General features: G+C 38.6%; 3 protein-coding genes across 6 annotated transcripts in view; all 3 read right to left on the bottom strand.

Moving 5' to 3' along the window:
• Positions 1 to 19,917, bottom strand: part of slc6a2 (solute carrier family 6 member 2) — a 24,875-nt gene extending 4,958 nt beyond the window's left edge. Inside the window, exons 1-11 of the mRNA XM_081356048.1 lie at positions 19,667 to 19,917; positions 18,903 to 19,394; positions 17,360 to 17,491; positions 16,757 to 16,994; positions 8,309 to 8,447; positions 7,996 to 8,130; positions 7,762 to 7,865; positions 1,106 to 1,230; positions 911 to 1,023; positions 520 to 648; positions 1 to 48 (exon numbers count right to left, since the gene is read on the bottom strand). The exon at positions 1 to 48 is cut by the window's left edge and continues 52 nt beyond it. Coding sequence (XP_081212174.1) covers positions 1 to 48; positions 520 to 648; positions 911 to 1,023; positions 1,106 to 1,230; positions 7,762 to 7,865; positions 7,996 to 8,130; positions 8,309 to 8,447; positions 16,757 to 16,994; positions 17,360 to 17,491; positions 18,903 to 19,200 — 1,461 coding nt within the window. The 5' untranslated portion in view covers positions 19,201 to 19,394; positions 19,667 to 19,917. The remainder of the gene's footprint in view (positions 49 to 519; positions 649 to 910; positions 1,024 to 1,105; positions 1,231 to 7,761; positions 7,866 to 7,995; positions 8,131 to 8,308; positions 8,448 to 16,756; positions 16,995 to 17,359; positions 17,492 to 18,902; positions 19,395 to 19,666) is intronic.
• A 7,684-nt stretch (positions 19,918 to 27,601) lies between these two features.
• On the bottom strand, positions 27,602 to 38,137 carry lpcat2 (lysophosphatidylcholine acyltransferase 2). 4 transcript variants are annotated; one of them, XM_081359892.1, is made up of 14 exons: positions 37,500 to 38,137; positions 36,256 to 36,398; positions 35,301 to 35,518; positions 33,729 to 33,841; positions 33,208 to 33,268; positions 32,344 to 32,402; positions 31,927 to 31,961; positions 31,448 to 31,502; positions 31,165 to 31,247; positions 30,908 to 31,033; positions 30,316 to 30,469; positions 29,989 to 30,087; positions 29,512 to 29,653; positions 27,602 to 28,612 (listed from the first exon to the last, which is right to left on the bottom strand). In XM_081359892.1, exons 1-14 carry the CDS (start codon positions 37,608 to 37,610, stop codon positions 28,425 to 28,427), a joined length of 1,587 nt encoding a protein of 528 aa, XP_081216018.1. In that variant the 5' UTR covers positions 37,611 to 38,137; the 3' UTR covers positions 27,602 to 28,424. The 4 variants fall into 4 exon arrangements, with proteins under 4 accessions (XP_081216018.1, XP_081216020.1, XP_081216021.1 ...); XM_081359894.1 differs by having other exon boundaries at positions 37,890 to 38,081; XM_081359895.1 differs by lacking the exons at positions 31,165 to 31,247; positions 31,448 to 31,502 and having other exon boundaries at positions 37,890 to 38,103.
• Positions 38,138 to 39,140: 1,003 nt separating this feature from the next.
• mmp2 (matrix metallopeptidase 2) lies at positions 39,141 to 67,735 on the bottom strand. Its single transcript, XM_081359891.1, has 13 exons — positions 67,350 to 67,735; positions 66,723 to 66,949; positions 61,549 to 61,697; positions 60,712 to 60,840; positions 60,450 to 60,623; positions 60,088 to 60,261; positions 58,546 to 58,719; positions 58,162 to 58,317; positions 57,831 to 57,957; positions 50,992 to 51,128; positions 43,541 to 43,700; positions 41,565 to 41,674; positions 39,141 to 40,173 (listed from the first exon to the last, which is right to left on the bottom strand). The coding sequence occupies exons 1-13, from the start codon at positions 67,500 to 67,502 to the stop codon at positions 40,070 to 40,072; spliced, it is 1,974 nt and encodes a 657-aa protein (XP_081216017.1). The 5' UTR covers positions 67,503 to 67,735; the 3' UTR covers positions 39,141 to 40,069.
• Positions 67,736 to 72,089: the final 4,354 nt, after the last annotated feature.

Here is a 72,089-nt window from a genome sequence, read left to right as displayed (position 1 = left end):
TGTCCCTGCAGCATACTTGTCCAACAAGGTCAACACATAGATCCCTCCCTGTCATGACCGAGATACAAGACAAATGCTGCTGAATAAAGGACTTTTATTGATTAATTCATTATCATATTGTTTGCATGTAATTTTGTATTGTGGATTTTGCCTGCTCATGATGTAATCATATAAAATGTTTGCCTGCTCATGATGTAAATAATCATATTAAAATTTATTCACAAAAACACTATGCTAATTGCTTATTTTGACTATAAGCCAATGCATGGTAAAATCATCCACAGTGTGGCTTCAATTGATACAATCACATGGATGACATCACTGAATCTAAAGACAATGAATAAATATTATGCAGTAAAAAAAGCACAATATTTACAATCCAAAAGTACAATTTTGCAAATTTGATAAATTCAATATCAACAAGTGTATTTCCATATTGTGATACTGCCTAAACACTTGGCAACTGACTAAAGCAATTGTTAGACTCAAAATTAAATGACACAGACCCAACAGACTTACATTTGTGACACACAGAAGGGCTACTAGGAATGTCCCAAATGCTGTAGCAAACGTAAATATCTTTCTATTCCTCTTGAGGATTTTGAAGTCATCTGAGAGCCCAGTGATTACTGCTTCCATGCCACCCATCTAAACAGTACATTACATCAAATAAAATGAAAATATTTTACTCTTAAATATAGGCAATATATTTTAAAGCAACACCTTTTTAGTTGTAGTATTACTTATTAGTGTATTTGTATTTATTTATTTTTTGTCTATTCAATTTCATGTGAGATGGCGCTGGCAAGTAAAAAGGTGTGTTTAACAAAAAGGACTCTAAGCATGCTCTTTACCATACAAATACAAAATCATCTGAACCTAGACAATAACAAGATTCATTTATACTTACAGAGCTGTCAATTCCAAGAGTCAGAAGCATAATAAAAAAGACTATTGCGAAGAATGTAGACCCAGGTAGAGTTGAAATCGCTTCTGGATAGATAATAAACACCAGTCCAGCTCCTGCACACAGATATAAACAATTGAAAAAAGGTTGAGCAATGCATAAAAAAGACAGGGCAGTGAAGATGTGGGAGTAACAGACCCTCAGTGGCCACATCCTTTATGTTGACACCATGCTGTTCAGCCATATACCCCAGGACTGAGAAGATGGCAAACCCTGAGAAGAAACTGGTTATGCAGTTTATTGTGCTGGTCAGAAGAGCATCCCTGCAACAAAGCACAAAATGAAAGTTTACATTACACCTTAAGTCTCAAAACTGCTGAGAAGGATCTATGACATAAACACTTAAAACCCACAGGGAGCTGATCACAAAGCTGTGGTTAAGCCCCATAGTGGATCCACTCAAATCTCTATCAAGACTCATTTAGATGGTTCCTGTGCAAAGCACAAACTATGAAGTTTCAGGTTTGCCATTGTATTTTGAAACCTTGTTCCATGTTCCCACAATGTTTGCCAGTTGCAACGACTAGACATTACAATAGCCCAATTCATAACCAAACAAAAGGTCTAAGATGGAGTATTATAACAAATCATGTCTGATTTTAAACATTTCAAAGTGTGTGAACTAGGGTGGAACCATTTAGTGTAGTCTGTGAAGAAGCACATAAATCTGAGCAGCACATCTGCTTGCAACATTATGTCCTATTTTGAAATAACTGTAGATTTTGGGTCTTAGTAAAACATCTGTAACCTAACCCTGGAGAGCAAAAACCTGTTGGATCTGAGTTCAGCTTTATACATCAACATATTGGGATGTGAAATCAATACTGCTTACTGTAAGTCATTAACATTCTTCAGATGTATGCATTGACTAGACATCATGATTTCAAGCAATTTAACACAAGCTAACCAAAGTGGGCACTGACCTTTAAATGAATAAAACAAATTAATCTGTTTTGCCTCTTCACACTTTCAAAACACTTCATTCATGAAAGGAAATCACCTCATCCACAAGCCTTTTGTGACCAATTAAACTGTTTACCAATTTAAACTTTAACAGTTCCTGACAAATTGATTATTAATTAACAAACTTATTTACAACACCATTCTTTCATCCTTACCCAGCCAATTATCACCTCTTATAATTGTAATTTCCACCGCCGCAATAAAAACTTTAAAATGAATTAGTCTTTTGATGTAATTGAGTATTATGAGGTTAAATCCTCAGTGCACAACCGATTGAGTGGTGAAACATCTTTTCCCTGGTGCCAGCAGACAGCCACAATAGTTGTCTCTCATGTTTGGGCATTCAGCATGCTGAGCCAGCTTTTGTGAATAGTTCATGTTCCCACTGCGGGAATATGACTATGGCCGCGTTGCCCGAGGCCGATGAAAGAAACCCCACGTTCCATCAGTCAGGTGATGTCCACCTTGGTGGTCCAGGAGTGCCACCTTTGGCTCAACCTGGCCGATATGAGGGACACCGATAAATTTTGCCCAGCAGTTTGCGGCCGCCCTGAAGCAGACGGAGGCAATCCGACACACCCTGCCCCCGGCGGATCGCTGCTGCCACCACCCATCCGCCGGCCGCAGAGCCTTCGTCTGCTCGTCGCCGAGGTCGACCTCCAGCGGCGTCCTCCGTTCCAGCTAATCCCCAGCAGCAGCAACCACCTAAGGTTCAGCGTGGAGCAAGCAGCAGGAAGTCGACCTCGCCTGTCCAGGCCGCTGCCAAAGCAGGAGGCAAGCGCAGGTGCAGGGCACGCTGTGCTCAGGGCACTTCAGGGCAGAGCCGGTCCCTCCAGCCGATATGAAGACCGGCTTCTACAGCCCGTACTTCATTGTACCCAAGAAAAGGCGGTGGGTTATGACCAATCTTGGACCTGCGTGTCCTGAACCGGTCCCTTCACAGGCTGCCGTTCAAGATGCTTACGCAGAAACGCATTTTCAAATGCATCCGTCCCCAAGATTGGTTTGCAGCGATCGACCTAAAGGTCGTACTTCCATGTATCGATTCTCCCTCGACACAGACCATTTCTTCGCTTTGTGTTCGAGGGACAGGCATATCAGTACAAAGTCTTAACCTTTGGGCTGGCCCTGTCGCCTCGTGTCTTCACGAAAGTCGCGGAGGCGGCCATTGCTCTCATATGCGAGCATGGTGTACGCATTCTCAACTACCTCAACGACTGGCTTATCCTGGCCTAGTCGAGTGAGCAGTTGTGCGAACACAGGGACATGGTGCTCAGTCACCTCAGCCACCTAGGGCTTCGGGTCAACTGGGAAAAGAGCAAACTCACCCCAGGGCTGAGGATCTCTTTTCTCGGTATGGAGTTGGACTCGATCAACATGACAATGAGCCTCACCGAGGACCGTTGAAATGCGTGAGCTTGCTCTGACGCAGGACAGCGGCACCACTGAAACTGTTTCAGAGGCTCCTGGGGCATATGGCATCTGCAGCGGCGGTAACGCCGCTCGGATTGCTTCATATGAGGCCACTCCAACACTGGCTCCACAATCGAGTCCCGAGATGGCGTGGCAGAGCGGCTCGTGACAGGTCCAAGTGACCCTGCACTGTCGGCAAACTCTCAACTTGTGATCGGACCTTCATTCTGTGGTCACCATGGATTACTCCACCACTGGCTGGGGGGCCACGTACAACAGGCATGCAGCTTCAGGTCTGTGGACGGGGCCTCAACTGCATTGGCACATCAACTGCCTCGAGTTGTTAGCAGTACATATTGCGCTGGGACGCTTCAAAATGCTGCTACTAGGCAAGCATTTACTGGTCCGTACGGAAAGCACTGCAATCGTTGCATACATCAACCGCCAGGGTGGTCTATGCTCCCGTCACATGTCACAACTCGCCTGCCATTTTCTCCTCTGGAGTCAGAAGCATCTGAGGTCGCTTCGTGCCGTTTACATTCCGGGCCTGCTCAACGAGCTCTCACGGCAGCAGGTGTTTCCGGGAGAATGGCGACTCCACCCCCAAGTGGTCCAGCTGATTTGGAGGCGCTTCGGGACCGCACAGTAGTGTTGTCACGATACTAGAATTTCTAACTTCGATACGATACCTTGAAAAATATCGATATTCGATACCATTTTCGATACCACGGAGAAAAAAACTCCCACAATATTAAGGGGGTATTTTTTTTATTTATTTAAAGCTAAATATAACAAGTTTAGAACATGATGAGGTATATTTTACATGAGGGAAAACAATGTAGTCAAGTCAAGTCACCTTTATTTACATAGTGCTTTTAACAATACAGATTGTGTCAAATCACTAAACAGTATCAAATTGGAGGATATGTGTCAGTAATGTATAATAATAAGATTAAACATTAAATTTTCAGTTAAAGGCATTTCATTATTGAATTCAGAGATGTCATTGTCTCGCTCAGTTTAGTTTAATTAGTAACTATTTGTGTTATCAAATTGATGATAATCGCTAATGAAGGCAAATTGCAGAATTAAATTATATTTTTTTAATAAAGTTACATAAGCACAAGTTAATTTACATTTGACCACAGTTAAAATATTTACTTGTCTAAGATTCCTCAGTCGGATTATATTAACTTTAAGAATTACGGTGAAAAAACGAGACAACACACACTCATATCAACAACAATACTAGGCCATCTTGGTTAATGTTTCAGAAATGTTAAAATGAGAAGAGTTACCAACCTCTCGAAATTATTTATATAGATCCGGGTGTCGGTATCACACCTAACGTGTTTTTCAGGTTCGAAAACGCGAGATACACAGCACTTACCATCACACAGAACGAGCAGTGCGCTGCGTTTTTTATGTTGCTAGGCAACCACTGAAACAGCTGTCCTGTCAGTCAAGTAAACGTCAAATCAGCCTTTTATTAACTTTATTTACTTTCTGTTAACATAGTGGTAGTTACGGTTCGTGAAGTCCTTAAGCTCCTGGTAACCCGCGAGTCGCGAGAGCACCACAAGTTTATTCTCCATCATCGCACTCTCCGGGTGTTCAAGCAACTAACTTTCATCACTAAAACGGAAGGCCCGCGAGGCGCATAAACAGCGCGCAGAACGCTCGCTGGAAACCAATTGAAAATATGCGCCTCTCACTGCAAAAAAACGCATCAGGTTTGATCGGCCCCATTCACTTCACTTTTGCTATTTAACCAGAGCGAATGAGACGAGTGCGCGTGTGGTGTTTGTCATGGAGAGAAGTGAAAGTGTCAGATCGGCTAGTATCTATACTTCGGGAAATTAGTATTGGTATCGTTCAGATATTTCAGTATCGATATTTATCGAAATATCGATATTTTTGACAACACTACCGCACAGATAGATCTGTTTGCAAAGTCAGGAAGGACGAGGAGCAGGTCTTGCTTGTTGCGCCGTATTGGCCCAACCGGACCTGGTTCCCGGAACTAGTGCTCCTCGCGACAGCCCCTCCCTGGCCCATTCCTCTGATAGAGGACCTGCTCTCTCAGAGACGGGGCACCCTATGGCACCCGCATCCAGACCTCTGAAAACTCCATGTCTGGTCCTTGGACGGGACGTGGAGGTTCTAGGTGACTTACCCCAAGCGGTAGTTGACACCATCACTTCCTCGAGAGCCCCCTCTACGAGGCGCCTCTATGCATTGAAGTGGAACCTGTTCATTGACTGGTGTTTCTTCTCACGTGGAGAACCCCCAAACTTGCTCGATCAGAGCCGTGCTTTCCTTCCTGCAAGAAGGGTTGGAGCGAAGGCTGTCTCCCTCCACCCTCAAAGTGTATGTTGCCGCAAGTGTATGTTGAATGCAGTTGAAGGTAAGTCATTGGGAAAGCACGACCTGATCGCCAGGTTCCTAAGAGGGGCGAAGAGACTAAATTCTCCTCGCCCGCTCTCTATAACCTCTTGGAATTTGTCTCTGGTCCTTTCGCCACTTCAGAGACCACCCTTTGAGCCCTTGCAATCAGCTGAGTTAAAAATCCTGTCCTGTAAGACACTTCTCCTGGTTGCATTGGCCTCCATCAAGAGGGTAGGGGACCTGCATGCATTTTCGGTTGACGAATCATGCCTAGAATTCAGCCCGGATAACTCTGAGAGCCCCAGCCCAGACACGTGCCCAAGGTTCCTACCACTCCCTTCCGGGACCAGGTGGTGAACCTGCAAGTGCTGCCTTCGGAGGAGGCAGACCCAGCCCTGGCTTTTCTCTGTCCCGTTCGCGCTCTGCGCCTGTACGTGGACAGAACGCAAAGCCTCAGGATCTCAGATCAGTTCTTCGTCTGTTACGGAGGCCAGCAGAAGGGAAAGACTGTCTCCAAGCAAAGGATGGCCCACTGGATAGTGGATGCCATCGCCTTGGCTTACGAAGCCCAAGTTGTGCCCTGCCCGCCCGGGTTGAAAGCCCACTCCACTCGGGGTGTTGCTTCTTCTTGGGTGCTGGCACACAGCGCCTCACTGACAGACATCTGTAGAGCTGCGGGCTGGGCGACACCTAACACGTTTGCTAGATTTTATAGCCTACGTGTTGAGCCGGTTTCTTTCTGTGTGCTCACTTCAACCAGCCGGTAACACCGAAGTTCCTGCTCTAGTGTCAGCTTGCTGCACCACTCACTTCCACAGGGAACGGATACGTGCGCTTTTTGCTCCAGTCGAGTTCCCCACTCAGGCGAACCCTGTGGAGTTCCTACGCACCCCTTCGGCAGTCAGACGTTGCGGAGCGTCCGACACCAGGCCTAGTGCTCATATGCTTGTGTAACTTGTGCTAGGCTGGGTTCCATATGTGGTGATCCCTGTGGCGATCCCATATGCGTATTCTTGCACGATCAGCTCCCTGCGGTGAGCCCGTGTCTTTCCCTTGGCAGAGTCCACTCTGCCGTCACTGTCCGGTGTAGCCTCCCCCTTCCCAGGCTGGAGCCACCCCAGTGACATTCCATATGTTGCACTGCCCCTAACCGGCCAGTCTATATGTGTTTTCTCCACATGGTACCTCCTTTAGGGCAGCGTCCCTCTCCCCTGGAAAGACATGCTTTCCCAGTGTTATCCAAGAGTTCCACTGTGTGGGGTATAATGGAACAACAGTTTGAACTCCCTCTACGCAGGCCTTCTGCCCCAGTTAGTTGGGGGTCTGAGAGTCTTGCGTAGGGTGCTGGATGTGGCAGCAACTGTGGCGTTTTCCAAGGGATCCCAATTACGTCGTCACGTCGACGTTACGTTGAACGTGAGCGACTGAAAGGGAACGTCTCGGTTACTAATGTAACCCTCGTTCCCTGAAGGAGGGAGCGGGAGACGTAACGTCCCGTCGCCTCCGTTGCTGACCATCGCTGTACGGCCGTCACTATCTCGGCTCCTCAGCGAAAAACAATGTGTTCGTGCGCTTCCTGTTTATACCCGCACTGCGGGGCGGGGCGCGTGACACGATTCACGCACGCCAACAGTCATTGGCTCGTTCTGTAGACACTCGAAGATGATAGGGTTGTAATGAAGTGAAGTGATCCCAATTACGTTGTCACGTCGATGTTACATCTCCCGTTCCCTCCTTCAGGGAACAAGGGTTACATTAGTAACCGAGACGTTTCCATGAGAACTTCAACCCATAAGCAAGCAAAGCCAGAGCTTCACAGTCTCAGTGGACTACCATTGTTGGGCTGCAGTGTGGAATGGACATGGGCTAACAGATCAAGCAATAAATCAACATAAGCCTTTATGTAAGAATATTTTGCTTACGTTGGAACCTGTTTTTAGCAACCACTAAGGAAGAATTGAAAAATTCTGTAATTCTGAAGAGAAGTTATTTTTAGAGAACTTACCACTTGAATTAAAGACTTGTCGTACCTGTAGCAGTTATTGTCGAATTTATTGTAGCTAGCGAAGGCAATAAGGACTCCAAACCCTGCTCCTAAAGAATAGAAAATCTGAGTAGCTGCATCAATCCATACCTGCAGCAAACAAAAATGAGTGACAATCCATCTAAGAGAAGTATGTCGTTGTGACAATTTTTTTGAGGTCCATGATATATATCTGGAATTAGTTCATCAAATAAGTTGAGCCCTATTGGTATGAACTTACTTGAGGGTTATTGAGCTTCTTTAGGTCAATGTGGAGATATGCCCTAATTCCATTCATTGCACCAGGGAGAGTTATGCCTCGAATCAGCAACACCAACAACACTATGTAGGGCATAGTAGCTGTAATATACACCACCTAAACACACACAAATAAAGCTCTGTCCATTTTTGCCCATTGATTTAAGATCACTTTACAATGAACAGTGATATATAAATTGAAAATGTTATTATTAAATAGAGAGAGAAAAGTATTAGACACATGACTGACAGGAACAGACAAAATCAAGCTATAAACTTTTTGAGAGTTTTTATACCTTTCCAGAGGATTTGACTCCCTTCCACAGGCTGAAGTAGAGGATAAAGACGACCACAATAAGGCAGAGGCAAAGCTCCCAGCGAGGAGGACCCAGGTCATTGATGCCTTTACTCTCATGAATGTGCAGCACTCCCCGTCTGGAGGATGAGAAATGGTATGGAAAATGGAAAAGTACTGTCCTACTTTTACATTTTGCAATACATACATTTTTACTGTATATGGCATAATTTTTTTAAACATATTTTAAATAAAAAAATATTTTGGAATAATATAACATTCTTTCTAGAGAAATGTAGTGTTGTGTGTCTTGTTCATAGGCTCTCCAGTAGTAAAGGAAGTGTCCTGGGCCAAAATCCTTTTGAATCCTTTTGATTGTTTTCCTCATCAAATTATGGATAAATCTTATCAATGTATCTCCAACAAATAAAACATCCATTACTGCTGTGGTCTATTTCAAGTCATGCTCCAAGAGAATAGCGTAAAAATATTAATCTTCACACAAAAATTGGTTTAGAAAATATACTGTACAGATCCAATTGTGTAAGGAACGCCCTCCACACAGGGATGTGGGGGGCCTCACTCAGTTACAAACCACTGAAATTCTGGGAGGATGTAGTAGTAGCTTGTCACTTGATACTTATGATACTTGGAAAAGGGGGTTTTAAGTATCCCTGTTGAATGTATCAAATAGAAAGGGATGTTCTCCCAAGTCAATGTATGATAAAACCTTGTCCTGATAACTGAATAAAGAATATAAAACTACAAAGAATTTAGTCCACGTCAACTCTGTCTAGGGAACTATATCTTGTCTTTATAGCACATTCCTACACCCTTTTATGTGCTTTATGTTATGCTCAAGTTTCCTCAAGACAGTCCTCTCTGTCCTGATGTTTATTTTATACTAACATCAACCTAATATTCACATAAGTTTTTATAGATTTGATGAAAAACATGATTTAGCCAAATTATGTGATTTTCAATTATATTATATTAAAAAAATTGGCTCTCACAAGAGCAACAATGATATCTCAGAAAATATGTAGCACTGGATCCAAATGCAGTGTCTGAAATTATATAATATAGAAGGAACAGAGAAACAGAATTAAGCTCATCAAACAATACACCCGTGAGACCTGACAAAGAACACTGAAAACGCAAAGGCTTACAGTATATACACAAGGGCTAATTGGTAACAAGACACAGGTAAGAACAATCAGGAAATAACAAGAGGAGACAAGAAACCACAAACTAAACGTCCATACAACAAAAACACTCAGACATACAACCATTACAATTAATATAACTAGACTAGTTCAAACACACGCATTTTCAGTCTGTCACACACTGTGTTGCGTCAATCGTTTCAAAAGTTTTCCCAGATCGTAAATTACCCATACACCCCTTTTTCCCTCAGGTTCTACCTCCCCTAGAGGGATGACCTATTTTTCTAACATTTTTATGGCTGCATAAATAAAAAATAATATTAAAAATGAATATTATTGCTGGTTTCTAGAAAGAATATCTGGATACACCCTATAAAAAGAGTCTCTATAGAATGTGATCTGAATGATTCCTGTGCTGCGCCTCCCAGTGAGGTTCAAAGAGGAGAAACAGTACAGGCCATTGTTCTTACATTATAAACAAACCCCTATAACACTGCCAGAACATTTCTGTAGCTTTTCCTTCTGAAAGAGGTATCTTGTCAAGGAAAAATAAATTCTGCTCTGTTTGAATACACTTTGTTTATGATTTCCAACTTTAGTAGCCATGATGAGAATGGAAGCAGACTTGATCCATCTCTATTTTACCTTTAATACTAGCCTTAGGACAGTTGCCAAGTGGCAAAGTTGTCTTTAAGAGCAACACTTTAAACTTTAAGTTTAATTTGGTCATGCACTGGGAATAAGGGGATAAACATAAGTGTGATGTCTACAGAAACACATATGACGAAGCCAGTCAAGACTGAGTTAATGAGGAAAAGGAAAGCCAGACAAACCCTCAAGGCTCGTTTGTAAATGGATATTTCAAAATAGTAAAGCAGCTGCTGATATTTATCATTGAAAGGTGTGACATCATCTTGCAACACAAGATTTCTTTTTCAAATCACCTAATGATGCACAGACATCAATACTCAACATACAAAACACAACAATGTGACACTCAACAAATAATAATAATAAAATCAAATCTGAACATTACAAGATAAACTAACAACACAAACTGCTAAAAGTGAAACAAAAATAAGTTCAGCAGCACAGATAAAACCAACAAGAATCCAGAAACTACACAGCATAATCTATTCATGCCACACTGCTTGCTGGATACCTTCAGAGTACATATGCACTGTAGAAATACAGTATGATATTCCAAGAGTCCAGTTACAGTAGATACAAGAGAAGTCCTACTGTGAAAGTCAATTATTAAATGCAATTATTAACCTGGAATATACTGTAATTTCACTCTAAAAAGTGTAAGTGTATAACAAAACATTGCATGCGACATCAGTGTATATAAATAACTTTTCAACAAGCACAAGCAAAAAAAAAAAACAGTAATAAGGCTAAATCATCATGGTCACCTTTTGTTCATTCTTTGACCCTGGATTTTCGTATGCACTTTTAAGCTGCCTTTTAAAGGATCCCATGATTTGTTATTTATAGCAAATGACAATGACAAATCATTGTGTTACACTATGACAAAAATCAACTGTCATAATTTATAGTCCAAGGCCTGAATAATCTTCCACACTTCAATAACAGACCACTTTTTTTTATTTTGTGGCAGCAGATCTGGAGCTTCAAATCAGTCTGTGCGACAGCGGTTTGGTCAGACGCAGGACAGATGTGAACCTCCCCTAATTGAATAATTACATTAGATTGTTGAGTATCTTGGCAAGCGTTCCCTCTATAGCTCTTCATTCATCTGATGTCCTGTCCTTGCCAAGCTAAATCCAAACACCTATGATTTCAACATATCCTTCAACATGTACTCTAAGCCAGAAAATGGCCACAGATGAGATTTCTGATGGCATGTGGGGTCTCATCACAGCTTGCTTAACTCGAGCAAATTATATTTGTTTTCATAACAGGCAACAGAATGTCCTAAGATGTGCTTGTGAAACTGCACATTCGTTGTGGCTATGGACCCCTCGGGCTGACACGAGTTCAGAGCTGTTTATATATTTTTTTATATTTCCTTCCTTTTTATTTTTGTAATTAATTAAATCAAGCATTGCAAATAAATAGCATTTTTGAGAGAATAACCTTCATATCACATGTATACGAGTATTTACTGAAACACAACCCCATGGCATTTGTTTAAACTTCATGATAAAAAAATCAAACAAGCACATTATAATGAACCTATATTCCAAAAGTTCATTATTATGAGCTTGCTTAATATTTTATTTATTTTTATTTATTCTTATTTAAAGGCAGAATAAGTATTTTACAAATCTCTGTCTTGCCTTTCCAAATGATTATATGTTTTCCTCAAAATCCACTATTTCTGTCTTCATGACCTCAGTCAGGTGTTAAATCTGACACTGTGTGTGATAAGACAAGATTTCAGTAATGACGTAATAATTAGATTTAGGACACCCGCCGTCAGAGCCGGATTAACGCAAAGGCAAACTAGGCACGTGCCTAGGGCCCGATTGGCGGGATGGGGCCCAGACAGAGGGACAAAAAAAAAAAAAAAATGTACAAATGTCCTATCTACAATTTATTTCAATATTTATTTATTAACTAAAAATAGTGACGATGTTTATCTTAACCATAGACTGTTACATTACTACAGTTAAACCAATTAATGTGTCCGTTACAAAGCGGGTGCCGGCTTCTGAAAGTATGTGTAAAGAACGCATCCATCAGGTGCTGCGAGGCAAAAGCCTAATAAGCACACAAAGAAGCACATCTCATACAGCATGGATGTGTTAGTTGTCGTCATCTATTTTGGAGTGATTGCAATGTATTCTAAATATAAACTTGTACTGTAGATCAGCGTCATTTCTGGAAAAATCATTCACCGCTTTATTACGAGTTTAAAAGAGCGCGAGCGTAACGTGCCCAAGACGCGACGCTTTGAATTTGCGCGTACAATGAATAACATCGCGTCGGGAGCTGACTAGTAAAAAAGCTACACAATTAAAAGACAAGACGTCTGTATTCTAAGTTAAAAAGCCAACACACTACAACATTTTTAAATGTTTCAAATAAAGGATCTCATATCTATGGGTCTATCTTCTAAATTCTGCTGATGATTAGATTCCTGACATTACGCCAATAATATCACTTTATATATTTTTTTCTGCTCAGTAGCGATCGTGTCTTTCTCTTCCACTTGATTTGTGTATAGCATATTTAAGGTAGCAATGCAATATAAAATCACTTATGCTCATCTACTGAAGTGGGATTCTGGAACTGTGAATAAATTGAATAAAACAGCAAAATAACAACAACAACAATAACATCTTCATTAAACAAAAAAGAGATTACCTTAGATAAAGTTTGATTAATATGTACATACAGTACCGGTAAAAGTCTGGACCCATTACTATTTTTAATGTTTTTGAAAGAAGTTTATTATTATGCTCTACAAGCCTGCATTTATTTGATCAAAAATACAGAGAAAAAAAAACAGGAATATTCAGCAAGGATGTGTTAAATATATAAAAAGTGACAGTGAAGACTTTTTTAAAACAACTTTTTAATAATCAAAGATCCTGAAAAAAAGTATCACAGGTTATAAAATAAATATTAAGCACCATTTCTAACATAATAAATCAGAATGATCACGTGGCACTAAATTCAGCTTTGCATCACAGAAATATAAAGTATAGTAAAATAGAAAACCATTATTTTAAATTTTAACTATTTTCACTATATTATTTTTCTGTATTTTTGATCAAATAAATCCAGGCTTGATGAGCATAAGAGACTTCTTTCAAAAACATTAAAAATAGTAATGTGTCCAAACTTATGTACTGTGTAAGTAAAAATATACTGCTTTTAAAATTAAATGTTGTATAAATAAAAAGGTTAGGAATCATATTTGTTTCAAGTGTTTTTTTATTGGGGGTGGGGGGCCTCCAACATGAATTTTGCCTAGGGCCTCCTAATGTCTAGAACCGGCCCTGCCCGCCGTGTAAAACAATACAGTGGAGCAGTAACGGTTCATTACTCTCAACAAACAGTGATTGACTCGAACATGTCAAGATCGGCAGAGACAGCATAGTGAAAGGATATGTGGGTGGTGCACAAGATGATGAAATTCGCTTTGTTGAGCTTGTCATATTTTGCTTTTGTCTGGTTGTCGGTTGTTCTAGAAAGATGTGAAGCATGAGGGTTTGTGTAAGACCAATGAATTTGACTGGGTTTTATCTGGGGTGTCCAGATTTATAGCTACTGGTTCAACAGCTTTTTCTGTGATTGGTTTGTAGCTATTCAGAGCAAAACACTGCTTAATCTAATATTTAGTGTATGGCACACCTGCTGAGCATGTGAGTCGGCTGTATATGTGACGGTAATGAATATTCTCTAGTGCCCTGTGTGCTGTACCATGATGGCAGGATTACTGGTGGCCGAAAACTATTATAATGGAGCGGCATGAGGGGGAAGAGTGGAGGAAATGACAGCTTTCCACATCCCCTCACATACAGAAGACAGCTGGGGAAATGACACTTCAAAGCACTGCTGGGTGGGAAACAAGTCCAAAAGAGGGTAAGAGCACAGGAGAGGGAGAAAGTGAGAAAAACAGCTAAACAGACTGAGAACAAGACAAGCAGTAAGTACAAGAAGTGGTAGATCACCAGGAAAGACAGGAAAAGAAGTAGAAGAAACAAGGAAGAAACAAACTGAAATTAATATATAATCATTTAAAATGAATAAATGTTTGCTTTAGCTATAGTTTTTGTCTGTATTTGGGGCTGAAACATCTATATTTCTGTGTATTATACTTTGAAAGATAATTGGTAACAATTTATTTTACAGTGTCTGTCACACACATTACATGTAGTTACTATAGTAATAACTATAAATTGCATGAAACTAACCTAAACCACACCCTAACCCTACAGTACATGTAGTTAATTATTATTACTTAGTATTTAAATGTATAATTACATCATAAAATAAAGTGTAACCTAATTTCCACACTTAATGTGCATCAGAAACAGTCTACCAGTGATGTTAGACTCTTTAAGAATTTCTGAATATACAAACATGCGTCATATTTAAGCAATAAATTGAAGGAATGAACACACAGTGACCCTCACTAGAATCTGATGACATGTCTATGATTTTGTGCGAGTGATGTGGGTTCTTCATTGTTCCATGCATTCTTCTGGTTTCCCCAACACGAGGAGCCAAATTTTCCCTTAGACACGGAAAAGGACTGCTTTTCTTTGAAGTGCAAGTGCCTGCCATTCTTTCAGTCTACATCAAGAGTGTTATAGCCCTATACACGTCATAGATTGTAGACAGGAATTTCAGAGTTTCAAGAGCTGCATAAAAGTTTCAGTGAAACTGACCTAATTTTGAGCACTTTTTCACATCCGATGAGACAATCATCGTGCCTGTGTTCTACTCATAAGCAGCAGAAGGGTTCAATATACAGTACCTGGATGATTTAAAGGAATGGTTTACCCCAAAATGAAAATTCATTCATCATTTACTCAACCTCATGTCGATTTAAATCTATATGACTTTCTTTCCTCTGCGGAATGACAAAAGAAGATATTATTAAGAACTTTGGTAACCAAACAGTTTTGGTGAACATTGATGTCCATTCTATAATCTCTTAAAATCTCTTATGTTATAAGAAACAAAGTCATACAGGTTTGTAATGAGAGTGAGTAAATTATGACAATTTTCATTTGTATTTGAACTTTCCATCTAAAGATGAAAGATCTCATGAATGCTCAGTTCCCAGATTTTTTCCCTCAAAGGCTTTCTAAGTTGAAATAATTCTGAAATGTGGCAATATTACTGAATAAATGCAGACTGAAAACATTTTTCTTTGCTTTCCTCCGTGTTGACTAAAGCAACAAACTTATCCAAACGGCTGCCCTCTGATACATGTGCATCTCATGTCTGAGGAAATACAAAACAGGTTTTGTAGCTTCACAGTTCTAGAAGAAATTGTAACAACTGCTTTAAAATTTAAAATTTAGTGAAAAGTATTAAAAAGAGCTTCAGACTAAACCTCGTATCCCCTTGAATCCTCAAACTGTCAGTGAAACCACATAACTCCACCCCGCCTCAATCATGAATGCAGTGCTGCACGCAGTTTGAACCGTCTCTGCTTGTTTGCAATGCAAGGGTAAATAAAGAACTGATTCTTTGAATAAGTACATAGTTTTCTTTACTCAAGAAACACTATATATATATATATATATATATATATATATATATATATATATATATATATATATATATATATATATATATATATATATATATATATATATATACATATATATATATATATATTTTAAGTTGATGAAAACGTAATGCGATGCTCTTACTGCCTCAGGTGCGGCAGTTCTAATGATGGACAAAACATTCGCTGGTCAAAAACTTTGAAACTCTTTGAGACTTTGAAACATTTAAGCTTGATTTTGGTAAAATGTTTATAATATAATAACACATGCAAGTGTTTGACTAAATATAAAGCCACAATATCAACTTTTAATACAGTGACCCAAAATGTATTTTGCCTATGTATGCCACAATTTGAGGTAAATCAGGCCCTGACTAGCAGTAATAATTAAGTATAGCCCAAAACCCTTCAACACAGCCTGACAGAGACAGAGACACTGGCACAGCACAGGTTTGAAATGTGTTTTTCATGTTTTCCTGTCCGATCTAAAAGATATCATCCATATCTATTAGCCAATAGATTGGCTACGCAGCCAATACTGTGCATATGTGCCATGCTTGTGTCAGCCCTGCAAAACATTACATGCTTAACGGAATAAAAGAATGGATAGAAAATAAAAAAATGAGTTATAGCTCCATTACAAGCTTTATCAGCAAGACTCCATAGGAAGCGGCAAGCAACTGGTACAACATGACAAATTGGAACAATGTCGGAAAACATCACAGATATTGTGAAACATAAGGAAACACCTGACTAGTGAAACAGGTATATCACTCATAACTGATTTTGTTAGTGGAGATGTTTCATGTACTTGTTTTAATGTGTTTGGAACACCTGACAAAATAAAATAAAAGAGTTTGTTTAATAAGCATGGTACTTGTACTTCTGAACAAATCTCAAGCTAACTGCTGTCGTTTAAATAGTGAGCCTATCAACTGACTGCCTGAATTCTTTTAACTGACATTTCTTCACACCTAAAACTTTGTTTGCTTTCATGTTACTGTAAATAAGCTTGTGCAATAATACACAACTGCAAAGCTACAGAGCAAAAGATTTTTGGACTCACTCGTAGAACTCTGCAGCCGGTGTGTTCTTGTACTTGGCATAGGAGGTTCCATTACCCAAGAAGGTGCCATTGATGAGCTTTGGAATTGTGCAGTTGGGGCTGTTCCACGGGTTATCACAATCGAGCCAGGGCAGCTTACTCGTCAATGAAGCAAATAAGTAATACAGAGACCAGGCTATGATGACGTTGTAGTAAAAGCCCACATACAATGCAATGACGATCACAGTGTAGCCCACGCCTGAGGAGGAAAGTCACAAATATTTTGTTAGTATATGGGCAAAAGTTTTGTTTTATCTGTTTCAGGCCTCTGTTTGCTTTAATACATTAAGTTGAAAGTGTTAATACATTAAGTTGCAAAGTCACATCAGAGCCACTGCGTAACCTAGTTCACTGCCCCAACAAACACAGTTGTTGGTTTTTGTTGGATCAGTGATTTGTGTTCGCTAGGTCAGTGTGAAAATGAAACATCCAAAAGGCTATTTTAGAACATTTGTTTTGCCGTTCATTGGGTAGTGAACTAGCTATGTGTGTTGTAACTCACAGGGTTTTAAGAACATGGTACATTTCATCTCAACATCTTTTGTTTACAAATTTTCAATGTACCTTTAAATACAGGGCAGATCTTCCAAACAGTGGCTGCTCCCTCTCTGTTATACTGGCCCAGGGCAAGTTCCATGTAAAACAGAGGCATCCCAGCAATAAACAGGAACAGAATGTATGGGATCAAAAAGGCACCTGGGGGACACATTATTGAATTTTACATTTGATCACTGACAGAATTCTGCAGATGGCCAAAGAATAAATGACAAATGAACAATAGACATTTGTCATTGTAGCTGCTAATGTAGTGAATGGTCAATCTACAGTGGATTTAGAGCCAGTTTGATATAATCAGTTCTTAACTCTGACTTTGCATAGTTTGCATTATAATATATTCAGAAGGGAAAAATGAGTCATGGTGTAGCCATTACATTAGAGGTGAATTACAATGTCACAAGTTACCTCCCCATGAAACTGTCTGAACCCTGACCCATGATGTTTTCACAATTGAGATGTTAACAATCTACCCTGCTATATTTGTCTTTGTTGAAGCTGGTTTCAATATTCTAGTTTTAATATTAGAATTGCTGCTTTGTTTATCACGCACAAGGAAATATTTTGATTATTTTACTAAAAGGCCAGTGATTGTCATGACGCATTTAAATGAATGCACTTTTGCAAAAGTCTCAAAACTTACCTACATGCCTAAAGAGTGAGAAAATATATTTAGTTAGTCATAAATTATAAAAGATAACAAAACTGTTAAACAATAGCCCACTAGTAGTTAATGAGTTTGCTGACACTGACATCTAGTCCCAGCACAAAGTGCTGGCAGGTTGTTCAGAGAAACAACTGGTTCATAATCTTGAATGAGCTTTTTTTCAAGTATCATTGGTCAAAACCTCTTGTGCCAAGCAAGTTTTTTTTTTAATGTCTAAACAACAAACACTAAAAAAACTCTTCTTTTTTATTTGTTTCACTTAATAAAGGTTACATTTACAGTAAAAACTGGCAACTGTAGTTAACTTCACCTTAAAAATTCAGAGATGCTGTTACAAGCATTCTAGGACGAAATCTCGGTGACTGCATATGTAGCAGTTATTGATGTGTCATTAAATGATATTATGTTGATATACCAAACCTAGCATATACCTTATAGTTTAAAAGTATATGTATTGCTTTGTTAAAGGTAAATACAATAAAAATATATAAAAGATATTCTCCATGAATTATAGGGTAATTCATACTTTTTCTGAAAATGTAAAAACTTCAAAAAGTAAAATGTTTAATCTTTTAAAAAACATGGACAGATTTGACTAGCATTTTAATAGCATTTTTTATCTATTTTAAGATCCTCTTACTCATCAGAACAGCAATACATTTATTTAACTCAAATCTATTTCTGAAACACAAGATGTGTTTTAGAAACAGTTTGAGACACAGTGTGTCTGTTATACAAATATGCAATTCAAATTAATTTCATAGGCAATAGCTAAGAGTTTGTAAGCTGCTCCACAAAATTGTAGTTTGTTACGTATAACGCATAATAATTAGCCAGTATGTAAAAGCAAAGTAAAGGGTGACCCTAAAAATAAATAAATCTTACCTCCTCCATTTTTGTAACACAGGTAGGGGAACCTCCAGACATTGGCCAGGTCCACAGCAAAGCCTATGACAGAGAGTAGAAAGTCCAGTTTCTTGCCCCATGTCTCCCTTTCCACATCCTCACCAGAGCCGGGGGTGCAGCCGTGGGAGCTCGGAGAGGCCACGACAGAGGAGTTCGTGTACTGGACCCCGTTCTGCTCCTTCACCAGGATCAGCTCCACTTCCCTTTTCTCCACGTTAAACTGTTTCAACGGGGCCACCGAGGACAGTTTGTGCTCAGGCAGGACTTGGATGTTCATCTTTGCGCCCTGGCGCTCTCGTGGCCCCGAGGATGTGGAGCAAGTGAGATGCGAGCCGCTCGCACTGACGATGATGATGATGATGCTGATGATGCTGCTGCTGCTGCTGCTGCTGAGGATGATGATGATGAGTAGGAAACGCTAAAGCAGTTGCTCTCCCGGTGAGGTAGAGATTCTTGCCCAGCTTTCACCAGCTGAAAGAGAGGAGAAATCAAAGTTCACTGTTACTGTGAGACATTAGAGCATTCCATGCACCATCAACACTGTTAAACAACCGAGCGCGCAAAACGATTTACAATCAATGAATGTTCGAAAGCGTTGTGTCACGGTTAACGAAGAAAATAAAACTTTACAGTGACAATCACTCGACATTTCCTGTTGGACGCACCACACTTCATGGAATAACTGTATATGTCGGCATAAAGTGTCTCTTTGGAGTCTGGAATACTTAAAGATGACTCTGTACTTGTCAACATGAGGGGGTCCCTCCATGATCCGTCCCTCCTGCTTGGTCCAGAAAATAAGAGACTGCTGCTTGCTTCTCATGGAAGTTTTTACTCTCCCCTCCCTTCCAGTTGGAGGCTATAAATTGCGATCATTTAAACAAACAACCAGTTTTTCCACACGTGATATTTTCTATATGATCATCATCACCGTCGTCAAATTGTTGGTATTTTTGAAGCTTCCCCTCCACCCCCGAATGCCACACTCATCTACAAACATGTGGTGCGCCACCGCTGGACTTAAAAAATAAGCACCTTGCTAGATTTTTTTTTCCTTTTCTTTTTTTCTTCTTCTAACAGTTTGAAAACATTTCCTCCAGGTATAGACTTTTGTCCTCTGTATTGGACATTGTATTTTAGTGAATTTCTCTGACATCATATATGTCACAATTTTTTTAGTGATACCAAATGTTTGGAGGCCAAATGTCTGGAAAATTATTTCCACAATTTTCTAATTGTTTTTCATAAAGCAACATCTCAGGAAAATGTTATGGGGTTTCTAATCAAAATATGACTTTCTGTTTCAAAACAGGGCATTGATTACATGTCCACTGTAGAAGACACCAGGACTTAAAACATGTTTATCAGGCATTTTGGGAAACACAACAAGTGAATAGGTAAAGAAATTATATATCAATATTCCGATGAAATATTAGATATTATTATACGAAAATGTTGCCAATTATTACTCATCTTATTTTATTACATGTTGCCCGAGAACACATTAATATGCAAATTAGATACAGTGTAGGCTATAGAGACATTGCATTTATTGGGACTTCCCATATGGCCATTTTACCCACATATAAAGTTAAATGGTAAATCAATGAATTCTGTTATGTAACAGTTGAGAATTATCTTTATAAAAAGTTTATGACATATTTCAATGTAATGTCATGAAAAAAAAAAAACGTTTTTTTTTTTTCTGGCTTTGCAGAAGGATATATGGTGATTAAAGCTTTGCTTATAATTTATGGTGTATGTTTTCTTTTCTTTTTTTTTAATGAAGCCAAGAGTGCAGTATATTTTTTAAAAAGTTAGTAAAGAAATATAAAATTAGCATGCAAATCATACAATGACACACCTAGCACCTTTATAACTAACAGTTGACTTAAAAAAACTTTAACTAAAACACTTTTTTTTTTCTTTTTTTCGTATAAATAATATCCTAAATGACAGCAGGACTTAGGGGCCATTCACAGAGAAAAAATTTCCATCCAATATTTTCCAACTGCAGAGCCACAGCGCTAATTATTACAAAAGGCTGGGTCTCAAGACAAGTTTTAAGTTTAACCTCTTTTAATTTGGTACGTTTTAAAAACACGGTGTTCATGCACAAGACACTAAAACAAAACAGTAAGATGCGGCACAACGGCCAAATGGTCAAAAGAGTGAAGGAGTTTGAACATTGAACTTTTGTTTGGCACGAGCTTCAAGGTCGATTGTGACATTACTAGTGTGCCATGTGGCACCTGGAAATGCATCAAAATCAAACAGCATGTAGCCTACTACATGTTGAGCCCCCATGCATGTGGTGATCTGCTCCATGTAAAATAAAACAGCTTTATGTTCGATGAATCAGATTTATGTGCGGATGCATGCCTTTAAACATGTTCAGAAAATTTTGCTCACTTCCCCCTATAGTAAGGTCAAATCCCCCGGAATCCCTCTCTTAATTCACACCTGAGTAATTTGTCAAGAAGATATGTATAAAAAAAATGAATTACAAATGTATTTGATCCATCTCCCATCACTACTACAGTTTTAGTCTGTTTTTATTCCACCCTTGAGTTGCCTGTTTCTTCTCTCTTCTTCTGCATAGATTCAATTAGTTGTTTTCTAAGAAGCAGTAAAAGCATTGTGTTCCACATGTAATCTAATTCCACACCCGCTTTAGCCAAAGGCGACAATTTCTATTAGATATGGGCAATCAGTTCATCCCATTAAAGTCAATGAATGTCCCCTTAAAGCTCTCCGGCGTTTCTTTTGAAACCTTTAGAGGCCTGTTTTTCTGCAGTTTTGTACATATTCTGGTTCAGATTAGATAATAAAAGTAAGAAACAGGGTTTTAGAGGCTAATTTATTTTTTCCTTAACACACATTTGTCTTCCAAAGGAGCTGGAACCTCTCATTTCTATTTCAGGATGTTGCCATACATGTGGGAAAGGGTGATGCTAAAGAAGGTCACCTTTAGAGCAAAGCAACCTTTCCCTGAAGCATGATGGATATTTGCATAACATGCATCAATACTGCAATTAGTCTCCATTTGGCAGGAGTAAGCACTGGTATTATCAGATATATGAGCCGGACACGAATTACAATCACTGCTTTCTATTATTTAGACCAACTAAATTTCTAAAATGGATTTTGTATAGTAAAGCCTCCAGTTCTAGGTAAAATGTATTTAGATAAAACCCAAACCAATGGTAGACATTGCCAGGGCTCACAGCAAAATTTCACGTATTGCACCAGGTAAGGACCTTGATGTCATGACATTAGTATTCTTGAATTCCCCTATTATGCGGTTTTTCCAGTTCTTTGACAGATCAATATCACAAACATGGGGTCATGAGTGTCATTCAAGTCAAGACTAATGAGATAAGATCAGTTTTGCCCTTTTTGTTATCTAATGATTGTATTTCCATGTACTTTGGATATAAACTTGCATTCATGGACTTAATCTGCAGTGTTTTGCAAAGCATATATTAATCATTAAACGCATATTAACATTCACATTAACTGAGAGAGAATAGTTTATCAAATGGAAAATAGAAACATTGATCATGTCTAGAAGGTTTTAGTCATTTTGAGTTTGATAAGGAAATACAGTATAGTATGATTTAAAAGGAGTCAGTGGCATTCTAATCCTTACTAATCATGTATAGCCAGGTTAAAATTAAGGTTTGTTACAGTATGTTAAACAGATACATTAAGTCCTTATTTTTAAATCCCATACCTTAGAGCAGGGCTATTCAATTAGTTTCATTCGAGGGCCGCATTATCAAATCGAAAAGTTGAGGTGGGCCGGTGGGTTGGTTTGGGGGTTTATCTTATTTATTGAAACATAACAGTTTCAATAAATAAGCTAAAGTAACCCTAAAGTGTGGTATTTACTTGGAAATGTGGTACCCAACAGTATGCAAATATATAAAACCATAATAAATAAAAACTTGATAATTTACAGCTGTGTACAACTATTTTCCTTGGAACAAATAAATTATTTATACAAACTTATAGCTGTTGGTGAGAAATAATAATTATTTTATTTATAATTGTTATGCTTAAATGAAAATATTCTGACAGTGAGACTTGTTAACCACAGGCTCCCACTGTATAAAAAATGCCTAAACACAAGTTAAAAACTATACGCACCTTTACAAAGAAACTGACATAATTTCATAACAAGCATTAAATGTATATTCCTCTACCCACCTAATAAATCTAATGCAATATAAATCACTATATTTACTATTATACTATATAATATAATATTATACTATATATTTACTATATTTATTTATTACTACATAGTATTCAATATAAATATTGCACATTTCTGCCCAACCATGGTAAATTACTACAGTAAATGTGGTAAATGTTTGTAAGGGTGATTAGGGGATTTTAAAGTCTTCTAATTTCGTTCATGCCACAATGTTTCTCCTGCTTTCCTCATCAGTCTTGTTGGGAATGTTGAGGCTGTTTCATCCGATTTAATACTAGTTAAATCATCGAGTGATTTGTGGTTTGTAACAGAAAGGTTTCTGTCGAACTAAAAACGCTTCCACTGGTTGTCGCAACGCTGTTTAATATTAGTGTGTCCGGGACCGGGAGTAAACGCAACTCCGCGCTGGGCCGTGTTTAAACAACTAGTGAAACAACTGAAAACATCGCTATTTGTTGTTACTGTACTGAACGAGAAACCGCTTCAGATGATTCAGTGACGGAGCAGTCCGAATGAATCCGAATAGTTTTAGACCGTTATGCAAGCGCGTTTAGAAAGAATCGAACCAAAAGAATGATTCATTCACGAATGATTGGTAGCCTATCGCTGGTTCAGTCGACATAAATTCGGGACACATATAATAACTGCTGAAATATTCACACGTAAAACGTTTCTCAGGTCAATCGGAGCGAAAAGAAGAGGAGGGAGGTTGGTGCCGTCGGGCCGCATGGAGATGATTGGTGGGCCGCATGTGGCCCGCGGGCCGCCAATTGAATAGCCCTGCCTTAGAGTGTTATGCATGCCATTAATGCAGCCTTAGAGTTAGACAAAGAATTCCTACATCACCAGGAAACCATCACTCCATCACCTAATGTTGGCTAAATCGACCCTGACTCAATATCACTCTTCTGTGTATATCAGCATGAGATCAATGTTGATCCCAATGTTGATGTACTGTACATTTCTTCTCATTACAGGTATATAATTACACAAGTTTATCAGCTTTCAGACTTGTTGACAGTTGTTTGGAAACCAACTTTTCAGCAGGACTCTTAAGTTAGGAGTAATAATTTTTTCAGTAAGAGTTTCGGGCAGAATGAACAGTGAACCTACGCTTACAAAACCGAGCAGCATGCAGCTTTTGATTTAACTAAACATCAATATTAATTGATCTATATGTCACAACTGTCATTAGTTGTACAAGTAAATAACTTCCTTCTAAGTTCCTCATCATCGAAACTGAAGTGAAATTAAATTTGCTGCATATCAGCAATAAAGTTGACACATAGTGCAGTCTAAAATCTTTTCAAAATAGTGCAGTCTAAAACATAAAATATTTTATACATTTTATATTTTATAAAAAAAATATATATATATTAAATGCTGTTTACAAGAGCACAAGAGCAAGAGCAGGTGTGGTGATGATATGCATGAAATTAAATGTTGTGCTTTGCTTGTCCTGACTGAGAGTTGAGTACATTAGCATGAATTCATCCAGCGGTTTGCGCAAGGATAATGCATATGTGCACTCACTGAGAGGAACTTTAAGATGCGCCAAGGTCAGACCCTCCTGCTTTGTGGGGGAGAGAGAGAGAGAGAGAGAGAGAGAGAGAGAGAGAGAGAGAGAGAGAGAGAGAGAGAGAGAGAGAGAGAGAGAGAGAGAGAGAGAGATAAACGATAAAACACAATTTACACGATTTAAAGCCATATTCTGAAAAGGAAAATTGAAGTTAAGGTACATTATGATTTAAAGCCATATTCTGAAAAGGAAAATTGAAGTTAAGGTCTAGGGGAGAGAGAAGAAAAGGGAAATGGAAGTATGCCTTCTAAGGGAAAATTATTTGCTGTAGCCTATACATTGTCTACACATGCAATGGGAATGAAGGGCTTGTGATTTGCAGCTATTTTTGCAGCCTGTCAATGAGCAGTGTTGCCTGTCGGCACTGACCTTTTCAGGCGAGCCCCTGATCAGCCCCCTCATCTGTTCCAGCCAAAGCCCCAACAGCTAACTCTTGTTTGGTGTTGTGCAAATAAAACCCGATTACTTGGGTTGATTGTCCACAATTTGACTAGGCAGACTCACCTCAGGCTGAAATAAAAATGAATGCTGCAATATTGTGGGCAAAGCAAAGGAGAAAGGGAGAGCATGAAAGAGAGAGTGAGGGAAAGAAACAGTAACAAAATTGTGACTTAATTGATTCCATGCAATCTCATCAATTGTGATTAAAATGAAATGCCCCCCTCATGTTTGAAAAGGTTAAAACAAATTGACGGTGGAAATCACAGCTGGTTATCACAGCGTGCGGAACAGCAGGACTTTAATGAAGTGAGTGCAATTCCATCCTTCATCCTGCTGTATCAGACAAGAGAGAGAAAGAGAGAGAACATTAGCTTCTCATAAGACATCATTGTCCCTGATCTTCCCTCTGATGATATTATATTGACAAAAGCACTCTGTAAGTCACTCGCCGAGTACGTTTACTGACTGACTTGGTTTTGATATACTGCAGCTCAGCACAACAGAGGTACATTATAGAAACCACTTAATGCTGAACTTTCTCCTTTAACAATCTTCTTCATAATATTAAAAAAGGACATATATTTCATCCTATGCTGATGAGAGGCATTGCAGATGTTATGTTTGATTTGCTGTGTTTTTGAATTAGGACGAACCAATGTACTCCATCAGGCCCTTTTCCAAATGACGGTCTGACAGACTTGCAATGGCCACCACATACATGTGCCCATGAAGTCCATGGTCACTCCTACATGTGTATGATCCCTCCCGCCAACTTAAGTAACTTTCGATGAACGCGTCTGTTAAATGCATAAATGTAAATGTGGCTGTGTCCAAAAGCTGAAAAATGCTGCATCCACAGGCAGTTAGGAGTTAGGAAGTCCGAATTCTATGATCGTGTCACATTCTGTCCACTGAGAAACCTTCATTTGTTCAATATTTGAAGGCAGAATCGATGTATTCTTCACTGCCCATGATATCCCACTTTCCAGTGCATTGAACTCCATGACAGTTGAGCGAAAAAATAAAATGGTGCCTGAAAGTTGTGGTTGGTGGTCACTTAGTTATCACCAAAGCTCTGTGTTTTGTTGTAGATCATTAGACTGTTATTTGCTGCCTCAGAAGCCAATCTGAAATTAGTTTCAGGTGGTACCTTCATGCTTAAACACTGCCTGTGAAGTCATTGCCCAATAGGGCAGAGAGGCAACAAGTCAGCAGCCTTATAAGCTTTTGGTGCAGCCAGGGTGTCTCACTTGTCATTTTGATGAAAATTTTAAATGGCAAATAGACCCTTTATGGCAAGGGTGCTCCAGGGGGGGCACAGTCCTGCAGAGTTTAGTTCCAACCCGGCTCCAACACACATACCTGTAGTTCTCTCTGCAGGACTGTGGCCTTCTAGGAACTAGAGTTTAGTACCCCTGCTTTATGGCCACTATGCTCCCTAAATATGGGTTATGCGCAACAAAGTGGTTGCATCATTTCTGGTCCAGGTCTTTTGTATGTGCTTTGGTAAATATAGAGCTGTTTTACTCGATGTGTCTTTAAAGGAGCTTCTAAGGATGAACATTATGCGATAACCATCACATATGCAGATTGAAATCTAAAAGTTTTTCCAAATTCTCATTAAAATTCGGACATTAAAATGGGTTAAATTGTCAACAATTAAAATAACTTGCTTGTTAAGTTGATTACTTTAAATGTCCATAGATATTGCTGTCAGTTCATACAACTGTTAACACTTTCTCCAACGAGTAGATGTGATGAAACCTGGTTTCCTGTTTGTTCATGTGATGTTCAGCATAAAGCCTATACACACTTTCGCTGAGCCTCCACATCGGACTTCTACCTGACAGTCAATGTGGCATTATGTCACCAAACCAGCGGTTTTTTATGTGAATTTCAGTGGAATTTATGTGTAAAAGATGAATTTCTGTCCAGTAAATCTAGACAATAAAGTCAAACAAACAAACAACTGTAAACTCAGACTGCAAGGGTGTATGCCGTTATTAGTAACAGGGTAAACTAAGAGCACAGAAAGTGAAACATGATTTTTGACCTCAATGTAAAATTATATTTTATAATCACTTGTGACCATAGAGAAGTGACAAAGGGGATTATAATTTTATATTTTGCACACATGCATCCCAGAAACTTGTATCCACACTCTCACTGGCATAAAAGCAGGACTACTGTATATCCACGATTATGGATGCACATTTACAGTGTTGTTCACTGAAGATTTGGATGGATTTCTTTAGGAACGGTTTATGCAGATGATCTGCTTATATACTGGGAGTTGCTGCCACCTAATGGACATTTTCAGTATAAAAAGTATTTGTTAATCAGCAGTTTTCTCTTCCATTTCTCCTTCTAATTCACAAGAGTGTACAACTCTTCAAACAAGTGTTCATGCACTCAAACATAAAAGGGACAACAAATGCTAGTTAAAATTCAAAGGATTTTTTTTTAATGGCAAAAAAGCTGACTTTGCTGTGTTAACAGAACCATAATTGAAACCTGCATTGCTGAATAAATACCACTGCAGTGGGATAATTTGGAACCAAGCCCTCTGGTGCGAGCTACTGTGGGCGTGTTGTGTAGCCTGTTTGCTCACAAATTGGCCTATTTTCAGTGGATGCAACAGAGTATTAGTCTGAACAAGCAGCAGGGAAGGAACGCTAACTCAGCAACATTTCCCCTCAATGGGAATGCAAATAAAAACGAGATGCAAAGCAAAACCTTTGATTAAAACTCACTTTCTGTACCAAAGTCCCTGAGCACAAAAAAAAACAAAAAAAACAAAAGAAAGTTTGTATTTGTATAAGAAACTCTTCTGTAATATATTCATTCTAAAAAAAATATATCCATTTTGCATAAAGGGAGACCTGTGTATAAGTACATTATCTCCATGAATTTAATCAGAAAAGCTCTTTTTTTCCTCAATTAGATTTAAGCAAATAATATTTTAGATTTTATCAAATAAAAAGACGCTTCATGCCTAAAAGCTGAGAGGTGTAGAATAATAAAATCAACTTCTTCAATCAGCTGTGTTTTAGCATGCTTATACATGTTAACATATTGTAAACATTGTTCTGAAAGCCTTTAAATAAATTATTGAAATACTTGGTGGTGTAAACAGAAAACCAATTTTGCTGATAGGGCAAATTTATTGCTGATTGCTTGTGTATAAAAAATGCAAGTGCTCAAATTGTATGGCAGAGTAAACACCTCATGGCTGCATGCTTCATATTCTTCAAATGTGTCAATCATCTTTCTTGTCAGAGGTACTGTCTTCTTGGTGGTCGTCATGAGAAGCCGTACAGAAGTAAGGCACAGTGCCGTCACAGTCTGGGTCCTCCCCCTGGAGACCCTGGTAACGCTGTAGCTCGATGTAGGTGGTGAAGAGTTTCGCATACTCCGGGTGTGTGAGAGCGAAGGACTGAAACTCATCTGAGAGAGGAAGCGAGATGGGAAAGTTACTACAAATGTGTTACTCAAACGGAGTCCAAGCTAATCAAGTGAGGTAACTGACGGGCATTAATGAAATTATGCAAATATGCCATGGTAAATAGCATATTTACATCAGGCGCTGTGTAAAAACAAGCCTTATTAATTTTATTTTGGACACTCAAGTAGGTTACTATCCAATATATGCAGCTGATGGCCTGAAATCAACTTCCTGCAAGTATTACAAAAAATGACTCCACCTTTCAAAAGGCAATCAGTCATCGTTTGGATAAAAACCTTCAACCTTGACTGATAGATTACACAAATAACCACAAGCCTTCACTTGAAAGTGTTCATGACTGCACATACAGATATTTTTCAAGGCGTTCACATACACTGCATGGAATCATGTGCTGCTGACTGTGATGCATTCATGTGCAGAAAAAAGCCTGGGCCTCTGGGCGATGCACACCTTAAACTGCCACCCAGAGTTAATGTTGCCAGTGTTAGGTCTGCGTGTGAAGACTTACAAGCACAGATGTGGTTTTACAACTTTCAGAAAATCAAAATCAATCTCATCACCTAATCTGATTCACCAAACTAGACAACCACTGTTACATTTCCTGTGATTTGAGTGTTTATGTACAGAATATGATTAGGAAAATACTAAATGGCATGTTGAAAAACATTTTGCCACAGAATATATAACCAAAAATATAAATAGCTTGACAGCCCACAGAACCCTTGGTTATAAATGGTGTGGTTTTGTTTGCTAAATTTCATACAATTCATGTTTGAAAAAATAAATAAAAATAAAATGGTATTCTCTGAATGATAGCATTTCTAATAGGCCTGACAGTCTTATCTCACTGTAGTAGTTGCTATACAGTTGGCATACAGACCGTAAGTTATGTGTCCCGATCCATCTGCATCAATTTCTGTGAAGAGGCTGTTGACGTCAAGATCACACACTCCAAGAGCAGAACGTATCAAACAGCTAAACTCATCTTGTGTGATACAGTTGTCCTCATCAATGTCAAACAGCTGTAAAAAGAGTTCACAGACACAACTAGACAATTTACCTCATTTTAAACATGTACATAAACCAATTTTGACAACAGAGCACACCAGAGTAATCCATCCATATGCTCTAACTAACGACATGACAAAAATATTTTTCAACAGTAGTGATTTTTGAAAGCCACCCCGAGGTGCTAACAACCACTGGCACACCAGTACTTGTATGGTTTACCTTCATAACCACGTCACAACATCTTCTTTAACACTTCTTTACAAGATTAAATCTTCAGTAGTTTGACAATTTATGGATTGCATTTGTCTTCTCATAATATCATCACTGCAATCTGTAATATCATTACCTTAAAAGCAGTCTGAATGACTTCCTCATTATTAGCTGGTCGGCACAGAACTGTGACACCAATGACATACTCTCTGAAATCAATGGTGCCATCCCCATCCTACAAAGAGACAGAAAACATTTGCTTTAAATAGGCCACACTGTGAATAAAATAAAATGTTGTTTGATTCATCCAGTCCCAGAGATTTATATTGGTTGTGGGCTGAAAATAAAGCAGATTTTTAAAGCAGATATCTGAGAGTATTTCATACATTCAACTTATTTTCTGTATCTTAGTGGGACTCCTATCCATATCTTATTCCACGTGGTTAGTTATGGACACACTCACCCTGTCAAACAGAGCGAAGAGCTCCTCTAGAGCTGGGCTGAGGGGTAGTTTGAGGAAGCTGGCAAACTCCTCAATTGTGATCCTTCCACCTTTGCAAGAACAGGCTATGTTGGCAAAACTCTCCAATTCCTTCTTCACATTGTCCCATTTTAATCTGAATTTAAACAGAAAACCAGAGATTTTGAGCTTGAAACAAAAGTTATGATAGTCTTTTCTTCCCTAGTGTGATGTATATCCAAGTGAAACGACTTGATTGGATGGTTGGATCGTTGTGGTTTGCTATTGCTGTGATCTCCTTTGAGTGATAGGTTGCCTGTCCAGCTCTCGCAGCAGTAAACACGTCATCAGAGAAGAAAAGACATGTCGTTGCAAGAGGGAGGGGAAGTTATTATGATAAAAGATATTTGATATTTAAATAATTAAAAATAAATACTGCAATATTCCATAAAATTTTTTTCATGATTTCATGGTGACTGTAAACTACTATAATTATTTTTTTATTTGGTGTAATCATGTGGGCTATGCGTATCACAATATTTAATGATAACAAGGTTATGCACTTTTTAATTTTTTTTTATAATAACAGTCATACTCCAATTTCCTGCTGATCTTGGTAAACTCCACGAGACCCGCCTCCATAGGCAGGGTCAGTTCTCCAGCTGCAATCATCAGACGGCAATCTTCGTAAGTGTGGTCTGTGATCGGCAGGCCCAGAGATCTAGTAACAGAGTCCGAAATTGTGATACAATTTTTAAGACTGAAATATTGTTTTGTGCACACATTGTAAATGTCCACCATATAAAATCTTATAAAGACATGAAAGAATAAATAGTAACATGACATGCTTACACAGCCATGACAGATCTCACTGACTGAGCAAACTTAATAGGACACTTTTTCTCCATCTCAGTGGGAACTTGAGGGGGCAGAAACTAAAACACAGACACAATAAATAGAATCGTACAAATATTTTGCAACTATATAAGATTTCTGAAGATTAGCTATATGTGAGATTAAGTTGGTCATTTGTTTTAACATCACAGCTTCTTCATGCTCCTTTGACATGTGTATACATCAAACGTGCAAAAAGCAGAGAATATTAGCATGAATTATGCAAATCTTTCTTACAAACCTCAACTTCCACCGTAGTATAGAGCTGACAAAGTGTGAGCAGCAGTAATCTGGCCCTAAAACAGGAACTGGTGGTGAGGTTCCAAATCAACAGCATTTCAGGAAGCATTGCTCTCTATTTATGCATGACTATGTAAAAGGGTCTGAAGACCAAGCTTATCTAAGAAAGTGATCTACAAGACTGCACGTGCAGATATGCAGAGAGGAGGAAGATGACAATTCACTCAGACAGCGGGCTCTCATACTTTTTTATTTGATTATAAAATTTAGCTCCATTTTTCTTATCTTAAATGCCAATAAACCAATGAAACAACCTGTTTGGCTTACCAGTGTTTCTTGCAGCATTATATACATTATCCTGGCATTTGAATTTGAATTCTGATGACATTTTTGTTGTAACAGTGATTGGAAAAGGCCTAAATTGCAGAAGCATTTTGTCAGTTGTGTAAATGCTTTTTGTTTATGTTTAATATTACTTACGATTTTGGACCCTGCCATGTCCATGTGACTGTGTCCTGTAAGAGCGAAACAAGTTTAGTAAAAATTCTTCTATTTTTAATATAAAAACTTTTTAAAAAAAGGCTTGAACCCTGAGCTATTCACAGCTCGAGCTCGACTGACAGACTTTTACCTGTGGTCTTTTAACTGACATGCCTTTAAGCGCTGTGTGTAATTTTGCCAGGTGGCCTAATTCAAATGCATGCTATTTTATGGTCGAGTTACTTCAGTCCTCTCTACTTGGCTATTATGGTTATTTATGGATTTGTATTTTACATAATATTCTATTTATATATATTTTTTTTGTGATACTCCATTGTGTTTGTCAGATAAGTTTATCACCAGAAACTGAGGCATCATGAAAGACTAATACAAGACTTCTATTGAATTTATACTGACCAACTTATTTGGGTATCTGATAAGAATAGGCTGTACTGGGACCCCTGGGACAAAGGCACCTATGGAGGTAAAAAGAGTAGCAAATAAGCACTTTTCATTCATCCTCTGTTCTTTTAGCTACATTCATACCTCCTAAAAACTGCTCAGTACCACTGTCCAACCTGTTTTCCTTATGGAGACATATATTTCAGAATGAAGTTAAGTCTGGCACCATTGATCACACCATATCCTACGTATCAGGTTACAGCTATTTGACTGGTTCTCAATTGGACAATCAAGGATTATCAATGAAGCAAACACTATCCAAATGATATGACCTGAATATAGAAAAAATCTATAGGTCTTCAATTATTATCTTTATCTTTATCATAATACAACAATAAATATTACTCTTCTGCAAAAAGATTTAGTTTTTGAAATATATTTAAATAAATATCACTCAAAGGGATAAAGTCTTAGTGGTATGTGGATAATACCTACTCATAGACACAACTCTCACTCTCTTTTATGTGCTGCTGGTTTTGCTGGCCTCAGCAGACCTCATTCTAGTTTCTTTAGTACACCAAAACAAACCGTCGGCATTGGAAACCCTGAATTATGTGAAAGTTTATCTTCCCCTTCACTTGTATATATTTGCATTAGGGAAATTAGTTATCTGATAGCAGACAACAAGATTTTCATATTGTGCAGTTCATACACAACTTTCATTACCTACTGAGTTATGGACACTTGCTACAGTATACTGTATCTGTAACATCTGTAACTGTATCTTAATATTTAATCTACATTATTATGTTGTCCAATATCAATCATAATTAACATTTCCATATTACAAACAAACAAAAATAAACACAATCTGCTAACCTTGTTTGAAGGTAATGAGACATGATCTGTTTGTACATGTTCCCTCAGGAAAAACGAGCACCTAAAAAAAGAAAATAACACCAGTATTATTTTTAGTGGTACCGTAGCTATCATGGTGGCAATTTGGATGAAAATACTAAGATATTAACTAACATACAGTTTCAAATACACAGTTTTTTAGACAAAAAAAAGACTTCTCAATAATACAATACAATACAAATGTAAATACAATACAATTGGTAAAACTAATTATATATCCACAATGTTGAAACTGGACATTGTTTAGGAACAGGACATCCTGTATTCAAGCTGAGGAAGTACAGGTCTAAGAGTAATTTCCTGCTTTCAAAAGCTGGAACACACACCATTTGGCTTCACGTTGTGTTCACGTTTTTAAACTTTGTTTTATTTTTGACCATTTTAAGTCACATATGATCAACTAAACTAAACTAAACTAAACTAAACTAAACTAAACTAAACTAAACTAAACTAAACTAAACTAAAATTGTGGAGGCACTCACCTGTGGCCAGTGTCCCCCTGACTTTGCTCTCCGCTCAATCTCAAGTATAGTGTTTCTACGTGAGTCTGGATCTTTGCGTGAAACAAGCACTGGCTGCACACAGCGCAAAAACCCTGGGGAACATAAAATAATAAAACAATATTAAAGTGATAATAAAAGCAATAATAATAACACATGCAAACTGACATCAATAATGGATATTTAACAACAATGTTTTTTTTTTTTTTTTTTCTTTGGCTGAGAAATTCCACATTAAGTAGAATCTGTAGCAGTGGTGGCCACTCAATGACACATTAAAGTCTGTTTTTCTGATTTGCTTCTTTGTGCTGACTAGGGTATTTGCAGTAATTCACATTTTTTTACAAAACTGATCAGTGTTGCCAGATCAGGTTGACGATTTCCAGCCCAAAAGCTCTCAAAAACTATTCTCATGACAACCAAGGTGTATAAGTACCATTCAGCCTACCTCCTTAAAATTAAAGAATGATGACAAAATTAATTTATTAAAATGAATCAATTCTCCTGCCAGGAGAAAAATACAACAGGGAAACGGATCAAAACATATAGGCTACAGATACAGTAAATACAGTAAAAGAAAATTAGCAGATGACAAAAATGTTTTTACCCAAACAGATAGACACTGTTAAAGACTTAGTTCACCCAAAAATAACATTTCTGTCATTAAATTCTCACCCTCATGTCGTTCCAAACCCGTAAGACCAACGTTCATCTTCAGAACACAAATGAAGATATTTTTGATGAAATCTGACATCTGAAATCTTTCTGCCCCCTAGATGTGTAAAAACCACCAAACTGACCCCAAACCAGCTCAAATTTTGTCTCCCGACCAAAAAAATATTTTCCAGTACAATCAAATTCTCAAAGGTTTACCAACTTTTGAGTTTAACTTGGAGTGAGAAGGGTAGGCTACTGTTTTTATTAGAGTTTGGCACAAATTTAACGATGTCAATTCATAAGCTTGAGATACTATTCCGATATTGTTTCATTTGGATAAATATCAGGTTCAGTAGCTACATGTTAATTGTTCTCAAGGAAAGAAATCTCTCAACTAATGCTGTAAACATACAGGTTGCCCTGTCAGCTGGTATTATTATTAAAGGTTAAAATTAACAACTAAAATTAATAATAGTTATCTTAGACGTGTGAATCTGCTTTGTGTGCTAAAATAATGTGTTTCACAGTGCCGTTTCACCATTCTTGGTGTGGGGAAAATGTGATTGGCACAGCTTTCCAATTGCTCTGGCGATTCTTGATGTCATACGTCAAACGGAATGCACAGCACATTGACTTTTTTTTTAATTTGGCTTGAGATTTACTTTGGCAGCGTGAGAGAACGAGACAGAGCCTTATCGCGTGTCTCACGCCAGATGCGTGAGAGTTGGCAACCCTCCAACTGTGCAGTAACCTGCACAATCTGGCAACACTGAAACTGATCAACAATGTGAATATATTCAAAAGCGAAAACGTGATCACATTTTTTTGGCATTGCATTTGCTTTTTGTGTTCCTTTTTGTAAAGACCAATATTGATGTAAATAACCACACTGCTTACTGCCAAAGATTGGTGCTTCCATGGACTCGGAGCGGGATACAGTAGAAGGCAGACCAGCTTCAATACAGGCGATGGCATCAAAGAAAGAAGAGTGAGGGGCCACAGCTAGAATGGGGGCCTCTGCACTGCTGGCCTTCTTCCCCTTCACCACCACCCTGAAACCCATCCCGAAGAAATACATCTGGCCTAGAAAGGTCATCACTTTTTTGTGCAAGAACCTGCCCACAAACACATATACAAGCACACCACACATCAGGAATCATAGTGGGTAATGACTTTCATTAATCAAACATACTGACACATGCAAGTACAAAAAGCTTGCTTTAACGGCTTTGACACGGTGTGCTCATCGGGTGTCAGATCAGCATGTTGTTGCATCATTTAAGAGAATAACCACATCCCTCCAACAGCTGTGCTGCCTCCTACGCTGATACTTAATTAATCTGATCAGTGTGGTCAGTCCAAGTAGAAACGAGACGCAGCAAAATGAGCAATTTCTCAAGAAACCACATGGTCTGTTTGACAGAAGCATGAATTAAACAGAATGGAAGGCATCTGTGATGCACTATATTTGCAATGGCTGATATGCAAACCACAAATTGTACATTACCAACTTCAATTATTGATGCAAGGGAAGCATCAGCAAACACACACAGCAATAGACTCCCATGCACACAAGACCTAACAAATCACTATTAGCTTACATTCCTTCTAAGCATTTAGTAAAAGATACAAATCAGGAACTAAGACAAAATCAGTAAATTGTCAGAGGTAGTGTTATCTGTAAGGTTAATGTTCAAGGTGTTGTGCTGTCAGGTTTAGTTAGCAAGCAGGAAGTGTTGTACAGAGGTTTAAACAAGCAGTAGCATAAAAAAAGGTCTATTTTAATCTTCTGCTGAAATGTAGGAGGTGGAGTATCTGTGTGTAATGTGGGTGTACAAGGAGTAGTATGTACCTTCTCCAGCCAGTCATGGGCTCCACCGCTCCAGACAGAGACTGTCTGAATGTTATCATGACAGAAACTGGCCACATGACCATTAGAACAAGAAGCAAGAAAATGGCACGGAGCGGCACAAGGATGATTCCTAGAAGAAAACACTACACACAGACATAAGAGGAAAAATAGACATAATCACACAATAAATATCAAAGAAATCTACACAATGCAAATTACTTTCTATGTTTCTATTCAAGGCATCTGCTAACATGGGAGCAGCGATTCAACTTCACAGATGTTTCTATGGGGACCCTTTAATCGGTTTGAGGGGGAAAGGAATTAATGTATGAAACAGACTCTAAAATAACTTACAATGCTAAATAAAACACAAAATCAAGACGTAAACTGAAATTACTCCCCCCACCCTACTCAAATAGCTATAAGAGTTCTACAGTACTACTGTCCTTGAAAAGTCTGGAATCACAAAATGAATCATTGCTAATTCATTTAATATATAAATACTGCTAATTTCTGTTTCTAAACATCAATTGAAAAAAAAAAGCATATTTGTCATAATTACAGCAGAAATACCAAAAATATATTATCATAAAAGGGGTGTTTTGAATATTGTGTTGGACAACAGAGGGCCTTCAGGTCAAAAAGGTAGGGGCAAACTGACATAGCATGTAAACTAGCTACTTAAAAAAAAAACATCAGTGTCAGAGGTCTTGACCTTCTTAAATTGTATTCAACAATTAAACTATACAATATTGTTCACATAATCTATTGTATTGATATTTAAATGCATTGTAGTAAAAAAAAAATATATATATATATAAACTAATTTTAATGACTGTAATAAATTCATAAATGTAAATACTCTCTCTGTTTCAATACCAGGTGCTGTGCTCTCTTTACGGCATGATTTTCCCTCGTTACAAAAACTGTAACAAAATGTAACATCATTTGGACCCTTTCTACAGCACAGGCAAATTAGCTATTTTCATTCATTTAGTAATAAACGTTTTCTCAATTTTTACACAAATTGTTGACAGCATTTCCCAGCCCTGTTCCCCAAGTTATTGCAATACTTAAAATAAAAGAGTCTTCAAATAAGAAAGCTCATCCAATAACGTAGCTTAGAGGGAAACATATTAAGCAAATCAAATAAGATGTTGAAACATTAAAGGGGTAAAGAGCTGAATGACCTCAGTGAAGACGAATATTGACAAACAAGTCATAAATTGAGAGTATAGACTCACTTTGATTTTATCGGCTTTAGTTAACTTAAGGTCGTGCACGAATGGGTTGATGACGGCGGGCAGCAGCAGGGAATGCTGTCTGGGCAACGCGAACACTCTCTGCGCAGACATCTTCACTCATCAGTCATCACAGCAGAATCTTCATGTGTCAACCCTCTGAACGTACGACGCGCTTCTTCCTCATTTCACTCGCGCGCGACACCTTATGACACTCGCGCCCTAGCGGTCAGCGGATGTGTTTCACAATCAGATGAGATCATAACTAACGGCAAGTTTGTGCATTCTAGACAAGTTTGGAGTCAGAGCAGAGTTTCTGTGCGAGCACTAGCTGAATCAAAATATGCATTATGTCCTAAATGCTGTCATAGTTGGTTTAGAGACAAGCCCCACCTCTTATGGTCATAATCCTATTTAGACCTGTAGCCACTAGGGCTAAAGGTGCCCTCGCACAGGTTAACAGTTTGAACACGTGGCGTCGGTAGACTCTTTTTTCCTAATAAAATATTGCTGATAAATCATTGCGAGGCAGTGTACCGAGCTGAGAAACATTTTCTCTGACCATTTCAGCGAATTCGTGTGTCCAGCAGTATTTCTTCCGGCGGTCTAGAATCAGAATCAGTGATGCTCGACTCGAGAAGGAATCACTCGTTTGAGTCGATTCTTGTTGTTCTGTGTTGTGAACAGTTCGGGCATACACTGAATCGTTTGAAGCGGTTCTTGACTCAGCACAGCAGTAACAGGGTAGGCCTTTAAGAACCAAAATGACGTAAACTGAAGTACATTTGTGACCCTGGACCAAAAATTTGGTCAATTTTTTCAAGTCAATTTTTTTAAATTGGGATTTATACATCACATGAAAGCTGAATTAATAAGCTTTCCATTGGTGTATGGTTTGTTATATATGACGATATTTGGCCGAGATGCAACAATTTGAAAATCTGGAATCTGAGGGTGCAAAAAAATCGAAACATTGAGAAAATCGCCTTTAAAGTTGTCCATTAATGTTTGCGATTGTGCTGCATTCACTCACAAAAAATATATAAATGTTTTATATATTTACCTAGTAAATTTACAAAATATATTCATGGTACATGATCTTTATTTAATGTCCTAATGATTTTTGGCATAAAAGAAAAACCGATCATTTTGACCAGTACAATCTAGGCTATTGTTGGCTACTTGTTGCTACTTGTGACTGCTTTTGTTATCCAGGGTCACATTTACCTACACAAAACGGCATTCTATATTTTTCTTGAGTTCAACTCGTGCAGCTTTAAAAAGACTCTGCACTGCAATTACATTTTCCAAACAAAAAAGTATTAAAACGCTAACAAAAAGCATTTAAAGAACTAAAGAATTACAATTACATTACGATGTATTACTCAAGTAGGCTATATTACGAGTTAAATGCGAGGCACATAAACATACAGAGATAGATGCGCTCATTATACAATGGAACTGCTAGATGTCGCTGTTTGTCTAGTTATGTGAGATCCGAGTAATTTTGTAAAATAGGAGTAGGCTACTAATGTGTGAACCATTGCTATTGTTTTCTGATGTGAAAATCAAAAGCATAATCACTAGGACGCAGTAAAATGCTTTCCAAAAACTAATGTTAAAATCGAAAAGTTGAATGATAAATTCCATTCAAAGGATAATTCATATTTATTTTGAGACAGTGACAAAGTGCACAAAGCATATAGAAAATAATAAAAAATAAACCATTACAAATATAAACAGATTGCATACGTCAATTCGAAAACTACAAAAAAAATAAAAAAAATAAAAGAGTACAAATGATTATTAATCTGTATTCTCATGATACTCGCTTGACATGAGTCCATCATGCAACAAACCCTATACAGTCTTCAGGCAACCCGTGCCGTGAATCTCCCTGTACCATGAGACAAAAAAAAAAAAAAAAAACAAGACTAACAAAAAAAAAGATGTACTTTGACAGTTGTTTGGTCTCTGTGTTTGTACACAATTATTATGTATAAAATGTGTCCTAAAATGTGTAAAGCAGGATTTTTTTATTATATTTTTTCAAAATAAAACATGAATTATGTCCTTAATCTTTGCATATCAGTACTAGCAAAATATTACATTTGTGCTTTTTACATACTGCCTGGATGGATTTATTTTGTGCAAATTTTTTTTATAAAAAAAAAAAGGAGGCACATCTAACTGACACCACTGCCACATTTACATGTAAATGGGAAATGTTAGAAGTCCTCTGATGATATACATGTAGGTTATATTAAGGGGTAGGAGCTGCATTAAACCCTTTCATTATTAAAAATAGACAAGAAATATCACACGTTATGACAAAACAGCAAAAATTGCGGTCTTGTTTGCCTATGTCTGGCATGCAGAAATGGTCCAGGCAGTGAAGCTTACCAGGCCTCTCTGGTTAGCTAAGGATGGGTTATAATCAAAGAGGCTCGGACTAACCAAGAGGGGCAGAATGGTAAATTTGAGTGCTGTCGTTTGGCACGATAACGCTGGCCTTGTTTATCTAGTGATGAAGGTCATCCCAGAGTGCCAGGGGCTGAATGTTGTGCATCAGTTCAGCAGCGTAGCCAGTCCTTTTTGACCTCCCCAACTTTGACAATTTTCAGAGTGCTGTCATCCATTTTGAGATAGTGGGAGTCTTTGAAGAAGTAGCTGTGACCTGAAAACATTTAAAAAGTGTAAATGTCAAAAGAAAAATTAACAGTTAAAGTTAAAAGCTAATTTACTCATTTCTCTACAATAAACAAACAAACAAACCGTTTAAAGGTTTGGGGCTTGTAATATTTTTAAAAGATCTATCTTATGCTCATCAAGGCTGCATTTATTTGATCAAAAATACAGTAAAACTGTAATATTGTAAAATATTACAAGTTAAAATAACTGTTTCTATTTTAATATAATTTAAAATTTTAATTAATTCCTGGGGTTGAAAAGCTGAATTTTCAGCAGCATATTATCCAGTCTTCAGTATCACATGATCATTTGGAAATCATTCTAATATTCTGATTTACTGCTGCTTAATAATTTTGTGGAAGCTATGATACATTATTTGTTCAGGATTTGTTGATGACTAAAAAGGTCAAAAGCATTTATTTGAAATAGATTTAGCCTATAGATTCTTTTTTTTTTTACAACATTAAAGACTTTACTGTCACTTTTGACCACTTTAATGTGTCCTTGATGAATAAAAGTATTAATTTCTTAAAAAATGGAAATTCTTAGTGACTTAGTGATAAAAAAGCATAAGACATTATAACTGATGTAAATTAAATTGTGTCTATTTAATACAGCTTGGTTAACCAATAGCTCTATGCAAGTGATCCATTTATCTGTAAAATGTTGGAGTGTGTGGTCTAATTCACAACCTAGAGAAGTTGTTTTTGCTTAACTCAGCTCCAAACAGCCTAATTACAAACACACACACAGAGGAACCTTTCAGACACCACACAGGCCAGCTTTATGAAGTGTGTACATGTGTTTCTGTGTATACCTGTATGAGTGTAAATGTGTGTTAGTGACAGCGGAGGAAAGAGTTGGGTGGTTGAAAAAGCATGTATGTTAAGTAAATTCCAGTAAATCTAAATGAAACCAGAACACCTTGCGTAAAACCGTTATAAATCCTTTACCCCTCTCTTTTTTAAGATTTTCTCTCATTTAGAGTTTGTATGTGCTTTTCAGACAGTGGCTGTTACTGGAAAAAACTCATAATCTTGAGCAGGGGGCAACCATATAGCTGGGTTTTTGTTGTTGTTGAAGGCCTAATGCCAGCAGTAATTGGGTTGGAGTTAACTGCCAAGAATTCTCTACCAGGCTCCACACACACACACACACACACACACACACACACACACACACACACACACACACACACACACACACACTGACTACACTGCACAAGGGTATGAAAACAAATCAGATGTATATGTGAGGGCTATCAGAATGGGAGAGGAGAAATGATTGAGATGAAAGGTTAATTCAGGTTAGAGGTTACATTTTACTTCTCTGAGGAATACCACTGGATCTGAAACCAAGCAATTTTTAATCTCTTACCATCACTAACAAGGCTGAGGGCGGCATCTATGTCATCGGGAACAGCACTCCAAGAATCCGCAATAAGTTTAGGGAAGCCTGGATCCATCTTTTTCTTGGCTTCATTGTACCTGAGAAGTCATGGAAAAAAGAGAGCATCTACATTAGGTGTGGGCGATATATAACAATATATAAAATAAAAAATAATGTAGGACATTTAGGCCAAAGTGGCGAAGATAAAAATCTTTGTCATTATCTTTGTCATTATCTTTGCACAGGACTGGTGTCAAGCCCTGTATATAACCTTATCCTTATTATGTCCAGTATCATTTGGCTATACTTTAGTGGGGAAACAAAGGCTTCACACGAACTTTGATATGAGGAATATTCACTGAAACTTTGGAAAATTATTCCAAAATCTGCTTTTTTCTCCAATAATTTGTAGAACTTAGGGGAATAAACTCCCTGCATCTACTCAGGCCCGTCGCGACAAGGCAGGCAAACCAAGCAATTGCTTGGGGCCCCGAGCTGTCCTGGGGACCCAAGACAACGACTGGTTAAGAATAAAATGCAACGACAAACTGTGTGAGCGCCCCTTTGATGGTCAATGCAGTAAAGTGCAATGACACTGTTATCGGGATCCCCCTCAGTAGTCGCTGACAGCAGCCAGCCAACTGCGTGATCTCTGCTGCCGGCAAAATACAAAACCTCCTCGGCAGTCATCATGAAGTGGAATTATGCTTCAGGAAGCCAGAAAAGAATGAAGAGAAAGGAAGAGAAGGATAAGAAAAAACAAGATAGTGGTAAGTAGGGGTGTAACGATACACGTATTCGTATTGAACCGTTCGGTACGAGGCTTTCGGTTCGGTGTTCGGTACGCATTTTCAAACCGAACGGTTCGTTGGATCATTTTTCCTGCCGACCAAAATTTCGTTATTTCAAATGTAGGCGGGTCGCGCGTGGCAAGCGCGCTCATAATGTAAAGACGCCGGCGCGACTACAACATTGCCCAACATCAAATGGCAAATGTAATGTAAGCGGAACGAAACTGAGCTACTCGTTATTGTGTGGTTGACGGACCGTTGTTTATCAGTTTGGACCAGTGCAGCGCGAGCCGATCGTGATCATGCGACACTGTTACTACACATCGCTATTAAGAGATCCAGTAAAGAAAGCATTTGAATTCGCCACAGAAGTAATAACATCGCTGCGAGATCTAGTGAGAAACATTCACATTGTTTGGCAGGAATAGTAGGCTATAATGCCTTCAAGAAACATTACGTCGGTTTTATTTTGACATTATGAATACAATGCCCTCAAATGTTAATCTTAACTAAAATAAACATTTGTTTATAACTACTACAATATTAAATTAAAATTTTTCCAAGGAGCTGTTTTGTTTTATATGCTCCTAAGAAGAGTCAATTATAGCTCCAGAATTGCTCAAAGTAAAAATAAATAATATTTTATGGTGCTAGTTTTAATTAAAAAAAGAAGAAAAATAAATAAATCAAGGAAATTGGCATTTCTTTCTTTTTGCTGTATCGAAAACATACCAAACCGTAACACGTGTATCGTATTGAACCGAACCGTGAATTTTGTTACACCCCTAGTGGTAAGTGATAAATTACACTGGATAAAATAGCTCCACTTGTCTTGTACAAATGGTGTAATTTTGCAGCAGGTAGGCTAGAAAAAATATGTTTATGTTAGCTACCTGCCTGACGGCAAATGCTGCTTGTAACAAACAGTTAGTGCAACTTTTTTTTCGAACGGACGGAATATGGTTACATATTATAATAGGTTTTTTATTGGGGGGGCCTCCATGTCCATTTTGCTTGGGGCCCCCAGATTCCTTCAAACGGCCCTGCATCTACTATAGGTTCTTAAAGAACCTTTATCTTAAAGAATCTTAAAGTGTATTTTGGTCATTAATCACAATGAACACATACTTTATTAAGCCCACATATGTTGAGAAACATTTAAAAAAGGATTACCTCCAGAACTTGTTGCCAGCAAATAAGTAAGTCTTCTTGCTTTTGTGGAATGAGTAGGCAGCATCAATTCTATGCAAATCTGAAGGAAGACCCATGCTGGAGATCTTCTTGGGATAGTCTCTCTCCAGAGTACTGGCAGAATATACCCACATCTCATCATCTAGAAGAACAATTAAAATATTTTTAATACAAATTTTGGAGGACACACAAATAATGATAAACACACATGTAGCCTACCATATTTTTTCACCCAAAAAAAAAGAGTATTTTTTTTAATAAAAAATACAGTGAAAATTTTTATTTTGTGAAATAGTATTACAATTTGAAATAAATTTTCTATTTTAATATATTTTAAAATGTTATTAATTATTTTGATGTCAAGTCAGAATTTTTCAGCATCATTACTCCAGTCTTCAATGTCACATGATCCTTCAGAAATCATTTTAATATGCTCAAGAAACATTTTAAATTATTATCAATGTTGAAAACAGTTGTGATGTATTTTTGTGGTAACCATGAAGCATTTTTAAGGATTCTTTAATTAATAAAAAGTTCAAAAGAATAGCATTTATTTGAAATAAACTTTTTGGTAACATTATGAATGTATTCACTGTCACTTTTGATCAATTTAATGCATCCTTGCTGAATAAATGTATTAAACCGCTTTTTAATACATTTATTCAGATGTGTATACACATGTTCTTTTGGTTTAAACCAATACAATTTTATGTTTTTATAACACTAGTAATGACATGCATGGCTAACCGACTAGACAAGAGGAACAGTAAGCTTTTTATTTCTTTTTTTTAGCTTATAAACTAAGTTATAGTCACATTAACTTGCATTATTATAATCTTAATAGTATCAAGTGATAATATTCAAAGTTAATTTTAAACATCTTTCAGAGTTGTATAACACAACAATAACATCGCAAAGGACATCAGGTCTTGAAATATATCACCAGGAAGCTCAAAACTTAGTTGTGTGGCAGGTTGGGAAGTTTGTGCAAGCAGTTCAGAGCTAAACTACAGAGCTACAAATTCTAATGTTAATGTAGTAACGCTTTACAATTTGGGAGCAAATTGCTCTGTTAGAGCGTCCTTAGGTGGATATGTCAAGTCTGTTTTTAGTTGGGTTTCACATTAATGTTTCCATCCCTGTGTCCAAATGTCCATACTATCCAGCCTAAATAGTATGTGAGATTAAAATGAGTGTGTCCCAAAGCATAGTGGGACACACTATTATGGCTAATATTGCCCACAACCCATTGTGCTTTGGAGGACGATTACTACAACTACAAGTTTACTTGTACTCAGAACTACAAACATAAGTAAAAAGTGTTAAAAAACTACAAAACATGGCAGATGTGCGCGACCGACAGTTAAGTAGAGAGGTAAAGGGGTCTGATTGACTGATACTCAACAATTTAACTGATAAAAAATATTTGTTTAATGTTATCCGTGTTACATTTCATCTGCAACAACAATGTGAACTTTTATAAAGATCTGTTTGGCCATTAACTTTTAAATGCATAGTTATGAGGAGAGTCTCCACATGAAAGACCCGTGACTGGCAGATCAACATGCTACTGCATTTCTCTCTGATACAGTAGGAAATTAAATGAAATGTGGAGGATTTTAACTGTGACAAGATGATTGACAGGCCAGTTTATGGTGAAAGGATGCTTGTAACTACGTGACAGAGAGCATCTGTTAAAGATGCCATTTTGTGACTCTTTGCTACACACTTCACAAAAAGAGTATATACGTTTACCCCCGGTTTCACAGACAAGGCTTAAACCTAGTCACAGACTAAAATGCATGTTTGAACTGTCTTAACTGAAATCAACTTTTACTGACATATCTTAAAGGGGTCATCGGATGCAAAATTCACTTTTATATGGTGTTTGCATATAAATGTCACAACCACCATGCAATAAACTTTTTAATCCTCAAAAATTCTAACCACTCAATAATCAGGATTTTCTGAGCACTATGATGTCATAATGCTCATTCTCCGCCCACGACCCGTATTAGCATATGTCTGCCCTCAGCCATTTGACCCCCCCCCCCCATTTGAAATGATTTTATAATTTAAAGAGACATGCACCAAAACAGGTCACTGTGAACAAAGCTGTTTTTGAGGAGGTAAAAAGGGTGTTGTTTTACACAACCATTGAGGAATTTTAACCAAAGTCTATTACAAACTTTACATGAACACCCTAAAGAATCATACTAACTTGTGGAAAATGGGCATCCGATGACCACTTTAAAATATGTCATTGCCATTGTTTTGTCTCAAAATGCACACCAGTAATGTTTTTTTTTTTTTTTTTTTTTTTTAAGGCAGGTTTATAAAAGCTACTTACATACCCCAGTTTAGGGCTGGTCCGAATACCATTTTTTGAGCTTCGAAGCTTCGGTCGTAATGAACATCGAATATTCAAAGCTTCGGAGAGAGGGTGCTAAACATATCCTTTTCTCTAATAAAGGCAGGAATCTCTATGTGTCTGTATGTCCGTTTGCATTTAGATTATTTCGAGAACCGTTCATCCAATCGACTTCACAGGGAGTGCAGTGTCACATTTGGTGCAATATAGATGGACACGCGAGACGCAACACATTCAGAATGAATAAACTTTTAGTAAACTACAGAACAGCGCGAGCGGGAAGCGGCGCACCTCACGCGGGCAGGGCTTATAAGCTCCTGCACTAGAGATATACAACGCACACACACAGGTCTGTTAACTTAAGCAATACTTTTAAGGTAGTCTAATATTTTTTATATTTTTCTGACTAACAAATTACTGACACAGTAAAGGGTAAATTTAAATAAAGAAAAACGAAATTTAAATAAAGAAAAAAACTAAATTTAAATGAAAAAACTAAATTTAAATAAAGAAAAACAAAATTTAAATAAAGAAAAACGAAATTTAAATAAAGAAAAAACGAAATTTAAATAAAGAAAAACGAAATTTAAATAAAGAAAAACGAAATTACGTTAAATTAAAAACTATTAATTTAGATTGATAATAACGGGTAAAAAGGCTAATACATTTTGTTTCTATTATTCTATTTTCCACAATGTCAAAGCAACGCAGCTTAACCCAAAACACAAGCTCAGGCATGCACTTCTGTCCATACAAACTCCGCTGTTCTGCGTTCTAGCCAGAGAACACTCCCATTGCTGGAACACTTTTAGGCGTCGGTTCTATTTCTAGCATGCTTACGTTTTCCGCGTGGCTCGAGCCGCGCCTGAGACGCGTGTCTCACACAGGCAGTGTACAAACTCCTACCTGTTATGATAACATGGGAGCCGAAATAAAAACGGACATGCACGCAGCTGAGATGCTCACGCCACGCAGCCAGTGTGTCGCCGGCCTTATTCAAGCGCGAATGTGAACCGTTTCGTGGGGGATCCCAGGTGTGCAAAAAAACAAACAAAAAAAAACAAACAAAACGAATATTCGAATGTCAAATTTTCAAATCGAATACCACCCCACCGAACGAATATTCGAATATGCGAGTATTCGGGTCCAGCCCTACCCCAGTTGTACTATGGCCTAATCCTAGCTTTATCTAAGCCCCATCTGTGAAACCAGTTGATAAACCAGAGTTTATCTTTTCATATAATGTTTATTTGTTATCTTACAGTTGAGTATTCATTTGTGATTACTTTTTAGTCAGTTATTGATACTTATTTGTGTACATATATATAGTATTCATACAGTATTCCTTTATTTATATATTCTACAGACCACAACACAACTTGATAACATCACATAACTTTCCCTACCATCCTGATATTGTAAATGGATGTCACTTACTGCCTGACAAGTGCTATTAAAAAGAAGTTTGAAGAGGATATACTTCTCCCATGCCTGCTTCTCTTACCGGAATCACTGTCCACAATTGTCCGCCTGCAGAACTGTAAATTAACAAAAGTTGCTAGAGGTGCTACTGCGCAACAATTTGATTCTTCGAGCCGGATGTGGCAACAGTAAACAGTATGGACACAGCAGTTAGCGATGCATCAGAGACAATGGATAGACCCAAAAGACAGAGTAAACTGCCTTCCCATCTGGGTGACTATGAGGTTGGCTACATACCTCCTGTGGACCCTCCTCCAACCGCTTCTCGCTTTCACAGCCAACATAAGAGCAAAATGTCCCATAGTAAAGCCAGCTCTCGTTCCAGATCCAGTTGTCATTCCATTATCTCTGCAAGCTACATCTGCACTCACAAGCAGCTAGGCAGCCATAGTGGAGGAGAAAATAAAACAGCTGCAGTACGACGATCTACTTCAACAAATGGAGGAGGACACGCTGGCAGAAATAGAGTACCAGAGACTACAAACCCAAGCTAAAGAGGCTCAAAGTTCTCAGGAAGAGGCTCTCATGGCAAAGGAGGCCTTATCTAACTAGTTAGAATGACGGCGCAAGCTGGAAAAGGCGGAAACTGATCTAGAAGTGGCCAAGCTGGTGAGTTCCCTGCTCAGCCAAGACACAAGTTTGACTGATCCAGAGCACTTAAGCATCACCAGACACAAATGGGCCACCATCACAGTTCCATCATGCCAGCATTTGCTTTGTTGAAATTGGCCTTAGACAATCCCCATAGTCACCATACTCACATCAGTGAGCAGTACAAATACCAAGTGTTACTGAGCCACCTGCAGTTTGCTAGTGCTCAGCAGCTGGCTAAGGCATATATGCACCACCCACAACCATACACCACAGCCTTGCAAGCGTTGCAGGAGAAGTATGGCCAGCCCAGGCAGCTTGTGCAATCAGAATTAGGTGCTATCATGAGTGCTCCACCGCTCAGAATGGGTGATACCAGTGCATTTGATTCATTCGCCTTATCTTTGCAATCCCTGGTGGGCATGCTGAGGACACTGGAGGGATAGTAAGGATATGAGCTTATGTGGACCGTCTTCTGGGAAAGATGCCACCCGCTTACCGAATGGCTTTGTAGAATACTGTTTAAGCCATGGTATCCTTCAAACTGGTACAGACAGAACCTACACTCTCCCCAACTTAGCAGCTTGGTTACAAACAAAGTCACAAGCAAAGCGCATCTCGAGCTGAGCTGCCATGTTTCAGTTTGACACAACAAAGTCATCTATAAAGAGTAAAGGCACTCCATATCATCGAGAGCGCTCAACACCTGTACTTCTGACATCTGAGAAAGCTGCCAAGCCCTCTGAACTGGCCCAGGCTAAAGCAATGTCCAAGCCAAAGCCCTATTGTCCACATTGCAATAACCAAGATCACTTTCTTAACTCCTGTGATAAATTCAAGAGGTTGACCACCACCCAGATCGTCACCTGGATCACAGAATGTAAACGTTGTTGGAAATGTGGTCGAAATCAAAAATGGCCCTATAAAGTCTGCAAAGAACTGCACCTTACTGTCCTACATGACTCTGTCAACGATACTTCAAGAGTGGTGATTATGATGAGTTTGCCATCCACACAAATCTATCCTGACAGACCCAAACGCTCACAGAAAGTTATGCTTGAGGTTGTCAAAGTCCTCTTGCACAGTGGTGGGCAAACAATGGAAGCCCATGCTGTTCTACATGACGGCTCTGAAAGAGCCATCGTCCTTCCTGCAATAATACAACAGCTTGGGCTGAATGGAGCTCCAGAGGTTCTTCTTTGCAGACAATCCAACAAGGTCATACCAAACTTGAAGGGTCCAGTAACCTTGGAGGTTTCTCCCATCCCCAAACCCAGAGAGAAGTATGTCATTTGTAATGCTTTTACTGCCCCAAGTGGCAGCACTCCAGAAAGCATATCGCCACCTGAAAGTTCTACCCTTACAGCCTGTAGACAAAGTCAAAACCTACTCCTCATAGGGTCTGATGTGCCACACCTCCTGACTCCTATACAGCCAGTGCGTAGAGGAGCTGAAGGTGGCCCCGTTGCCATATGTACCAAGCTTGGTTGGGTATTGCAAGGCCCAATGTGTCCGATTCAGCCCCCTAAAGGCCAGCAACAATGCCTGCATATTATGACAGCCTCAACATGTGACAAGCTGTATCAACATGTGGAGCGCTTGTGGCAAATTGATACCTTGCCATACAATGAAAAGCTGATCACAAGATCAAAACAATACCAACAATCCTATAACCTCTTGCAGTCTGCTACGGTCAGAGTAGAAGTAAATGGTGTCCAACGATATGCTACCCCGCTACAAAGGCGTACTCCTATCTCCTTGCTCTATGCAGGCAAAGAGGCTGTGCTCCCCAGTTTTAGAAACATTAAAAGAAAACTGGCCAAGAATCCTGAACAAGCTCAAACCTATTGCTCTGAAATTCGAAAGCTTGAATCTGAAGGCTACATTGCCAATATAACACCAGAGGAGGAAGACAAGTCCACAGAGTCGTGGTTCATTCACCACATAGTGCATCATAATGGGAAGGACTGAATAGTCTTCAACTGTTCCTTCCAGTACCATGGGCAAAACTTAAATTAACAACTCCTTCTGGGGCTAACACTGGGACCATCTTTGCTAGGTGTCATACTGAGATTCAGACAACATGCAGTTGCAGTGAGTGGGGACATAAAAGTTATATTCCACCAAGTACATTTGTTACCCAGTGACAAGTCTGCGATTCATCTGGATGAACATGGATAGGGAAGCTGACCCAGACCTCTATGAGTGGCAGGTACTTCCCTTTGGTACGACCTGCAGCCCGTGCTGCACCATTTATGCCCTTCAGTTTCATACCAAGGAACTCCAAGACACCATGGCTGGCTTAGCTGACATTGTGGAGAACTCATTCTACGTCGACAACTGTCTTCACAGTACTCCCGACCAAGGTGAGGCCAGAGCGATAATAGATGGGTTGCATCAGTCTTTGCTAAAGGGAGGCTTCGAGATCAGACAATGCACGTGCAATATACCATCATTTCTCAGACACCTTCCATCGGAAGCCAGATCAGCTAGTAGCGAGTGCTGGTTGTCTCAGAATAGCACTGCCATGCAAGAACCTACTCTCGGCCTACAATGGAATTGCCTCGATGACACCCTTGGGTATAGGAACCGCATAGCAGAGCCTGTTCAGCCCACCATGAGGAATCTGTACAAGACTTTGGCAAGCCAATTCGACCCCTTATGGGTTTTTATAATCCCATTCACCATGAGGGCTAAGACTCTTATCCAGGATCTCTGGAAACACAACCTTAACTGGGATGACCCTATCGAACACCTACATCTGCGTGAGAAATGGACCATGTGGGTTGCAGAGCTTTCCAGTATCTAGAGTGGCTCCTCGTAAATGTCTATCTATGCCCCGCCTAGAGTAGTCCAGTATTCACCACCATTAATTTGCCCTGCTGGTAGTCATAAATATAGCGGATGAGTCTTAAAGTCACATGACTGTATGTGTCACCTGGTTCTTTTATTCTGCCTTTAGGAAACAAGTGTGCATATTCTGCATTACCTGCAAAGAAGACAGTCTTCTCCTCCAGAGGATTCTCATAAGCTGCATCAATCTTCTCTGGAAGTTCACTCCAGAATGTAGCCACCAGCATGGGGCCTGTTGGCTTCCTTCTGACATCAGCCGACCTGAAGAGGAATCTGTAACAGGAGAGTTTAGAGTTAGACAAAGAAGAAAAAGAAAAAGAAAAAGAAAATGGCAACACTATATTTGTGCACATAAAAAAAGGTAAAAAGAAAAAGAGCAAATGAGGGAGAGAAGGGAGAAGAGATGAGAACGAGATAAGCAAATAAGATGGAAAGAAGAGCCTGTGCCACACTCTAGCTACAATGAGGTGATTCACTGAGCAGATGTTTCTTATTATGTTTGAAGAGTTAATAGGCAGTTGGACATGTCCAGACTTGCCTGCTTCCCCAGAATAAACCACAAAAACAATACCAACCAACCCTGAACTCTTTCCACTGACCTATTTTTCAAAAGGCCAAAACATTTCAGCCCCAGAGGAGAAGACAGAGAACTCAGAGACTACAGCTCACTAGAGTGAAGTGCAGCTTCTATGAGAAGCACACAGCTGTCTGGCAGCAATTATTTTACAGTATGTTAAACTTATGTAACTTTTGGCCCTCTAGCAGTTAAAAAACAAAATGCATTTTGCGTAAGAACTTTGTTTTGGTTGTGCTTCAGCTCTGCGTGACTGTGCGAATGAAAATAGCGATCCTACAGCTCATAACTATTAGGTTTAATTCACTATTAGGTTTAAAATCTAAAAAAACGTTTAGATGTAAAGGATCTCAAGCTGACTAGCTGAAGACATAACAGTAGATATACTCATTAATTGAAATGGTACTTCCTTGAAAATAAATTCCAGCAGAGCTCTGTAACAACCATAATGAAATGACCCTTCCCAATAGATAATGCTTTACAATGAATTCTGTTAGAGACCTCTGTTAGAGAAAATGTTAGAGAAAATTGGATGATTCGTAATTTCCTACTTCTAAATTCTGAAAAAACAGAGTTTCTAATTATTGGACAAACAACGTCCTCACGTAATAACCTAGAATACTGTCTAACACTCGATTGCTGCTCTGTTAAGTCTTCGTCGTCGGTTAGGAACCTGGGTGTGCTCTTTGATACCAATCTTTCATTTGAAAGTCACGTGTCTAGTATCTGTAAAACTGCATTTTTCCATCTTAAAAATATATCTAAATTACGCCATATGCTCTCATTGACAAATGCGGAACAATTAGTTCATGCGTTCATGACCTCAAGGCTAGATTATTGTAATGCTCTACTGGGTGGTTGCCCTGCATGCTTAATAAACAAACTACAGCTAGTTCAAAACGCAGCAGCTCGAGTTCTTACCAGAACCAGGAAGTATGACCATATTAGCCCAGTTCTGTCAAAACTGCATTGGCTCCCTATTAAACATCGCATAAATTTTAAAATATTGCTGATTACTTACAAAGCACTAAATGGTTTAGCTCCGCAGCACTTGAGCGAGCTCTTAACGCATTATAGTCCTTCACGTCTATTGCGATCTCAAAATTCCGGCCAGTTGATAATACCTAGAATATCAAAATCGACTGCTGGCGGTAGATCCTTTTCCTATTTAGCACCAAAACTCGGGAACAGTCTTCCTACCATTGTCCGGGAAGCAGACACACTCTGTCAGTTCAAAGCCAGATTAAAGACACATCTCTTTGACCTAGCATTCACATAATACATTATAGACTTCTATAATTTAATGTTAGGCTGCATAGATTAGGTCAGCCGGAACCGGGAACACTTCCCATAAATCCTGATGTACTCGTTACATCATGAGAAGAATGGCATCTACGCTAATTTTAGTGTCTGTGTTTATCCCGAGGTTTTCCTGCAGCCTGCCGGATCCAGGCCGTATCCAGATCTGACGAAGGACCTTCGCCTGGACCCGATGACAACGCAGTGCTGAAGTGCCAACTGGTCTTTCCCTATGGAGGATCCCTCTACCACTAAAATTCGTTTCGCGTTCCTACCCCAAAGAACAAAATAAAATAAAATTCTTTATCAAAATTTATAAGGAAATTTATATAAATTTATTTATAAGCCTTTGTTTAGGCTTGGCTTGTAGGGAATTCCAAACCTGCGTATATTCAAACGCACATAACTATAGAACCCATTCTAAATGCGCATGTGAACGCCATCAGCGTTTCTCACAGGTTCGCGTTTAAAGTCTGTGTAGAGGGAATGGTGTCGTCTTAGCGGCCCCTAATTTAATAACAAATGATCGTTGCGACGGAAGCAAATCAATCAAAACTAACTTTAGATGGAAAATAACTTAACTCTGCTATAAAGCCAAAACAATCTCTGTTACCTTAAATTATACGCTTATCTCTGTAAAGCTGCTTTGAAATAGGGCTGGGCGATATGGACCAAAAGTTATATCCCGATATATTTAGGCTGAATATCGATATACGATATATATCCCGATATTTTTTTCCGCAAAGTGAGAGCAAAAAGTAAAGACTATACTAATAAATAAACATTAAGCCTATGCTAAAGCGATTAAATAGCAGTCCCAAAGTTTTTGTTAATACAATGTTGGTATGAGCCACTACAGTCATTTAAAAATATAAAAAATAACACAAAGAAAAATAAAGTGGCATTTTGGGGTTAATATGGAAACGACAGTAACCATGGTGAATACACAATACTAACAATAATGAAACATGGAAACTGCTCCTGATTAACAGAATGAAAATCATACCTGCATTACTTTTATTTTGTGTAATTTACAACGTAACGGCGTTGCATGCTTGTATTTCTTTCGCACTTTATATACAGTGAGGCGATACATAGCGCGCGCCGCCGCATTTGCGCGTGTAGGCCTAATTGAAGAGTGTGCGGTAACGTTACGAGTACAGGATAACGGCTGACAGGACAAGAAAGTCCGTTTTTCTGAGGTGAAAGACTTTATTTCAGCGTACAATTATGTCACTGCCTGGTAGGTCCTATTGTGCTGGGTTTTCTGAAGTATTCATGATTCGCCTCTCATAACATAACATGCACTAAACACGCACGCAAAGTGGAAAAGGAGGGGCGGGGGCGCGGGGAGCAAGGATCAAAGCGCAAATTTGAACTATATCGATATATGCGATATGGTCTAATTCCATATCGCATTTCAAAAATATATCCATATATTTTTTATATCGATATATCGCCCAGCCCTACTTTGAAACAATCTACATTGTTAAAAGCGCTATATAAATGAAGATGACTTGACTTGACTTGACCTACATAAAATAAAATAACTTAGATAAAATATCTTCCTCACTTGTGTGTCGCTTTTACATAACAAATCCCTCAGTTCTCGTCATCTCCGAAAAGCCGATGCCAATATTGATTCTCGTTTTATTACGAGCTCTGTCGCATTCTCTTTTGCCAACAGACTCTCCTCTGTTTGCCTTTTTTAAGACAGGTGATTCCCCGTGGGTTCCAGATTCAGCAGTTCCCTGTCAACCTTTCTCGCTCGTCGTGACAACTAACCTATGCTTCTCCCATATGCGTCAGAGTAGCCGGAGCAACTTTTCTCTATTTACGGATATGACGAGACACGCACAGATGACACAAGCATCCCGCTTTGTCTAAAATATATACTTATAACGGGCTTACCATAGTGAATCAGGGTAAGACAAAAACACGTTTTGGATTCATTGTTTGAATTGCACATAGGGCCCTATCATACACCCGCCACAATGCAGCACCGAGCGCGACGCAACAGTTTTTTGCTAGTTTCAGTCCGACACAGTTATCATTTTCACGTCCTGTTGTTTAAATAGCAAATGCATTTGCGCCCATTTGTGCGCCCATGGGCATGCTGGTCTGAAAACGAGTTATGTTCAGGCGCATTGTTGGCGCGTTGCTATTTTGAGGCAACTGAAAAAGACTGCAACATTTTTAAAGAGCGCGTTAGTAATGTGCGGGGTCCACAACGCGCGTCCACTCTGCTTATTACACACACAGGGACGCACAGCAGCACACAAACATGCCAAATATTAAAAATAAAAGGATTACAATGTAAAAGATTAATATTGTGTACATAGAGATATGATGGAATCTGGCTTGTCCCGTAGATGGTCTGCTTGCGCGCTTTAACCTCGTGCACGAGCAGATCCGTTTGCTCTGGAGACACGTTCAGTTTTTCCGCTTGAAAAAAGCAATCTGTCATGGCGCAAGCGCAACTGGCTTTTAAAGGGGATGGGAGATGAGACTCTGGTTGGTTTATTTCACGTTATGCCCAAAACACACCCATCACTCATTAAGAGAATAGTGACAACCCTTTTAGACCATGCGCCGTGCACGCCAACCATTTTTCCCGTCGTTAAACTAGCAAAAGTGGATTCGGACACATCCTAAGTTAACTTGCGCCTTGCGCTTTAGACCATGCGCTTAGATCGTTAAAATAAGGCCCATAGTGCAACTTTAAGATCACAGAACTAGGTTAGAGTTAAACTGTAATCTAACATTTTGCCCCAAAGCTTCACTTCTTCAGCTGCGAACACTTCTGAACATCCCTCCTTTCTCTGTCTATGCAATTAAACATGTTATAACAGAACACTCTTGTAGTTAAAATGCTAGTTGAGTTCAGCTCTTGTTTAAAGCTGTCCTATGAACGAAACAATATGAGACAAAGAATTAATTTTACCAAATGCCTCAGATGTGGCTCATAAATCTGAGCCAAAGATTAGATAAAATAAAGACTCTCTGGTGCAGCTGAATAAACAAAACATTAGTGAACCTTTTGGGGGTGCACTTTCTGGCCTTACTCTCTTCTCTCTTTTCCTCCCTCTTTCTCTGTTGAATGGCTTAAACAGCTGTCACATTTATCCAGCTGGGTGAATATCTGAGATCTCAAGTCATCTTGCCCACACAGTAAAGTGAGACTTTCAGCTCCAGGGATCCTCAGATTCACAGAATTACCCTCTAATTTGATCATAACTCTATGACAATGACATTTCCACTGCTGAACTGATTGACTCCTAGCTTGCACAGACATATTCATCAGCAAAAATATGGAGAGAGGTTCAGACATTTGGGGAAGATTGACTTTTAGGCCGAACTCCCATAGGCGGAAACCAACAGAAATCCCAAAATACAATACTATATCAATAATTGGATTATGTATTTTACTATGAATGAGACTTTTACTTTTTTTAATAGCATTTAGCATTTATTTTTATAAATTCAGAAGACTTAAAATTCAAATAATAATTTATAAAAAAATAAGCTCATTTAGATACTATTTATTTAAAATCAATACACAAACAAATAAACAAAATACTTTTGGATAAAATCCTTTGGTAAAAATTAATAAATGTAAACATTGTGAAATGAGGAAAAAATATTGAGAATATAACATTTTTCCCTCAACTCCAATTACTTCCTTAGAAAGAAATATTGGAAACTCATTTGTATATATAGTGTATAACTGTATTTTATACATGTTTTATGCATAGAAGATACATAAAGGGTTCTTTAATGAATTATAATAATCAAATTAAATCTTTATCTTTATTTAGATTTATAGAATGAACATGATCTGGATCCTTTTGATTTGTTTTTAAGGATCTTGCTTAGAGGCAATAAGAGCCCACTGAGTTCTATACAGACATACACTCATACCCATACTATGTGTGTGTGGTCCTGTGATCTCTGTGAATGCATAGCAGGCAGCTTTAAAACTGGAGTTGTGCGTAGGATAGTGGGTGGCTCTTTTTCGTTCCAGAGGTCCTGATCCATGAGCATGTTAATGAAAATCTTTGACAGCACTCTTTATATTCTCCACATATTTGCTTTGGACACCCCTCCAAAATGTTATAATTTATGATGCTTACCTCTGATTATCTGAGTAGTAAGGGTAGAGAATGAATCGAAAAGTCATAAATTAGCTTTAAAGCAAATCAAACAGTAAATGATACTTAAATGCATGTAATACTAACATGTGTGTGAATTTATTTAGGTTGTTTCTTAGGCACCCACACACACATTAAAAGGGGTAACCCAAGAAAAATAAATGCTGTTTAAATACTGTTAAATACTTGTCAAGTTTTAAGTCTCCCAAAGAAAAACAATTCAAATAAAGTCTGTACACATGTCTGTAGTCAGCAATATGGAAACTGTCATGATCATGTAATACATTAAAGTAGTCAGCAATTTTAGGATATGATGATATGGTAGGACCCATGATATGGTAATGTTTGTGCTGAGGTATTTTGATTTTGGGATGTGGGATCAGATCTGTGGACTTTCCCTTTTCTATCCAGTCTCACCACCACCACCACACTCACTTTGTCTGAATTCTGAACTAACAATGTGGCTAAAGCATCAGCATGATTATTCTCCTGTTTAAATCGTCATCCTGTTATTCCAACCACTATAAAGAAATGACTCCTATCCATAATGATTATAAAAAGATATGCTGAAGTTTTTTTAATAGGCAGATAAACTGGGTCATGAAGTTTTCTCCAGATGGCCATGGGGCCATTTCCTGTGCATGCAAGTAGAAAGATTTTGAAACCACTGAAAACAGATGAATTGAGCATTCCTTGCCAAATGAAACGCTCAAATGAAATAACTGCTACCCACAGTTGTGTGCCTGGTATTTGCTGCCGTGAATCATGATGTTCTCTTTGACTGGTCAGATTATTGCATAGATGTTTTGTGGACAAAAAGCCAAAAGCAAGCAGTATTGTGATCCTGCCTGAATATTCCAAAATGTGCTTTCCTTGTTATTTTCTGTTATTAGGTTAATGTGAAAATTCTATTCAAGAGTCTCTTTGAATTGGGTGTCCTTAATTAATTACCTGTCCTTAAAGAAGAAGATCTCTCCTCTGATTTGGGCTACAGCATCAAATATGATGTTTTCATTACATACATCCATTGGCGTGACCGGTGGAATATGAGGGGGCAATGGTTTGTCTGTTGGCTCACCTGTACAGAGAGAAGAGTTAAGATGAATAAAGAAGACAGAGATAATCTTTCAAATTCGATTATAACTATCACAAAATCAGAAGAAAATTTATTATGAACTAGTAATGAGCAAGTTATGAGTTATGAGCAAGTAATAAAATACATTAAACAAATGATTAGTTGCAGCTGATCATATGATTATCGTTTTCAACACTTGCCACTCACCATAGAGCTCCTGGATGCCTTTAACGTCATCATTAGACAAACTTAAGGTTTTGGTGAATGTGTAGATAGGAGCCATGAGAGCTCCAGGGTCCTCAGAATGCTCCAAACCCAGGGCATGACCAAACTCATGGGCCGCCACCAGGAATAGACTGTAGCCTGAGAAAAAAAAGAGAGAGATTTATTAATCTGGCCATAAAAAGTATAGCATCACAACATGACTCAGTAAGCCATACAAAAGAAAGAGACAGAGGCAGGAAGTGACTGGGTGTGAGAGCAAAAAAATTAAGTTTTTCTTTGTGCCATCACAAGAACAGAATATTTTTGGCGAGCTAGACATTATATAAACAATGACACACAAGGATCAAAAAAATATCTCAATGCCACCTTGGTCAGGACAGAAACCCCACTTGCGGTCGTCATCAAAGCTTTTGGTCACGGCGCACCACATCTTCCCATCACTGCGTCCCGACGTGGTGCAGGAGTCGTATGTGTTGCCCAGAAATTTAAAGGGGAAGACACAGGGTGCACCTTCTGAATTTCCTCCGACTGTTGACATTGCTGTGTCATTAAAATAAATACAAAATGTGGAGGGTTTAAAAAGTATGATTCACAACTGATTTTAAGCATTCTAAACATTTAAAAAGAGCCAGAGCTTGTGACAGCTCTTGATTAGAACTAACTAACTAACTAACTAAATAAATAAAAACAGTGCTGAACAACAACAACTGAGATAATAAGAGAGGCAAAATAAGCATAGATAACTGTTGCCATTAAGTATGTATCTGTTTTTCAAATATGATGTCACAAGCTATAACACAAGCTGCAACTAGTGGTAAACCCACATATTAGATCATGGCTTTTGAACCTAAAGAAAAACTACAGGACTGGAGCTTAGAGAAGCATTAGGGAGGAGTCCGTCTCAATTACACAGACTCAACAGTCTGAGTCATACTGACTTAAAATGAAGGTCACACCAGTTTCATGGCATAAACAGAGCTGTGTTTTGTTAAAGTTCAGCTAAAGTATGGGACTGTGGTCCAAAGCTCCAATTTAAAGTGATGGCTTGCATCACACTGGACTTGTTTTTCTGACTCTTTTATTCAGCGCACACACTTATATACAAAAAGGAAGAGAGGGCTGCATTCCCAGGGAATTACAACCAGATGAGGATTTCTGTGGTTCTGGCTTGCTTATGCCAGATCAGTAACACAATGGAAAATATCCCGTAATAAGAAGAGAAACTTTTAGTCTTCTGGAAACTAAAGAGACTGACCTTAAAAACCAAATACATAAACCGATACATCGCTGATTTGAAGTCTCTGCAATATTATTGTGTGTCCACTTGGATGAATGGTGAAACATCTTGAGCAACATCTAAACATCTGTTGTTTTACATAAGTGTTTTTCCTTGCCACTGTCCCATTTGGCTTGCTTGCTGTGAGGTTTGTAAGGCACTATTCTTTGTAAAGATGTTTGGAAGAGTATCCATTACGAAATTGAATTGTACATTCCACATTTAATTGAACAGAAACAAACAACCTGACTAGAACATATGACATGGGCAGCTATAAATCTTCACACTTATACAGTGTCAACTACTTCACTGACATAACATACACTACCGTTCAGTAAGATTTTAAAAATGTTTTTGAACCAAGTTTGCATTTATTTGACCATCCATACAGTAAAAACAGTAACATTGTGAAATATTATTGCAATTTAACATAACCATTGTATTTTAAAGCAATAAAATGTTATTTATTTCTGTGATGAAAAGTATTCATTTCTTTAAAAAAACAACAACAAAAACAACAACAAAAAAATACATAAAGACCCCCAAACTTTTGAACGGTAGAGTAAGTTATTTTTGTTTTTCAAAGAAATGAAAATTAATATTGCTCAGGATTTCGAAACTTATAGACTGACCTGTCTCAGGACAGAATCCATAAGACTTGTCACGGTCATAATCTTCAGTGGTGGCACACCAACGGTACCCATCATCCCTGCCTGATGTGGTGCAGCTATCATATTTATCTCCCTGGAAAGTGAATGGGAACTTACAAGGTGCTCCATCTGCATTTCCACCCAAAGTGAACAAGACTGCAACACAGGAAGGAACACAATACTCAAGGAGTCAGTGATTGGAACATACAGTATTACAGTCATGATATGTGTCATTTCTTCCCCAAATTATATCTGAGCAGTAACTGCCTGAACTTTGCATCACTTTCGATGGGAACAGTCTCAAATTTTACTGTAACGTAAAACTTAGCACAAAAGGTACTCACGCTCATGAGGACAGAAGCCATACTTTCCATCTTCATCAAAGTTGTATGTGGTAGAGCACCAAAGGAACCCATCATCTCGACCCTGAGAGGTGCAGCTGGTGTACTCTTTATCCATGAACAAGAATGGAAACTTACAAAACTCCCCCTCAGCATTACCGTACTTCACCTTTACCACTACATCAAGAGGGAGAGAGAGGAAATAGCTCATTATACTTATGACATTTGATGAACAAATTCAGTAATTTTCTTTCAATTGAGATACCTTGTCCTTCTCCTAATGTCCACAGCTCATCATCATCAAAGTGAGAATCTCCTCCAATACCAGGCCCAGGGGCGAAGGCATGAGCCAGCAGACCATCCTTCCCATCAAATGGGTAACCATCACCATGTTCTACAGAAAATGCAACACATTTAAAAGGTTAGTTCACCTCCCCACACACCACTAAAAAAGACTACATTTAATCTGTTCATCAAATACAGCAATCGTGTCTCTTCAGACAATTTTGACTAAAATGTTCAATCCATATGGATTAGTTTTACAATCCTTTTTGAACTTTTTGAAGTGTCAAAGTGGTAGTTGCGTAGAGGGACAGTGTCAGTGGAGGGACAGAAATCTTGTTTTTGAAGATGAAAGAAATACATATGGGTTTGGAACGACATGGGTGCGTAACGAGGGTGAGTAAATGATGACAGAATTTCCATTTTGGGTAAACTAACCCTTTAACTCAAATATCGGTTTAAATCCAATACACCAGGGTTAGTAATAAGGGTCTCAAGTTTTTTTTTTTTTTTTTTTTTAAGATTTTGTCCACAATTTGTCATTTACAGCCTGCTCAGAAAACATTTATAATGTGACAATTTTCATACTGCTGGTCTTTTTTAGTAATTGCCTTGTGCAGTCATGACAGCATTTCCAAAGACCACAATGTAAATCAATCTCCGTTCTAAGAAGCTTTATACTAAAGATTTTCCAGAGTGACTGTGGTTAGTATGTGACTTAGTATTTAAAAAATGTAAGAGCTTTCAATCCTGTGTGATTAAGGAGAAAATTCCCACCACAGTAGTTTAGAAACTTTTATACAGAAGCTTTCTGGAATACCATTTCGGCCAAAGTTAATCATGATGTCAGCTTCTCCATCCATGATCCTGGTGAAGTTCAGAGGTGTGACATCACTCCACACTTTAAATGCACGATAGAAAGCATCATCAATTGTTTCCTCGTCCAGATCCGGGGTGTGCCCTAAGATCCTGTAGAAGAAGAAAACAACATAGTCTTCTTTTTTAACTATACTCCCAATTGATTATTCCATATTTTCTAGAAATACATATATATTTAATCATCTATATGTAATTATCATTGCCCATTTATGTAATATTTGAATATCTCAAAGTTATTTATTTACAGAACTAATTATCATATTATTATTATAGTACTGTCTGCATGTACTGCATTTGCCTTTTGTCCTCAGAGTGGCTCAAGAATGCATCAGGTTATAAGACCAGACAAAAACTATCAGAAGTTTTGTCGTGTTCCACAACGGCATTGTCAAACTCAAGTGAGTATTATATGCTGTAAACCTTTGGATGCACAGAGAAAAATGTTTCCTATGCTTATTTTTTTCCCCATTATAAAATAGATATATCTTTCTTCATCACAAAGAAACATGAGGATGCTGAGGATCCAACCATTAGTGCCAGCTCAATCCAATAATCATCAAGCTATTACGGATCACTCACACACAGCGATCAAGGGACAGCTGGTTACACTGATCACCCGCTGGTTTGCAGCATGGTCTGCTTTCTCTCTTAAGGAGAGAGGCCGAATTTGCTCCGCTTCAAACCAAAACCAGGACTGTCAAATCCAAACCTGTTCTGGCATTACAAGGCAGCTTGAAATGGTCCATACAGAAAAATGGAGCAACATCATACAAATCTGGGAAGTGCAAAAAAAAAAAAAAAACTAAAAAGGCTAAAAAATCATTAGGAGAGTCTTCAAAGCTCCGATAGTCCCAGAACAGCATGGGGCGAAACACAGTTATGCTGACAACCCTGAAAGACACTGGCACTGACAAAAAGCCATTTAAATTGTACAATGACAATAAGGAATTCCACGCAGCCTTCATAAAAATAAAATAAAATAAAAAAATCAACAAGAGCACAAGGCAGAACTCTTGCCATAGGTTGAATATTTAAATGAACTTCATGAAACAATTAATGTTCTTTGGAGGTGCACACTTATCAAAGCAACTAGCAAATGCTAACTGTGTTCATGGCGATTATCTCAAACATATTCAGTACTAAAATTATGCTATTTTCTAGTGCCAAACCACGGCACAATATACAAGGACACTTGCAAAATAGTGCAGCTATGGACCTTAGTCAGGATAGGCCTTGTTTAATTTTACATGAATGAAAAGAAAGCTGTAAGGGATAGAAATACAGTCTGTTCAGCTGATGAAACACTGAAAATATATGTTCTTCCAAAAAAATTCCAGTGGACAAAAATAATAAAAAAAAAACCCTCTGGAAACCATGAGATGTAAAATTTAGGCATGACCTTAATACAGCACAACATGTTGAACACTGACATACTGAAGGGAATATCCAGAGTTGTGAAACTGAAAACGTAATGTAACCTTGGTTCCCTGAGAGTAAGGGAACGAGTATTGCGTAGCTAAACGCTATGGGAAAACTCCTTTTCTTGAGAATATTGAAGCCTTTATTTTAAATGGTAAATGGACTGCATTTATATAGCACTTTCATAGCGCTTTACATATAACCTCACATTCACCCATTCACCCATTCACTCACTCATTCACACACCGACGGCAGTGTCAGCCATGCAAGGCGCCGTCCAGCTCGTCTGGGAGCAGCTGGGGTTAGGTGTCTTGATCATGGACACCTCGACACTTGGTCAGGTGGAACCGGGGATTGAACCACCAACCTTCCGGTTTGTAGACAACCTACATGAACCACTGAGCCGCTGCTGCCCTAAAAAGCACCCTTAAAGCGCAGTGCAGCTACACAGCAAACACAGAGCAGAGCAGACTAGCGCCCGAAGCCCGAGGTTAATAGTAGAGCTTAAGTCAAATCCAATGGGGGCCGGACATGTCGGGCCCCACAGAGGGGTAATAAAAAGGCTTGGACTCAAGGCCTTTATACAGAAAGAACTTGAGCCTGCAGAGCAGGAACCTCTAAGTTATAAAATCTTACAAATGTGGACGACGAGGACCAGCCGGCCTCCGCACAGATGTCTTCAATTGGTATACCACTGGACCAGGCCCGAGATGAGGCTATGGCTCTCGTGGAATTAATGCTCTAATGCCAATGGGGCAAGGAAGACCCATAGAAGCGCAGGCTAAAGCGATAACATCTACTATCCATCGTGATAGTCTCTGCTTGGTGACCGGCCCCCGAAGCACATGAAGAGCTGTTCTGACTGTCTGAATGGGGCAGAGCGCTCTAAATAGACTCTAAGGGCCCTAAAAGGGCAGAATAGAGACACATCTCTATCTTCTTCCGAAGGGAGTAGAGCTGATAGAGAAATGACCTGAGCTCTGAACGGAGTTCTGCCTTCTGAGGCGAAGAAGTCGACCTCTGCCTTGCCGAAAATACTCCAGATCAGCTGAACCGTCAAGGGGTGAAGAGACAATTCCCCCGGGGGGACGTTGTCTCTGGATAGCATATCCACACCCTGGTTCAGAATGCCTACACATGCGCTGCTCTCTGCGAGTGCAGGTTGGTGTGTGCCCATAAGAGGAGGAATTTGGCCATGGTGTGCAGGTTGTTTGACCTGAGACCACCCTGGTGATTTATACCACTGACATATTGTCCGTCCGGACCCAGACGTGGTTTGGGAGGAAGGCTTTTAAGGCCAGAAAAAACGCTCTTATTTCGAGGCAGCTGATATGTAAGCGCCTTTCCGGGCTCGACCAGAGGCCGGAAATGGGCCTGCCTTTGAGAAGGGCTCCCCAACCTAGGTTTAGCCAGTGCTGCAGGGGACGCATGTCTAGCACAATCAAACTGGCCATTCTCCTTCCAATAGCCTGTCAATGGTGGAGAGCGTTGCAGAGGTGGATGTTCTCAGGCGGGCCGAGTAGGGGGCGTGCCATGATTTAGTCAGCCTGTCATGTACATACGGCGCTGGTCATGCAGAGGGGCTGTGCATGAAGCACAATCCGAACGCAGCATTTGAAACAACGCAGGTGTTTTGAAATTTGCTCTATAAACAGCGTGTCGCGGCGGCGAACACACTGTAATCGCTCGTTCCGCTGCTGGGGCTCGTCGAGGGCGAAGGCTTCTTAGCAGGAGAAAACAGCGAAGTGAAGAGTTCGCTGAAGGAGATTAAATCTGATTCCTATGGCGAAATGGCCCGCTTATATAGCCAGAAGCCACACCCATTCTGGCGGGCTTCAGCACGTGCGAGGCGCGAAGCACCATGATTGGTTTGCGTACGTCGCCCGCTTCGCCATAGGTTCGTGCAGTTCCCACAGCACAGCCAATGAGCGAGCTAGTTAGCTCTGCTCTGTGCTCGCTGTGCAGCTGCACTGCGTTTTAAAATAAAGGCTTCAATAATCTTGAGAAAAGGACTTTTCCCATAGCGTATAGCTACGCAATACGAGAGACCGTTTTCGAAAGGGAACCAACTGTAACAACAGAGTCAGAGTTTATTACAGTGTTTACAAGTAGGTTGTAGTTGTAAGTATGTAACGGTTCACATAACGTATAGAACGGCAAACCATTAAGCAATGATGTAATGTCTGTGATGCAATTTTTATTACAATTATTATTGACATTAGCTGTGTTGCTTAATATTAATTATTGCTTATAGTTAAACTCAGCCTCTAAATAAATTTCTCTAAAGATGGTGACAAAGGCTCAAAATACTAAATCTAAATTAAATTAAATTAGCTGATGCTGGCAGAAAATCTAAATCTGAACCCTTTCTTCCATAAATCTGCATACGGGGCCAGCATTTTTTTTTTTCAGGTAGAAAAACATAGTTGTGGTCATGACTCATTAAACAGAAACACTGGGTGTTTCTCAAAACCAAGAATGCAAAGTACGGACTTGTGTTCTTGGGGAGAACGCTCTTGCTAGTTGTTCTTGGAAGAATGAACTCACAAGGTGACGAGCACACAGAACGCTGCTGACAGTTTGAGACGATGTGTTCTTGCTGGTATTGCGCAATAATACCCCCGCACAGACGCCGTCTGCAGTACCCAAACATAACGAGAATTATTGACTATAACAGCCAGGCTTTATCGCCTAAGCCTACCCTCAGCTCAAGGGATTACTCTACAACTGTACACTATGTAATGTATATTAATAACAATAAAGCTGCCTACGCTGGAGATTCTCACTTCCGAAAACGTTTGAGCGCATTTTCGATTCGCCATAAATTTTCGAAAAAATGCCAATATTTGAAATCTACACAGTTGATTTCTCGCATCAAATGTTCTCAGAAGTGAATTTAGTGATGAAATAGCATACGAAATTCTTGTAGAAAAACGACTTGCTGTATTGACCTCTAGTTCCTCGAATGCCGAAATGAATGCTGGGATATTTCTGCCGTCAAGTTCACACAAGTTACCAACCTATGCATCCTCGGTAAAATGGGCGTGTCATGAACACTTCCCGGGATTTTTAACCGTTCTTGCCAAAATGCAAACTTGTGTATTGGGACGGTAGGCCTACTTGGGCAGCGACTGATGACGTTTCACAAGTCCACAAGAACACAAGTACAGACAAGAACGCATATTGAGAAACGGCCATTGTCAGGACATGTAGGCCAGTAAATATCCTCAAGATCCTAACTCAGTCCTTCTTTTTGTTACAATGAACTGTTGACCACTTGTATTATTTCTGATTACTTGCCAATTCCTTCATTGATAGCAAGTATTCAAGCAAAGGCCAAACTTTTCTCTCATTACCTGTAGTCAGCACAACTTTATAACCAAATAAATTTAGATTTGTTGTTCCACCTCCATCATAGCCACAAAGGTCCCGTAGGGAACATTCTTGAAAGATAGGCTATGTTGATTTTGCTCTCTGTATTTTTGACTGGCTTCCTGACTCACAAAAAAATATTCCTTACTGTACAAAAATAGTTTCTTTTTAAAATCTTTTTAGTTAGCACTCTCACGCAGACTCTCATGCGAATACACATTGAACAACTGGTCTTGAAAGAATTGTGATTTTTTTTAAAAAATGGTTAGAGTGACTGACAAACAGTGGGGGGCATTTGCTCAGCACTATCTGAAGTAAACACACCTGTAAGTAATGTTTTTCTGTCCCCACTTTGGCTTCCTGTGAAAGAAATTGTAATTGGCCACATCAGGAACTCCACATCTTGGTTTCTTCATGATCTCTACTGTCTTCTGATCAATATCCCCTGTCTCTGGTAAAGCAAAAAACTTCTGCATCTTCTTCAGTGTGTCCTTCAACACCATCAGATTACACCTGTCTTTTGGGCAGCCATAGAACTTATTTAAGTAATGCTGTGAAAAAGTCGAAGGAGGGTACAATGAAAGATGGGAGAGAGAGAGAGAGAGAGAGAGAGAGAGAGAGAGAGAGAGAGAGAGTCAACTTAATTGGAATTGTTTACCACATTCCACATTTTCCAACTACCATGTCAACCTATGCTCTTGTGTTTTATATTTTCCACATATTCCAACAGTACAAAATGCTAAAAGCTAAATACTGCACAAATACTTCAAATAATAAAATTGTGTTAATATTAGTAAAGTTCAAAGGGAAAATTACAAACAAAAAAATATTAATATCATATTTAAATTGAAAATTATTGTATAGGCCTGTCCGTAACAATAATAAACTTCAGCTACTGCTAACGAAATTCTAACTCCTTTAATTATTGCAGTAAAGCAAAAGTACACTCACCAGGGCCACTTCTTTGTCCGTGTGAGAAGTATCATCGCCTGGGAACTTTATGATGGGTGAGGGCGCAGCAAAAGTTAGCAGGGAAGCAAGAAACTGCACGAGGAAAACTTTAAGGACAATATGCCTACAGCTGAAAAACTTAAAGCACGTCATTTTGGTCCGGTTCCTTGGTGTCCTTTTGTTGAAAATAAGGTGGCGAACAGGACTTTACGACGTGTTCTCCAAGCTCCACGTTTCTCCGACTGCACTGCAAATTTTCTTTCTTTTCCTCAGCGACACATCCTGCTTTCGTGGTCTGTGGAATAGGTTCTGCTTGCACACGCACTTTTCTGATGCTGGGACTTGAGCTAGGACTGCGCAGCCTCCAGATCCAAGAATTTGGGAGAGCAGTGAAATAGGAGACGCCAGCGAGAAGGAGCGAGCAGAGATGTGCGCGCACCCTGGAAACACTCAAAGAAAGGCTTAAGTTGAAGATTTATGTTTAAGTTTGACCTTTTGGTTTTAAACACTTCAAATTGGATTATTAACCCTGAAACACACCGTTTATATTTTAACCTGGGTTAATAATTAACCCTTGGTTATTCTCAAGAGACATTGTAAGCTACCGTTCTTATATTATGAGGTCAACGTTGGACGAATAGTCGCGATGGGCACGCGACCTGTTTTAATGACAAATAGTTAATAGTTTATTTAATAGCCTAATAATAATAATAAACTATTTAATGATAAACTGTATTGGTACAAAAGTCGCAATTTTTACCCTCTGTCCTGAAGGGGTGTTCATACCGAAAGCGATTTACGACTAGGCCTACACATTCACTTCAAATGTTTCTCGAGCAGCAAATCAGCATATTAGAATGATTTCTGAACTGAAGTCTGGAGTAGCCTAATGAAGCGGGAAATTCAGCTTAGATCACAAGAATAAATGACCTTTTACAAGATATTCACATAGAAAACAGCTATTTTAAATAGTTATACTATTTCACAATATTACTGTTTTAATGTAGGCTATTTTTTTATTAAATAAATGCAGTCTTGGTAAGCATAAGATAGGCTACTTTTTATTAAACTGTAATGTTTCAAAACTTTTTATATTTTCTTTTTCTGTGATCATTTTTTTTAAATTGTATAATATCTATGAGGACTTCATGCACAAGAGTGTGAAGGCTAGTAGGCTACGAACCAATCATAACATTTTCAAAAGATAGTAAAACATATTAATGGTTATTGTTCAGCAGTGTATTTGATTTTTTTTTTTTTTTTTTTACAGAATTAAAACCAAGAGATTAGATAAAAAATTAGCCAAAGGTCAGATAAAAACGGGTATTAGCCTACACCTGACATTTCTGTCCCCCTCACTTCTAAAATCATGGCTATACGCCCCTGCCAAGTTGGCATCTTTTCAGTAGCCATGACGGCGTCCATATTCTCCTCCTCCATATTCTCCTCTCCTCCTCTTCTTATCGGATTGGTGAAATCGCACAATCTGTTGCAAGAGTTAGCGATTTACGATGACAGACACGACCTCATCGTGCATGTGACAAAATTGAGTGGTGACGACACAGGAGGGACTACCAATGAGAATACAGAAAGTGATTTACAGCTACTATTGGCTATTATGGGGAGGCTGCAGCAGACCTGGAGCCAGTAGATACGGCCCAGGCAGTTTTACGCCCCTGTTGTTCCTCGTGAGTCCAGTAGGGGGAGAGGAATATACGGAGAAATAATAAGCCCACAGAAGACTATTTGAAGAGCTCAGATGCAAAAAGCCTTTTAGTGCCATCTGAAATTTTCTCCTAGAATGATCATTTGTATAAAGGTAGTATATTTAATTTAAGTAATTTCACTTAAATGACCATTAATAGGTCATGTGCATCGCCATTTAAGTGAAATTATTGAACTTAAATAAACGAGCTTGATAAAAATTATTATTCTAGAAGATAATTTCAGATGGCACTTAGAGGCTTTTGCATCTGAACTCTTCATTTGTTCTTGTGAATTGAAAAATTAATAATACACATAGTTGGATCAGATGGACAAAGTAATGATATACGACCTAGGCCTACAGTAGAAAAGTTATATTCACCGTAGGTTTTTATATAGGAGACTGAGTGAAATATGTTGTTGTGAATTTATATAAAGTTACATTTAGATATTAACCATATTTGACCCATTAGACATACATACCGTGTATCATATGGATCCTCGATGAAATATCTGCTGTACTATTCACTATTGGTCGTCATACAGCAACAAAACAGTGTCCTACATAGCATTTTATGAAGACAAACACAATCGATCCCTTTTCTAAAATTTCAAGGGCCATTTAGAAGAAAGAGACAATATTGTTGTTCACAAAAAAAGTTATTTATTAACACCATTTATGAATTAGGATGACTCCCCTATGGCTTGCCACTCTTCTTTAACTGTTTTTCCATCCTCCTGTCAAAGTGCTCCCGCTCACTGATGAAAATAAAATTAAACAAATTAAAAAGGACATCCATGGTGAATTTGAACCTGTCACTGTGGGTGAGTGTGGGTGCGCTGTCCAGAATTGATGTCAGGTGAGTGTGGATTGCATCAATTTGCTCTTGATCTTCAATGTGCAACGGCACAGGCACTGTCTTGGTGGAACACTTGGAAAAAGTGTCAAGCCACTTTGATTTATTTTGGCCACTAATGATGGACTGTGCAGAGAAAATTGAAAATGAAATTAAAAACATGTAAAACACTGTAAGAAGTTTATTTACTAGACAAGCTATTGGTTGGGAATACAGTTTAAAAAAAGAGATGGGTGTTTATAGTTTATACAAGTTTAGAGAGAGAGAGATTTTCATTTCCTTAAGTAGCTAAAGCAAACACACACCTTTATGAGATGCAAGTTAAAGAGCACTTGGTAAAGACAGAGTATGAAAAAAAACAGCAAAGCAAGTTTGAGAGGTGGCGCCCCGACAAATCTTGCGAGAATCACGACTTGCTTTACGTCACGACGTCACATACATCAACAACATATGAAGCAGCCTCTATGGAAGACACTAGTATGCATTTCAGACGTGAATCATGGCAGAGTCGACGAAGAAAACGCGGTCGGAAGAGTGCAGAGACGGCTCTGCGTGAGTGGTATTTACGACAGTAACAATAAATACAAGTACTCCACAGCGACTCTAGGGCTCGCTGTTTAAAAAACCCGGAAACTGCATAGTGTGCCTTTAAAGCAACACTAAGGAACTTTTCCTCTTCGGTCGCCCTACAGGTTGGAAGCGGAATTGTCCATTACCACTGTCATAAATAATTTCACCGCCTGCAACCTACTGTCGCACGCACGCTCGCTGTTTATCTAGCGCCGGCTTTGGAATGAACGATGTCCACAGACTTTCTCAGAGGACCTCACACAAAGTCACCCCAAAACTTTGGTGTTTCGGGGCCCTTCAAAGTCACCCCAAAACTCGAGACCCTTCAGAAATCAACACATTTCTGCAATTTTCAGCCATTTCTTTGGTAACTACATTGATATTATGTCAAATAAGAGATAAATGTATTGTTTTTTGTGTATGAACAAATAGTACTTTATCATTTTATATAATTTTCCTTTAAATGGAAAGATTAGTTTTATTAGCTTGCGTTCAAAGCTAATCTCTAGGACAAACCATTAGCCTTACAGAAAGATAGACTGCCAAAGAATTAAGCACGTGAACTGCAAACAATAAATATTTTGTGAGTCATTTTACATTCATTTACAAATAAATACATCATAAATTGTTTTGTAGCGAATATTATTTTCCCTGTATTGCGTCTAATCACAACAACAAAGTTTTATCAACTGTCAGGCGTCTATGTCAGTTGACGAGATTAACGTTACAAAGATTAACCCAGTGTTTTATGTATCATAGCAATTACTTGGTTTTGTTTAACTCTGAGACATGAAATATGGAGGTATCTGCTTTTGCCAAACAACAACAACAAAAAACTATATAAAAAAGCATACTTTCAATGAACATTAATTTCGTAAGTTACCTGTATTTTTTGAGTTATTATTACTTAGGCTAATCAAAACAACCTAGCTGCACTTTGATTAATATTATTTGGATAATGAAAAACATTTTATGAAAATGAACAACTGAGGAGTTATCCGTTTTTTTGCAAATGAACTCTTCTGTTGTAAATGTCCCAATTGGGAGAGGGTGTGCAATTTTCATTGAGTTTAATTAAATGTTCATGTTATATATTTTGGTTGCATTTGTGAGTTAATAAACGTAGCCTAACTGGTTGTGTAAACTTGGCACATAATATCTAAATATCGATAAATCAATCGATATAGCCCTGAATCGAATCAAATCGTAATCGTTTCGCATCATTTTTTGAGGTATCAGCAAATATCATATCGCTGTCTGCGATAATCGATATCGTATCGTGTGGAACTGTCCAATTTCCACCCCTAATTTGTAAATTGTATGTTGTGTAGGCTATATGTAATGTGTATCTTTGTTCTTTTCTTTTAATAACAAATAAAATATTGGCAATGATTTTTAACTTCGCCACTTTGGCCTAAATGTCTGCCATTCTTTTTTTTATTTTTGTTACCTTGTAAGGCTTTGTTTTTAAAATAGGGACATCAGTTTGACTGTAATGCTCAGTTTCAACATGAAAAAGAATTGTGATAAAATCGTGAATCGTGATTTTCCTGAAAAAATCGTGATATGATATTTTTGCCATATCACCCACCCCTACTTCAATGTCATG

Source organism: Scardinius erythrophthalmus (assembly GCF_964197995.2).
Source record: "Scardinius erythrophthalmus genome assembly, chromosome: 2".
NCBI classification, from domain to species: Eukaryota; Metazoa; Chordata; class Actinopteri; order Cypriniformes; family Leuciscidae; genus Scardinius; species Scardinius erythrophthalmus.
The sequence above is the reverse complement of the archived record's forward strand: the minus strand, read 5'-3'. Positions and strand labels throughout refer to the sequence as shown.

Bases quoted from the DNA above. Each gene is read 5' to 3' on its own strand.
- lpcat2 (XM_081359892.1), bottom strand. From the start codon at position 37,610: ATGTCTGCGCAGAGAGTGTTCGCGTTGCCCAGACAGCATTCCCTGCTG. The intron at 31,503-31,926 runs GTAAGTAATATT...TTCCTGTTTTAG, and splicing joins ACATGGCAGGGTCCAAAATC to GGCCAGATTACTGCTGCTCA. The intron at 31,034-31,164 runs GTAAGCATGTCA...CTCTGTTACTAG, and splicing joins GTGAGATCTGTCATGGCTGT to ATCTCTGGGCCTGCCGATCA.
- mmp2 (XM_081359891.1), bottom strand. From the start codon at position 67,502: ATGACGTGCTTTAAGTTTTTCAGCTGTAGGCATATTGTCCTTAAAGTT. The intron at 66,950-67,349 runs GTGAGTGTACTT...ACTTTTTCACAG, and splicing joins CGGACAAAGAAGTGGCCCTG to CATTACTTAAATAAGTTCTA. The intron at 43,701-50,991 runs GTAATGCAGAAT...TTGTTCTTCTAG, and splicing joins GAAGACTGTCTTCTTTGCAG to ATGATGAGATGTGGGTATAT.